The sequence below is a fragment of the Pristis pectinata genome, chromosome 2 (assembly GCF_009764475.1).
Source record: "Pristis pectinata isolate sPriPec2 chromosome 2, sPriPec2.1.pri, whole genome shotgun sequence".
Lineage (NCBI taxonomy): Eukaryota > Metazoa > Chordata > Chondrichthyes > Rhinopristiformes > Pristidae > Pristis > Pristis pectinata.
Window position 1 is genome coordinate 24,532,210 of NC_067406.1, and position 72,089 is coordinate 24,604,298.

The 72,089-nt window shown below is 41.7% G+C and overlaps 1 protein-coding gene across 1 annotated transcript; it reads right to left on the bottom strand.

The window, feature by feature from the left end:
• Window positions 1–17,837: 17,837 nt before the first annotated feature.
• skor2 (SKI family transcriptional corepressor 2) lies at window positions 17,838–23,977 on the bottom strand. The gene is given in 7 exon segments (XM_052033918.1): window positions 17,838–17,890; window positions 17,893–17,913; window positions 18,471–18,569; window positions 19,892–19,957; window positions 21,284–21,358; window positions 21,764–21,827; window positions 22,208–23,977. Coding segments are annotated over 7 exon segments (2,148 nt in total).
• Between the last annotated feature and the right edge of the window lie 48,112 nt (window positions 23,978–72,089).

The window sequence follows — 72,089 nt, forward strand, 5'->3', positions numbered from 1 at the left end:
ATCTTTGATTAAAAAGAGTTTACACCCTCTAGGAAAGGCCAAATTATTTGGCATGGGATCCTTACAACCAAACCCCTTATCCAAGTGAAAATCTCAGTGACGCAATGTGGCTGACATAGATCAGATGAATTACGGGAAGTTCTTACATAGATAATGATGCAAGGGATAGCTAGAAGGAAGTTGAAAAGTCTATAATCTTATCAAGAGCTTCAGTTGAATCAATGGTGAAACTGTAATAGTTGTGACAGTGACTGGACCTTGAGACCTTAAAGAACACACCTGATTTGATACACAAATCTTTGACCAGCAGTCCATCTGCATCCTGCAACTTGTAAATCCATTGAGAAACTCCATTTACAAATTCATAGCCATTATCTGAATGGTGCATGGGTTAGTTTTCTTTTACATTTTAGAGGACAGTTTTTATGATAGCAAATGTATCTATTTTCTCCTTGAACTCATTTCCACTGTCTGCTTGGACAGTCATTATTGCTAAATTAATTAATAAATCTAATATCCACTCCTAAACTTGTGGTATATCTTGTGTTTCTTGGAAAATACTTTTTTTGTTTCTGCATTTAAATGTCCACCTGCCATTGAACCTGTGATACATAAATTGAATAATGAAAAAGAAGGAACTGTCCATGGACCTGTAAAAAGAGTGTTAATCAGTATAAATGTTGCACTGCTTTCCACTAGCCATGGGCTGTCATAAGAGAGCAAAACTCTATTACCATGGATCATCTTGAAAAGCCATATTGAGCTAATGCCTGTGGAGATATTTGCCTTTTTCAGCCGAGTCATTTATAAAAAATACATTTTACGTCGCATATTTAATCATCATTTTTTTAATTTTTAATCATAATCTGAAACATATATGCTGTTGGGATGGATTTTCCAGTTTGGCAGGACTTTTGCCTGCAGCCCTGACCTGCTAAACTCTGCAGGTCGGGCTCATTATAATGGCAAGTTTCTAATGCTACCACTACTCACCACTGGGTGTTGGCTCATGGCCAGGATCAGAAAACAGTGCTAATACAGCATCCTCAGCAGTTTAAAAGTGGCTACTTTTTGAAAAAAAGAATCATATAAAATGCTTGCAAGCTCATCATTTATTACCCAACCATAATTGTCCTAGACAAGAAGAAGCCTTGCTAGGTTGCTGTATTTTGTAGATGTATCCATGATGGAAAGGTGAATGTTCTGTCCGGTGAATTGTGATTCAATCAGGTTGCTTTTTCATGCTGATATCTAGCTTTATAGGTGTTGTGGGAGCTGCATTCATCCAGTCAAGCAGAGAGTATTCCCTCACGGTCCCGACTTGTGCCTTAGAGAGATTGTGTAAATGTTTTGGGCGGTCAGGAGATGAATCACTGACCAAAGGGTACCCAACCTCTGATTTACGTTAAAAGCTACAATATTTATGTGGCTGGTCCAGTTAAGATTCTGGTCCATGTGTCCCCCAGGATATTGATGGCAGTGGATTTGGTGATGGCAATGTTAAATGTCAATGGTGGGTGGCCAAACTCTCTTGTTGGATGTGTCATTGCCTGGTATGTGGGTGGCGTAGATGCTATTTGTGACTTAGCAGAATGCTCTCTGGGTCTTGTTGTTACTTGGAAAAATGCAAGACTAACTGAACAAAATATCCCACTTTTGTCCCTATGATGGAGGGAAGGTCACTGTTGAAGCAGCTGAAGATGGAGATAATGATCATCTATGGTGTGAGATGATCTGTAAGTGACCTAGGACACCACCCTAAGGAAATCCAGCAGTGACATACTGCAGCTGAGATTAGTAAGGGATTAGCAAAAACAAAAGATAATTGTGGATACTTCTGAATATGTGGAGGGTGAAAGAGATTTAAGTCTATCATATTTTGGGTGGATAAATAATAGGTGTCAATGATTAAAACTGAGGAAATAGTTTTGGGAACATGATCAATATGGATTGACCAAGTACAGAAAAGGATCATTTGCAAAATTGAAGACACACTATGGTCTACCCTAAATATTGGAAAGGAAGTGGTGGGAGAAATACAAATATATAAAGCATAGAATTATAATCATGTGGGATTTGACTTTGTCCTAATGAACTGGTAGCAAATGAAAGGGAAGCAGGAAATCTTTCAGATTCATAATGTAAGAAGTCTAAGTGGCAAAGAAACACTGTATCAGGAAATAAACCAAAGCAGATCAGAGACAAGTGAGGGTAAACAATAAGGAAACAGTAATCACAACAGTGAATTTTTAGATAATGAATGAAAAAGATATAAATATTATCATGACAAAAGTAATAAACTGGATGAAAATCAATAAGGAAATGAAGTTTGAACTACAGAAGATAGAAATGAGAAAAATATGGATATAGAACGTCAATGAATAATACTTAAAGCAGAGATCAATAGAGTTCAAGGGAAGTATATTTCCATTAAAAAATAACTAGCCAAGAATGGCATGCCATCTGCAATTAACGAACATTAAAACTGTGTGCAAGGTAAAAGGCATGCACAATATTTTGAAGGGTATACACAATAAATCTGTATTTTAAAAGGAGATGTATGAAGGGAATAGGATAAACTTAAGAAATAGAAAAATACAACTAGGAAAGCAAAGTAGAGATATAGACTGAAAATATCTAATATTGTACAATGAAATAGGTACAGTATGTATTCCTTTGAAGCACAAATAGTGGTAGAAGAATTAGGATGGAGAAAGGAATAAGATAAACCAGTGAATTGATAATAAATAGATAATTTGCACTGAGGTTCACTGAAGAGTCTTCCAAAGAAGAAATGATAACCAGAGAAGAATTCAAGAGGGAAGAAAAGACATACTAAACAAACTACACAGAGTAGAACAAACCTTAAGGAAAAGTGCAGATCAATCCCATTGAGTATTAAATGCATTTGGAAACATTTTGTATTTATTCATGGAATGTGGACTTTGCTGCATTTGTTGTCCATTCCTGATAACTCCATAGTCCCTTTAACATTTAATAGCTGCCAGATGGGTTGCACAGATGGATAGTTAAAGACATCAGGCACAATTATCCAGGACTAATTTACACAAAAAAATTGACTTAATTCATTGTGGAAAATTGGATAATATCCATCTCTGGACGGGAGCCACATTTCTGAAGCTGAGCAAAGCGGAGAAGAGCGAATTGTACTCTGCATATAATTTGACCTGGAAGTATATGATGTCGACAATGAATTGATGAAGTAGGAACCTATTTCATTTAGCTACCATAAAAATATAAAAAAGAATTGGCCAGCGGTCCTTAAAGGCCAACCATTAACCTTCAGTGGAAATGGCTGGTGATTGTCTGCTGACGACTCAATGAAGTTCAACTGACTCATGGATAGTGAGCCACATGGTACAGTATGGAGGCTGGTAGAGTCCAGGAACCAGCAGGAGCTGCTGTCTTCAAAAAGGTGATCAAATTGAGAAATAATATATTCATGTCAGATAAATTCAGCATACCATACCTGCATTCTGTGGTAGCAGATAGATATGATTAAAAAGATACAAATTGAGAAATCAATACAATAATCCCAGTTTTTAAGGTTTGAGTGTAGGATTGGTGACTTTTTCCATTAATATTTACCACTTAGATGCATATTTTTTATACAGAGACACGATTACCAATGTAGTTTACTTCTACATCCCAAAACATTCCAATTTCCTTCACTGCAGTAATTGGTATATGATAGCCTTTATTTACATTCCTAATTAATTAGGGAGTTGCACAGAGAGGATTTAAATACATTTTAATAATAACAGTAATATTAAATACACCCAATATTTAAAGCCAAAATATTTCAAGTGATAGAGGATACTCTTATTTAACCATTAATAAATTAAACAGGCAAGAGCAAGAGAAGAATTGGATTTGAGGTGTTTTTTTCCTATCCAACTGTTTCAATGTTTCTGTTGCTCCCTTCCTTCTTGGGCTTAATGCAATTCAAATCCACAAAAGAAGAGTTCAGTTTACAGTATTTCTCCCAGAAGATCATACAATGGATCAACCAATGGTCTTCCTGAAGTCTGCACTCACATACATGTGCATACACACGTCCATATACATTGTACTTCATTTATCCATTAGGTTCACAGACTCTTCAAAGAGCTTACCCAACTCTTAAAGTGGGTCATTAATCTCCTAAATGTGGGCTCACCAATCTTCTTAAAAGTGATGCCAGCAGTCTTCTGTTAAACGTTCTCAGTAACCACAGTATAGTAAGACCACTAATACCCTTAAAATGGATTCACCAATCTTCTTAAAGTGGACTCACCATTCTTCTTTACATGAGAAAAATATCTAAATGTAAGCACCATCGATGTGAAACCAGTAACAGTGGTTTTTTTGTGCTACTAATAAAGTTTGAACTATTTAGGTCTCTTGATTGTGTATCTTCCATTGAGTTTGAAAATCCAGAATAAGTCTCATTTTCAATCCTTCGTCAGATTGTTCTTCTGATGCTCAGGATTTGCACTTGGAACTTTGCTCAGTGGTTATATCTTACAAATGACGAGCACTGCCATGTGCTACTGCGTAATTAAAGCAAAGGGTAAATGTAGAATAGGATAAAATTGCTTGAAAACAGCATAGGAAAGAATAGAACAAAGAGGGCCCATCAAACTGAGTGATCAGCTGCTTCCAATAGACCATATACTCTGATATCAAATTTTCCCTAGTGTATTACACAGTAGTTCTTTCATTGATGGTAGAGATTTACCTACACAACAGCAATTATTAAATTTCAGAAAGTAATTCATTGTGTGAATTGCTTTGAGATTATTCAAGGCTGAGAGATTCTGTTGAAAGTTCATAGATACAGTTCTGCAACATTTGAAAGGCTGAATTCAGCATGTTTGTGATGAGGCAATACTAAAGAGACAAACTGTGTGCACAATACTGAACAGAAGCTTTCACAAGTCTATGTTTGTCTCTGTGAATAATTCCCAAAGTCTATGGGAGTTAGTTAAGTTTCAAACCAATAAACATCCCATTTGTCTTTGGGAAGGTAATGACACTTACCTACTGTGACACAGAAGGAGGTCTTTCAGCCCACCGTATCCATTCCAGCTCCAAGCAGAGCAATCCCATTCATCCCATTCCCCCTCTCACTTCCCGGTAATCCTATAGTTTATTCTCTCTCACATGCTTATCAAGACCTTTCTGATTCTTTTGACACATATCTACACTAGGGGCAATTTACAGTAGCCAATTAACCTGCCAGCACACTTTGGGATGCCGGAGGAAACAGGAGTGCCCTGGGGGGAAATCCTTTCGGACATAGGAAATTCCACTCAGTACCAGAGGTCAGGATCGAACCCAGGTCGCACCAGTTCTAGTGCAAATCCTACTGTACCGTTGTGTCATCGGACAATATAGGATATGGAAGGAGAGAGCGGGAGGACAAAATGGTGGCTTCCAGTACGCATCTCTTTTATGTTGGCTACTAATGTTAGTTCAAGTCATGGAGAAAGGGTAGAAGCCAATTTGTTAGATGGGATTTTCTGCCTGCAGAGACCTTACAAACTTAGAAAGTCAACCAAGCTTCAAGTCAAATCTATATTGCAAATTGGATATTTATCTCTCCAATCAAACCATCAAGCTATAAAATACCATGAAATGTTCAGTAAACTCAAGGATAATATGTTAATAGTATTCAAATCTGACCTAGTTGATATATCTGGTTTATGGCAAGCTGGAGAAAAAGAGGGTGGTAATTTGGCCCTAGCCTCCTCGCATTTTGGGGGAATAATTTTAACGGGGCTCTAACACCAAGCAAATGGACAAGTATCCCATGTAATCTCCTTTACTATTACTATAACAGCAACTGGCATTTATATAGTACCTCTAAAATAGTAAATCGTTTCAAGGCACTTAGCAGGGTGCTTAATCAGGTGAAAGATAAGCAGAGGCAAATTAAGTTTCTGGATTATAGGAGTCCAAAATATAGGCCATCAACATTTTAAAGGAGTAGAAAGAGATGGAGAATGTTAATGGACAGTGTTCCAAAGTTAGCTTCCTGAAAGCATGCGGATGACAATTCAAAAAGAGGATGATGCACAAGAGGCCAGGACTGAAGAAACACAAGAGATTTTGGAGCACTGTAGGACTGGAGTATGGTCACACTATTGGATTAGCTTCCAGAGCCCCAGGTTATTCATCCGAAGGCGTGGGTTCAAGTCACACAATGGCAGCTGGGAAATTTAAATTCAAGTGGTTAAATAAATTTGTGATGAAAACTGGTATCAAAAAATGGGTGACTGTGTTGTTTCTAGATTGCTGCAGATCCATGCAGTTTAATATCCATAGTGAATAAGGAAATCTGCTGTCCTTACCCACTCTGGCTTAGGCATCCTAAAACCACATCACTGTAGTTGATTCTTTTCAGTCCTCTGTAATGGCCAGGGTTGCAATTAGGATGGGCAATAAATGCTGGCCCAGCCAGCAACACCCATATCTTGTGATGAATTAAAAAAGGTACAATGACAGGCTATAGAGAGATGACTATCCTAAGTCTAGCTATTGATGGGCTGGCAAGCCAATGAATCTCATTGAGCATTGAGATGATGGGGGATGGACCACAGTGTGAAGCCCAGGCAGAGATCTGAGTGATGTTACATTTATGAGGGGCAAGTTATAAAGGCCTGTTTAACATGTTTTGTCCTTGACCTGGTTTTGGTGGCGTTACTTGGCTTAAGTAAGTTTTTGTTTACCCATCCCCTGAGATCCACTACTGGCCAATGATCATAATGACCCTTCCCTGATTCTGGATCTTCTCTCACTGCCAACCGTAATCCATCCCCCACACCATCCTTCAATGACAATGTTTCTGCCACAGTGGCAAATTACTCTGTTCACAAAGAGACCTGGTTGCTTGCTAAAATTATAAAAATGAGCGAAAAGCAAATTTATGGCCAACTTTGGGTCCTGGTACTCTGGAAATGCTTCATCAATAGTACATCTGAAAGCATACCAGAATTAACTTTTGCCTCCTGAACAGGCTGTCAGTGTGGGCTAGGTATTCTTGACATTGGGAATTGTGTTGATTGTTTGATGACTTCTGTCAATGCCCACCCCCTTGACAGTTCAAGACGCTTAATTCTCTGTAAAACCTAATCCTCTTGTGTGTCCACAACGTGGAGTTAGTCATCTTGTACTGACCTGAAACTTCAGTCCAGTTCATTGAACCATTTAACTTTTATTCAACTGTGTGCTGAGCCTTTCTTTCCTCATCAAGCTTGCTGCATAGGGAATCTGGAGGAATGAGAAAGAGAGGCAATGAATTAGATACAAAATGAGGAACTCACCAGCAAGTTAGAGAGACGGAATTATGGATGTTGGCTAAATGGAATTTCATGAAGCAATTGGGAAGGTTGAGAACAAGAGATCACATGGGATTTGGAGGAAACTTGTAGATGAATTGATAATCATTTGGGAGTTAGGGGAGAGAGAGCACGTGTGTGTGTGAGAGAGAGAGAAAGAGAGAGGTCATGTGGAATACTATTTCACCCATGAAAATAAGAACCATTTGGTCTTGCACCAGACCTACACAACACTAATCACTATCTCATATAGCAATGCTATGACTCTATTGTGCTCTTTCTTGTCTAATTTTGTATACTGTATGTTTAGTTTATGTTTTTCTTGTGAATGTTGTGTATCTGATGCTATGTACCTGTGTTGCTGCAGCAAGTAAGTTTTTAAGTGTTTGCAGTCATTTCTGGGTTGGATCACACCCTTTAGGATGTACCTGGAATTGCTAGGCAGATAGCACTTGATTGTTTTCTTCTAGTATTCCTCATTTGGGTCATTTACTCTTGGCTGTGAGATCACTCTGGGCCTTTTCACTTCCTTATTTCTCCAAGGGGGCCAGAAGCTGAACTTCAATAAGGCCATGTCAGTCCCAGCAGGCTGGTTCTATGCCATCACCACCCCAGGTTTTATCCACATGGATTGCAGACGGGAAGGTTTACAGCCAGGCCTTGCAATGACAAGAATGTTAACTTCCTGCTCTACTTCCAAGATGAGATCCTGAAGCACCAGTAATGAACCAACTCAGCCTCCTCTCAGTAAACGTAGCAGTTCAACCTTTGAATGGAAAGCTACCTTTATTCACAGCAAGGAAAGATATTTTTATTCACCGGTGCAATGGTGAAAGAACTTATGGCGAGACACTGACAGAATAATGTGAAATCCAGCCCCTGGGATCAGATGACTGATTGTTACACTGCATTAATCAGCCAGGTGTTCATGTTTCACAGGTGAACCCTAACAGTAGGCCAAGCAACATTGTTAACAACAGACAGTAGGATTGCCAAGGCAAATGCTATGCTTACCTACTGTCCACATAAGCAACTAAAGGCATTTGTCAAATTTCTCGAATAGAATCCCTGGTTAATGAGCTTTCAAGCTTTTAATTAATTCTTGAGCATTGACTGAAAGAACAAAACCTAATTCTGGGACACTGGCACTAGGCTGACACATTAATACAGTACCAAGGAGTGCCACATTGTCATAGTTACCATAATTGAGGATAAAATGTTACACAGTGACCCACCTATTTCAGATTCTTCAGGCTTACATTAAAGTCTCAAGTTACTTTTCAAAGAAAAGCATTCTGTCCCAGCCAACTGAAGTCAACAAATGTCGATTAACCAACAATCAATTCATTGCTGTATATGGGATCTTGTGACATGCAAAACAAATGTCATGCTTCCCTCCATTAGAACCATTGCTAGACTTCAAAAATTAATTCATTGTACATGAAACTCTTCGTGCAGATCCTGAGATGTAATGAGGGGCTACCTGAAGTTAAGTTCTTGTCCTTGATAAAGCTTTAACTTTGAAAATACACTTTTAGAAATACACAATGTTGAAGAAAAATTGATGAAAATAATGTGGGACCTTCAGTGGGGGTGTGTAGGTGGGAAATTAAGCTGAAGTCTCACCGGGAACAAACAACTGCAGTGTAATGAACACTAACAGATTACGTTATATGTATATGCTCATAAGGATGCCTGTGTAAATGTATAAATGTATAACATGCATCTGTTTAATGTGTTTCTGTATAGAAGTTAAGTTTAAATTCCTGAAAATGACCCAAATGTTCAGCATATGAAGTTTACTTCCCAAGAGACCTTTTTTTCAAATATTTCACAAATGTTTTCTTTATAAATATTTACAAACTATATTTAATACATATTGTTGTGGACATAAGGTATTTCTTGGATCTCTTTGTTAATCATGTTTTCTGGGATAGAGGTGCCTATCAAATGATGAGAGATTGAGTTGGTTAGAGCCTCTCTTCTCTGAGGTTTAGAACAATGAGATGTCAACAGAATTCTTAGAGGAGACGCAAGAAGCTGCAGATGCTGGAACCTGAGCAAGAAACAAGATGTTGGAGGAACTCAGTGGGTCAGGCGGCAGCTATGGACGGAAATGGACAGTCGATGTTTTGGGTCAAGACCTTCATCTGAACTGCCTTAGAGGGCTTGACAAGGTAGATGTGAAGAGGATGTGAGAAATCAAGAAATACTGATCACAGTCCCAAAATAAGGGGGAGGCCAGTTAGGCCTGAGATGAGGAGAAAATTTCTTCACTCAGTAGCTTGGTGAATCTCTGTGAACTCTCTACCCCAGAAGACTATGGTGGCTCAGCCATTGATTGAATTCAAAATAGAGATCAATGGATTGCTGGATATTAAAGATGGCAAGGAAAGGGGGATGGGGGTTTGAACTTTATTATGAGAAGTGATTCAGATGATATGCCACATAATAGAAAACATCACTCAGACCTGCTCTGGCAATCAATGAGATCACAACTAAACTTCTCCATCAACTCCGCATATCCCAAACTATCCCATAACTTGCTTAGTGTCCAAAATCCATCCTATTCATTCTCGCATATGACTGCACATTCACAGTCTTCTAGGGGAGAGAAGATTCATATTTTTTGAGTGAAGAGATTTGTCCTCATCATTGTCTGCTTATCCTCCTACATCCTCAAACATTGATTTTTTTATATCCTCAAAACACAATTTCTGTTTCATAAAAGAAAACCAATAACTGTAGACGCTGGCTGGAGAACTGAAATAAATCAGAAAATGCTAGAAACATACAGCAGGTCAGGCAGCATCTGTGGAGAGAGAACAGAGTTAATGTTTTGAACTGTTTCCAGCATTTTCTGTTTTTATTTCTGTTTCATAAAACTCTGGCTAATGCCATTTAATCAAAGGTGAGAAGAAGCTGTTAAAGCTCTAGTTTCTAAGTTCTGCAGACGTTAGAAGCCAATAGCCTTTGTATGTATCTCCCGTGCTTTTGTCCCAGGACCTGAGCATGCTCTGGGGTTACTGGATCAGATTAAGAAAATTTCCACTTTGGTTCCCATGCTTACTCAGCAGTTTTCAAGCCTGATCATGCAGATGTGAGGCTGTTCAGACTGGGTTGATGCCTGCTGGAGAGGCAGAAACCAATGGATGCTTTGTAGAGAGTAAGAGGATACTCTTTAGACATGCTGATAGCCTATCTCAAGAAAGATAAAACCTGTGAAACACAACAGGAAACCATCTCAGCCACTCTTCCTAGTAAATGAATCTCACGTGTGAGGCAAGAATTGACACCTGTCTTAGGTAGAACACCACAGATGTTTTATAGATGGTCAGAGCAGATAAAGAGGATGCATCTGGTGACATTGTGAAGATTCTGTGGAAGTCAAAGAGCCTGCAAGCTTGAAATATGCTTGTGATTTGATATGGCCAGTAGGAACTGTAATTATAATTTGATGGTAAATGAAACGGAGCCCTGATAGAGGATTTGTAAGGCTGCTGGGAGGAGAGAAACTAAGCTAGTAATGGTTTCAAGAAAGTGTAAAGGTTTCTGCTAATGGATTGGTGGTGTTCTAAGTATTAAAGCTTTAATTGTGCTTGGCAAGACCTTATGATCTATAGAATTCAGGAACCTTGGAGCTGCCTGGTGTATAATAATGAGAGGAGGAACATTTTGCTACCTCACTACAATGCTGTGGCACCTTGGTTTTACTACACTGGTGAGGCCATTGAGTCCATCAGGTCCATGCCTGCCTCCATCAGATCAATGCCCACTCTCTTTATTCCCTGTACCCCTGAACTTATCCTCTCCCACAAGTCCATCAATTCCCTTTGATTCTTTCTGTCACATATCTCTACTAAGGGGTAATTTGCAATATCTAATTAACCTACCAGCATGTTTTTCGGATGTGGGGGGAAACTGCAAACACCTGGGGGAAACCCATGTGGGCTGTAAGTAGATTGTGCAAACTCCACACAGACAGCACCTGAGGACCGAATCGAACCTGGGTCCCATGGAGTTGTGAGATATTGATGGGGTGTTGGGAGGGGTGGGCATGGGGTCTGCCCTGCGTTGGGTAATATTTTCAGGGGGGCAATGAGGTTTGGTTAGGTGACCAGTGTCAGGTGGTGGGGGAGGTTGTGATTGGGAAGTGTTGTATGCTTGGGGATGTGTTGAAGTTGGTATTGTGCATCTGAGGGTAGTCGTGGGTGTGGGAGGTAGCTAGACAGATGTGGTTTGAAAGACAGCTGGTGAGTAAATTACTTTAAAGGGGTAATGCCTGAGTTGGTTCCCCAATGATTAAGTAATTCTGAAGGATAATCACCATTGTAATGCACAAGGCTACAGGGTCTGTGGGATATGCCATTTTAAAGTCACAAACAGAAGAATTTTAAATGAATTTTATCCAGCAGATGGTAGGTATTTCAAAGTCAAAGTCAAGTTTACTGTCATATGCACAAGTACATGTATGCACAGGTGCATTGAAAAACTTACTTGTAGCAGATCACAGGCACACAGCATCATATACACAGCATTCACAAGAAAAACATAAAATGCACATAATTTTACAAAAAGAAACACAATTAGAACAAAGAAAACAAAGTCAATTGTAGTGCAAAGTGGTCAGTGGTTATAGTGTTGCTATACTGACGTAGTGATTAGGGATATGCAGGTTGGTTCAAGAGCCATATGGTTCAAGGGTTGAAGGGATACTTACAGCTAATGCAGGACTGGTTCATTAAGTACTTCATGCACTGATCATGAATGGCAGGGACTTCACAGTGAAAATGTGTTTCTGTCATCTCTCTCAACCCCAATAACCCAACGCTACTGAAACAGCCAGTCCCAGTCCGGTTGTGCACACGGCTCTCTCACTTTCAGTCCCACCCCCACCTGCACCCTGTCAATCAAAGAGCCTGCAGGGCACAATTTGAACTCAAAGTTGAGAAAGGGTAACTTTAAACAAAATGCTGAAATATGATTGGCCACGATGGAAATCTCACCAGAAGCAAGACAGTTTAAAGGTCTGCTGTTTTTATGCAAGATTAGGAAATTCATTTGAAATGTTTATGTCATATTTTACTCAAAAACTCTTTTGAATCCCTCCTTTGATCAACTTTCTGTCACAGCTACAGAACAGAAATAGCTCTCATCAAAGTTGTGATGACATCCTGTCTGATTGTGACAAAGGTAATCTATCAGGCTCAATCCCTCTCAACCTATCTGCGGCTGACACTGTTGTTCGTACCATCCTCCTCTGGTACCTTTCCACCATGGGCCATCTGGAATGGACACCACTAGTTTGGTTCCCTTCTTACCAAGAGAATCACCTCCAATAGCTTCTCTTTTCATGCCCGCACTAATACTTCTGCCACTTCCAGCACTTAGTCTTGTTGTCTTCCTCTTTCTCATCTACATGTGTCCTTCACTGATGTCATCCAAATGCAAAGCATCACTTGGATGGAGAGGACCTTCTGCCAGGTCTATGTCACCATGACTTCCCTTGATCCCGTGGTCTCACCCCTCCCTTTATCAATGATCTTTTTTAGCCCAATAACCTTCTAAGGTATGTGCACTGGTCTGATCCTGGACTCTAGATCATCACTGCATTTACTTATTCCAACATTGACATCTGTGCCTTCAGCTGCCCAGGCTCTAAGCTCTGAAATTCCCTCCCCAACCTGCTCTGACTCCCTTTGTGAAAACAACTTCTATAATTTTGCTCATCTGCTCGTCCAGCTTCTCATGAAGCTCAGCATAAATTGTTGTTCGATTAAGGCTCTATGAAGTGCTTTGGGACATTTTGCTACGTCGGAAGTGTTATGTAAATTATTCTCCTTGTTATTTAGTGATTCTCTTTAACAGGAAATCATTGGTACTTCATTTAAGGAGGTGATTTGCAAGAAACCAAAATCTGTCAGACAGGCACATGACCAGGATCAAAAAAATGTGGTGTTTATGCTCATATTTTATATGTGGTTTGCAAACATTCAACTAAAATGTAAATCGCTCTTCTGTAATTCACTCTTTAATCAAATTTGTGAAGTAACTGTTGTTGCAATGGTTATTGCATTGGTTTTCAGGCTGGGGCCCAAGTTGCTTTCTGGGCTGCAAGGTGAAAATTGGGTTTCCCAATGTGCACTATAGTCAAGTGATCTGCACTTCACACAAAATATTCAAAGAGCAGTAATTTCTCTTGTGTCCTAATGAACATTCATATCTCAACCAGTGAGAACTTAACTGGTTTTACATTTTATTGATTTTTGCCATTTTCTTTTCTTCTCAGTCAGAGAGCTCACAAGGACAACTTGTGAGGGAAATATCTGGCTATGTTCAGATATTGGGGCTAAGCCATATTATTTGGGCAGAATTTTACTTTCCTTTACACCTGCTGCCTGCACAGAACTTGGGAAGATATCATGCTGACACCTGGTGGCCAGAAAGGGAAAATGTAAAAGAAAACACTTTTAATTCCACTACCCTAACAATTTACAATATGTACAAAACAGGAAAAAAAAATCACAAATGATTTTTTTTCAGAATGTCCCAGTATGGAGACTGACACAACACATAAAAAAGCTGTAGTGACATTATGCACAATTTCTTCATATTTTGATCCCGAGAGACACAATGCACTGGTGTGGCCTCCATGGTATATTTTCACACCTTTACAATTCCAACTGTAGCAAAACAAAAAGAAAATATAACCAAGAGGGCCATAGCTGTGATAGTGCTGTGGCCAATCTCATGAGTTGAGATAATATGAAAAAAAAGTTTTAAATGCTGATTTATTGTACTGGTTAGTAGAAAAGTTTAAATCTGATAATATCCAAACATCCATTGGAAATTCAATATGTGCAGTCAGGGGCAGAATTTGTACTAGAATAGCTGAATGTCCCAAAGTGGAAACTCTACTCAAAAATGTTGACGTCATTAATGTGAGAAAAGGTTGTGTTATTACGATTGGTGATTATAAAAAGGGCTGCATTTTCAGTTCTTTATATGGTGAATCACATCCTAATGAGATAACTATTATCTTGGGTAGATGTTAGTAGAAATACTGCCTTGAAGCCATTGCACCTCCATAATGAGGGACACAAAATAGATAGGTAAACTGCTCAGGATTAGTACTGAAATCACTATTTAGCAAGATTACAAGGTGGCAGAGAATTCCTGCTTCCAATACTGACATCAAAGGTCTTAAGGGCATGAAACACATCTTTTAAAACTAGGAATATCCTTATATTACTACATTTTTACAAGAGAGCATAGTCTAGAGTATATATATATAGGATATTATCCAATCTAAAAGGCATTATATGCAAGATAGCATTTTCCCAAAAGAGATAATGATAATAACTGATATAGTACAATCTGGAGTGTTCTCTACATGGATACAGTCCTGGAATGTGTTACATATAGGATAACACAATCTGTGGTGTGTTACATTTAGAGTAAAATACAATCTGGAATATGTTTCCAACAGGATAACACATAGTTTGAGATTAATACCAGATGGGGATGGGTACAGGTTAATATTGTCTGAAATAAATTACATATGCTAATATACAATCTGGATGTGTTAGATTCAGAAAAAAACCACACCATAGGATAAAAGAATCTCAAATTGTGTTATTTACTTAATAAAATAATCTGGATAGCATTCCACATAATCTATTGCATAATGCATAATCTATTTCAGACAAAATAAGACAGAGTACTGTGTTGCAAAGAGGTTAATACACGGCAGCACTAATGGCATATACTGGGATGATTATGGATATTGAATACTAACAGACCAGTGGAGGAAGAGAGAGAGAACTAAAAGTAAGTCCTTTTGTTCTTTTCTATTTAATGTTCATATGGATGCATTTTCTAGCGCAGGTCATTCAACAGTGATCAAGCAAAAGAACACTGGCTGATTTGCTCCCATCCTCATTTATAAGTAAATAAGGAACAGGAGCAGGAGTAAGTCAATTGGCCCCAAAAGCCTGCTCTGCCTTTCAATAAGATCATGGCTGATGCAATCTTGGCCTCAACACCACTTTCCCACTCTTTCCAAGCTCCTTTGATCCCTTGTAGTTTCAATGTCTGTTAACTTCTGCATTGAAAATATCTAATGACTCCACTTCCGCTCTTCTCTGGGATAGAGAAGTCCAAGGGGTCAGAGAAGAAATTCCTCCTCATCTTCATTTGAAATTGACGATCCCTTATTCTGAAATTATGGCCCCTAGTTCTTGATCCTCCTACTCAGTTTCCACCCTTCAGAATCTGATATGTTTCAGTAAGTTCACTTCTCTTCCTCTATACGCCATTGGACATAGACCCAATCTGTTCACCCTTCCTTCATTTATCAACTGATTCATCCCAGAACTAACCTAGTGAGCTTTCTCTGCACTGCCTTCAATGTGCACACATTCTTCCTTAAATATGGAGATCAAACTGCACAAAGTACTCCAGGTGTAGTCTCACCTGCATCCTATAAAGTTGCATCAAAACTTTCCAACTTTTATACTCCATAAAGGTCAGCATTTCACAAGACTTCCTAACTAATTGCTGTATCTGCATACCAACATTGAGATGTCACTGAGTTATTTTATTTAAGGCCAGGGATTGAATCCATGACTATCTGGTTGAGTATGCATCAGTTTAACTGGAGATGATAGAATTACAATGTAAAAGAACAATTAGTGGAATACATTGTGCACAATAAAGACAAAGAAACTTCCACATTCAGTATCGTCAGAGTGAGTTTCCAATGAAATTTGTACTAATTCAAGTCTGCTTCTAGCATCACATTGGAATGAGTATCATTTTGCTCACAATGTTACACTGTTTCCAGCCTCAGTCAACACACTATATTACATTGTACCCACTATCAGTCCACAGACTCTTATCACAGTCTGATCCCTATGCCATTGTGCCCAGTATCAGTCCACTTGCCATAGCACGTAGTACTCAGTCACATTCTGATCACAGTATTACTGTATTTCATTATGCTTTGTCACAGGCTGGTCACTACATCACACCGTGGCCAATTTCAGTATGTTTCCTAGATTATGCTAAGTCTCAGTCTGTTCACTATATTATACTGTGTTCAGTCTCAGTCTGTTCACTACATTATGTTGTGTCAATCTCAGTCTGTTCACCATATCACACGGTGCCTAGCCTTGGTCTGTTCAATATATTGTATTGTACCCAGTCTCACTTTGTTCACTATATTACATTGTTCTTCTTCTCAGTCTGCTTACTATATTACATTGTGCCTGCTCTCAGTCTGTTCACTGTATTGTATTGTGCCCAGTTCCAGTCAATTCATTATGTTAAAATGTGCCCATCCTCAGTCTGTTCACCATATTACATTCTCCCATCTATGGTCTGTTCACCGCATTATCTTATACCCAGTTCACGATATTACATTGTGTTTAGATTGTGCCCAATTTCAGACTGTTCACTATATTATTCATTCTCAGTCTGCTCGTTATGTCTAACATCCTTCTGCCCATTTAACATCAGTTCACTACCTAATGTTGTGCCCAATCTCAGCCAGCTGACTATTTCATTGTGGCTGTCTCAGTTTGCTGACTATTTTCTATGGAATCTGTCTCATTCTACTCACCATTTTAAGTTTGGATTTTTTCACTTTACCCCCTGAAGTACATGGTGCCCAGTGACAGTCTGTTGATTATCCAACATTTTCCCCACCCTTACTGATCAATATATTGTGCACAATCACAGCCCATTCATTTTATTTTATCTTGCCTAATCTCACTCTGCACACTGTATTCAATTGTGTCCATTCTCAGTAGCTCAATATATTGTGCAGTGCCGCACATTGTGGTTAGTATGAGCTGACTCTGAATATTCTGCTGATTGCATAACATTGTGTTAAAAAAAACAGAAAAGGCTGAAGGTATGGAAGACATGAGAACTGATGAAAGCTCATTGGTCTGAATTGTTAATTCCATTTCTCTGACTACAGATGCTGCCTTAGTCTACTCACTTAATTACACTATGCCCATGTCCATCTGTCTGTTCACAATATTACATCGGGCCTAGTCACATTCTGCTCACGACATTGCACTGTGCCTCACTTTTACTCACTATACCACCTTTGCTCACTATTACATTGTCTCCCGCCTCAGTTTGTTCACCATATCAAATTGTGTCCAATCAGTCAGGGCACGTTGTTGATTTGTTGTCTCAGTCTGCTCATTGTAATACATTGCACTCAGGGCCAGATGAAAGACAGTCTCACCACGTCAGCGCGGTTATCCCACTCCTTCCTATTCACACTTTCAAGACTTCTCAGTTTAGTAAGAACCGGATTTTCACCTTGCCTAAAGTACTGAATTATACCTCCAAAAAAAGTTTTATATTTGCTCGTTTGGTAATAGGCGAATACAAAAAAATAGCGTAAACAAGTTAGGTTCACGAACAGATGAAGAAAGGTCACAAGCACAGGACACAGAGTGAAACAGGTATCAAGCTTCAACTCACCATCTGTAGTTGTTGGACCATCTCCTCCCGATACGCCAACTCCGCTTCATTTGGTCCTGGAAGTTATCTGATGAACAGGTAGACAAAAAGTGCAAAATCTTGGTTCAGATACACCCTGGACTTGTACATGCGATATTACCAATAATCTAACCTCTCCATGCATGTTACAAAGAGTCTTGGTTCTAATCACGTAAAGCTAAATTGTCCATAATTTCTTCAATTCAACATTTGCAAATAAATCCTTGCACACAAAAGATTAAAACCAATAATTATATTTCTACTCCTTTCCAATACTATTGACACGCGTGTGATATCTATCGTTACACGGAACCAGTAGAAATTGGTGGATAATTGACCACGCTTGTCGCGTGCGGGTGGACACATCAGATAATAGTATTGTAGGAAACAGCTGAGAAAGACACTTTCAGAAGCAGGTTATATTTTATTTTAAAGCGTTATACATTTTTATTACGTATGTGTTGCTGTTGTAAAGTGAACTGCGCTGCTGCATTCTGCCTACGTCAGGACCCCTATGAAACATCCCGTACTGGGGATACACTAAACACGATGTACGTTTAATACAGTAAACACGATGCAAGAAAAGGGAGAAGAATAATTTCTTACTGACAACAGTGAAAGAAGCGTTACCCTTTAACGCCTGAAACTCTTGCTCTAATCTCCGCCTCAAATCGATCTGTTCCAACAACACTTTCTGAAGTTCTTCTAGAGAAAAATACAGAAATTTGATTTAACGAAGAGTAAAACGTCTGTCGTTGATATCAATTTTTATACAATCATCCTCACCATGGCGAGGTTTCATAATATCCTGCCAATTCAGAAGCAGCCATCATAATTCCTAATTGTACACTTAGAAACTAATAGCTAGGAGGTAAATTCTTTTCCTCCACAGATTTATTTTTCAAGGTTTGTACTTTCTATTTCATTTGACTGCTCGATTCACTCCGCCCTTTGGAAATGTGTTATGTTCGCTCATTCGCTCACCAGACGTGCGAAGCTCTGAGTCAGTTAACTCACAGTTCGCGTCCATCATCACTTCACATGCATTTCGCCGCTTTGTGCTTTCCTACCTACACCTTCAGGTTCACGTACCCCTAACCTTTGAAGCTAGGAATTTTTTTCTCTTCATCCCTTGTTTATTATCATCATCACCTGTTTCTTTGTCTATGTGCGTGCCTGATATCTTTAATTTTATTTACATATCTGATGCCAGTCCAGGTCGAAGTGTAGGTTTAATTGGTTTCATTAACAAGTCTGTACAGTTAGCTCTCGCCCACAACAGCAAAAAATAATATAGCCCAATAATTAACCGGTTTATATTAAGTATTGTGATTAAGTATTGTAGATTTCTGTGAATCTGTTATATGCCGTGGGAGAGTGCGTGTTAGTGTAAGCATATGGGACACACTGTTCTCAACGCTGGAATATTTTTTGGATCAGGATGATAAAAGAATAAACCTCTATTGAACTTCCCAGCAAATATCCCCTAATAATGCAATCCCCGGCAAGCAGTAATCACTATTAAAGTTGGTATTGATGCTCGGTGTATTTACTTGAGGTTAGGAGGGGATGGCAAGTATAGTTACCCAACTGTGGTGTGGTAAGTGCAGAGGCAGTGGCATTAAAAAAGAGTGTGTGGGTAGATTGGTGAACACCCTTAAGAAAGTAATAATTACCGATTCTGATGGAATGGGCAACATAAACATTATGCACGGCAAATGGTATAGAGTGTAGTGAACGTTTAAATAGTACATAAATGCCACATATATAAAGCAACGGTAAATATGTAGATTTCGCCACTGGTACACGAAAGAATAATCCAGCCATACTTTAATTTGGTCATTGTGAAAAGCATCGGGGCATTTTATTACGTTAGAGCCATACAAATGCAAATTGTTATTATGTAAATTGTGTGTGTGTGTGTGTGTGTGTGTGTGTGTGTGTGTGTGTGTGTGTGTGTGTGTGTGTGTGTGTGTGGTGTGTGCGTGTGCGCCTGGGATGGCCGCACCATTGCTGGACATGTTTACCTTTCTCCATGTTTGCCACATCAGTTTTGATAGAAAGTCGGGACGTTGATTCTTGTTCGTGGTCAACTATAAAATAAATAGATAAAACATTCTTCGAATCTTTCTGGGAACTTGAGTTTCTAAACCAACAAAAAAACAGAAAATGCTGGAAACACTCAGCAGGTCAGACAGCATCTGTGGAAAGGGAACAGTTAATGCTTCAGGTCGAAGACCCTTCCTCCGTTTTGGCGTAGTGTCCTGAAGCTTAACTTTGTTTCTCTTTCCACAGATGCTGGATGACTGCTGAATATTTCCATTATTTTTTTAAATGTCAGATTTCCAGCATTTGCAGTTTTTGTCTTATTTCGTTTCCAAACCGAGGTCTTACTTTTTGGAATTCTCAGCTTGAAGCGGGAGTTGCGAGATTTTTTCGTGTGGTAGAACTGTCCTATTAAAGCTTTAATTGTGTTTATCTATTCTTAATGCCATTTGCCGCTGTAAAATAAAATAGATATTCTACAACATTATCAATTTGTCCAGGAAAACTGGTATTTTAAATAAAATGGTTTGTGATGCCGATATGTGAGGGACTCCTCCCCCTAATAAGAGCAAAAAGCTTGTGTATTTTTTTGATCATTCTGAACCCTCGATTCTCTCATCTGACAGGCAAATTTGCAGACATTGCCCCAGGATAACAACCTCGTTTGACAGTCAATTAACCGTGAATCGACAAAGCCAAACGAGTTTGCATTACATAAATGGCAAATTAGATTCCTTTTTTCTCTTTCTCCCCTACAACAGATACCTCCCCAGTTCAGTGCAATTGAGAGCGGCATCAGAACTTCTAATCACGTCCTTTGCTGTCTTAGGTAAAGCCCTTGGCGACATTTAGCAATAAGAAAAGGTGGATTCATTTAATTTGTTTAAGATAATAAAGGGAATGTTCTAATGTATTGTATGCGAGGCTCATTATGAGCCAGATGATATCAATGTTGATGACTGTCATAAAATACCTTTATTATCTCTGTTGACAAATATTAAAAGCAACAAGCTTCGTATAACAATTCTTTTGAAGGAGAAGATTATGGCATTATTTTACTTATTGTAAAATATTACTTTCTTAAGGGTGTTCATTTCATTTTCTTCTTTTCAATCTATTCTAATGTACTGTTCGTATTTGCAGCGTTATAATTACACCTGATAATCCAACTATTTTGTCTGTTCTTATTGTAAACTCAGATCAATTTAGTTAATTTCCTTGATTTAGTTGTAATCTCTTCCGTTCAGCATTATTATTATTATTAGCATTCCTTTTAAATTTAACATTTGCAGAACAATTTCGAGAATTTATTACTCCTTCGTCATTTTAAAATTTAATATATTTATTCATTCTGTCTAGCTGGTCTCACTTACCCCCAGGTTCCCGCCAGAATCCTACCCCTGAGCTGTCGGATTCTTCCGCAAAACAATCCTGTTGTTTTGTCTCATCTGTAACATGGAACAAAAATTAACGTACGGCAGATATAAATACTGGATTACAAATCAGAACATGGTTATGGACAAACAAGGCCACGGACTGAAAAATAAACAAAGGGTTAAAGAAATAAAGAGGTCAAAGATTAACCCAGGACCGCATAAATGGGGCCAGAGGGGGGAAAAAAAGCAGGGTGTCAGGCGCGGAGTTCAAACACAGAGTGGGAGAATATACAACGGATAAGTAAAATAAAAACAGGGTCACGGGTAAACCGAGAGCCAAAAATAACAGAGCCACAAATGAATAGAAGTAATTTTGATTAAACTTTCGTTCCGTGCTTCCGCTTTGAAATGGATCAAGTATTTCGCAGTTCCATTATTTTTAAAGATTTATTTAAACATGAACTATTTTGCACTTACTAGGAAAATTATCTTCATTCTTTTTAGAAAAGAGTGAATGCTTTTTGGTTCCATTTTTAAGACCCTGTTGCAAAATAACAAATTGAAAGAAATATTAGCTGGTCTGACAGTGACAGAATGCCACTGTTAATTAGATAGGAAATCGTGGTGTAAACCTGGCACCGTGCTATGCAGTTGGAGCGAAGGCAACGCTAACGAACCATTATTAAAATTCCCAGGAAAGAGATCACATATACATGTTTGCGAAAGGCAAATTAAACCTACACATTCTGTGCAATTACATATATTACAGTGAATCGAGTTGTGAAATAGAATTTGGAGATGGTATTGCATTATTAATTTCTTAAGGGAGACGATAGTCGTTAACCGCGCCTCTCGTGTATATCTTAGCCCAAAGCTGTGTTCAAGTAATAATTAGCTAAATAGCCGAAATCTGATATTTACATCTTTGTAACTGGGCTGCTCCAATGGTGTTGGGTCGCAGGGAGTGGAGCCCCTTTTATTGGTTGGGTCTTCCGTTGGTTCGTTCGTGTCCACGGCTGGTTCTATCTTGGAGGTGGAGAAAGTGGTCTTTTCTTTACTGTCTTTAGGCAGGTTGTCCTGCTGGAGGTTGCTCTGGGTGTAGCGGCCGGGAGAGATGGCATCCTCCTGCCCGTCCCCCGAGAGTTTGTTGGTTTCTACATCCACCTCTTGTTCTTCCTCACTCTCCACACTGTCGCTATGGTAACTGCAGCTGGTACCCGGGGAGGGATGTCGATCGGATCCGAAATCCTCCAAGTTGCCGTGCAGCTTGGCGATGCTCTCGATGTCTTTGACCACGGGCCTGAAGGCAGACAGGTAGCTCTGCTTCCTGGCTGCAAACGTGGACACATCTAAGAGTTTAACTCTTCCATCCGTCGTCAGTCTGTGGTCGGGGTTGGTCGGGTGGCTTAAACTATCGTTGTCAAACAAGTTGTCCCTGGGACTTGCCAGGCCGCCAGCTTCGTTTTGGTCGGAGAGATCAAGGAAGGCTTGCCTTAAATTTGGGGATTCCCCCGCCGACGTGATGGCACTGGGTTGGGGCTGGAGGTAGGTTGGCACGGGGATGCCGCTTGCAGCCCTCGGCGGCCAGAACATGCAGAGTGGTGGGTAAAAGGCATCCTTTCTGCCTGGCCAAAGGAGTCCCGATAGCCCATTTTGCTTTTGCCCACCAGAAAGAGTATCGCCGTCCTCCTTTTTCTGACAGAGTCCAAACGCAGGGAATGTATAAGGATTAGGGAACAAAGAGGCCGCTGGGAATTTTTGTAGCATCCCAAACCCTTTGCTAGGGACCGGGATCACTGGATAACTCCGCAGGTTTTTCCGCGAGGAGACGCTGCTTCCATCTTCATCGTCCTCAGCGAACCTGGTCCTCTTCTGAGAGAGGTCTGGGGCCATCATGTGAGTGATAACGCTGCTTACTGCCTTCTCTGAACTGAGCGAGCCGCAGTGTCCAGGCAAAGCACGTTTCCGACTGCCCCCGTTAAACATGGCTTTCACATCTTCCCACGCATATGTCAGGTCTTGTGGGGGGCTCTTGTCGGTTAACTTTAGGTGTCTCCTCCACGAATTGAAGTTGGCAGCATCGGGCTGAGTGTACTTAGCCTCTGGGGTGCGGTGAGAATGGAAGATGAACTTGTTGGGTGAGAAGTACATACTGCAATAGGAACACTTGATGCATTTTGCCCTCGAGCTGTTATAACGGGCAGGGACGAAACTGCCCCTGCTCCCCCAAGCACATTCATGGCTAACATCAAAAGCAAAGTTATCGGGGAGCTTTGGAGGCCTGTTCTCACCTAGAAAGGACTTGCAAAGTCTCTCGGCTTCCCTCTTGGTTATCATCCCACATCTCCTCGATGATATTGGCATGGCCCCAGCCCTGCGCAAGATCTCCAGTTGGACAGGCGTACATTGGACGCAGGTGATCCCCAAAGCTACCCTCCTGTTGTGGATCTCGTTGTAGCTGTAGTTCTTAAGCAGGGTGTTGGAGATCTGAGCCAGGCACAGCCTCTCTTGGTTATCAATGATGAGTGACACTATGGGCACCCCGTACAGTATTACTTGGCCAACTTGATTGGGTTTCATAGGGATGTGGGGAGACCTCTGTTGACTTAGGGAATCTTGCTCAAAGGAACTTGTCGGTGCCGTGAGTGCAACATCAGTGGGCCCTGGGAGAGGAGTGGAGATGTTTTCCATAATGCCTGACGTTTATTTATCAGAGCCTCTCCTTGTACCTGCGATATACAGAATATCATTAAAACAGAAACGCGACCGTTCTCGGCTTGCAGTTAGATCAATATTACAATACACCTTGTAATAGGTAGCATCGATCATAGCATGGCGGCTGGTGGAGGTACTTAGCACAATAAGAGTGATTCAATGCGGACACCTTGCTAATATAACTGTAAAATGTTTTTATGTACAGTAATAGATTAATCAATATTTTGTATTAGCTTGTAAAGAACTGATTGCCACACGTAAATATTCTTATGATCGTTTTTGTTTCATAAACTACCAAACATACGCGAGAAGCAGACCTTTGAAAAGTGATGTTAACACAAAACGTCGGGTTACTCGCGAGATCCCTTCAGTCGGGCCAGGGTTTCTTCCGCCGATTAATTAATTAAAAGAGGTAGGAACTTGTTCAGATTAAGCACAGCGCGTCCCGTCTCCAAATGATGATTGGTGCGTTTTTTTTTAACAATCCCTTTACAGAGAGAAATAGGCAAATACTCGCCGCAAAGGTGAGGCGGCGGTAGCATTCAGATAACCCAATGAATCGCGCTGCAAAAGTAACCGGTGAAATGAAACGGGCGACGTCTCCACATGGATCCAATAAAGAGAGTCTGAAAGTGGGCAGCGAAAGCTCTAAGCGAAAGGTACCGCAGTAGGGAAGGTATCGAGAGAGCAGATCGGATAAAGAGGAAGAGAGAGAGGGGGGGGGGGGGGGGGGGGGGGGGGGGGGGGGGGGGGGGGGGGGCGGGGGGGGGGGGGGGGAGGGGGGGGGGGGGGGGGGAGTGGGGGGGGGGGGGGGGGGGGGGGGGGGGGGGGGGGGGGGGGGGGGGGGGGGGGGGGGGGGGGGGGGGAGGGGGGGGGGGGGGGGGGGGGGGGGGGGGGGGGGGGGGGGGGGGGGGGGGGGGGGGGGGGGGGGGGGGGGGGGGGGGGGGGGGGGGGGGGGGGGGGGGGGGGGGGGGGGGGGGGGGGGAGGGGGGGGGGGGGGGGGGGGGGGGGGGGGGGGGGGGGGGGGGGGGGGGGGGGGGGGGGGGGGGGGGGGGGGGGGGGGGGGGGGGGGGGGGGGGGGAGGGGGGGGGGGGGGGGGGGGGAGGGGGGGGTGGGGGGGGAGGGGGGGGGGGGGGGGGGGGGGGGGGGGGAGGGGGGGGGGGGGGGGGGGGGGGGGGGGGGGGGGGGGGGGGGGGGGGGGGGGGGGGGGGAGAGAGAGAGAGAGAGTGCCCGCAATAGAACAAGAAAATGTACATATCTAGACTTAACAAGGAAATTAAGTGGGGGCGGAGAAAAAGGAACGGCGATAACATGATGGTTACATTGGCCTGATGGGTTTATAATCATATATAACAGAAAGAAACTAGTGAACCTATTTTATTCATCTAATTCATCAGCCATTCACTATTTTCAATGAGTATGCATATTATTTCTTTAAATAAACATGTTACCTTCTGTTAAAAAATGCGGATGGCCCGTCAGGCGAGCATTGTGGCCTCGGCCGTTGTTCCTCCCGAACCTTTCCTTAACCCCACTCGTGCGTTTGCAGATCCTGGCGTATTTGGCCGCTGTTTCAAGGCACATCCCAGAAGCTGCGGCAGTCAGAGGCTGCTCTGGACTGTGATGGAGCAGAGAGTTTAAGCGTTGCAGGGAGCCCCTAGGCTGAGTGTTCCAGCTCTGAACTCTCAGCCCTGCCATCCAACAGCAATTATCACAGCTGCTAACGTCACTCCCTGACTGACACTGGATAAATGGTCTTTTCAAGTATCTAATAAATTCACAGACTCCCAAACGTCAGGCTTCAGGCTACCGAGCCTACCTTTAGAGCTTTACATACTGTAGAGAAATACTCAATTGAATTCAGTTTCCTTAACACCTTCTCAATATCATTATAAGCCGAACTCAGATTATTAAAATATAACGGATATGAAATTTACATCCATTAGCGGAGAATTATTTAAATATTTCGATAAATAATGCGGGTGATGTATTACACCGGTATAATTTACGTTCATCATGAACATTAATTTCTGTGCATTTTTTCTTAAATGTTAGGGTTGCCTTCATCTCTGCATGGTTAATTACAAGAAATTTGCGCTTTCACTCTTAAGAAATTAAACTGAAAGATTAAAAACACTACAGGCGAAAATATTTGACCGCAATCATCTGATGCCGAGTCCAAGACACCGTTACGTTTGGAGAGACAGGGTAGAGATACTCAGCGTTTACGGGTTGTTTCTTATTACATTTTCACTGAAATCCTGCAGTTGGTTTGAGTTTATACATAGACACATAATATTTAACAACCTTCATAAATATATATTGCGTCAAAAGACTCGGAACTACTCTTTCCCGAAGCACGTTAATGCTTACATTAATCTTAGTTGTTTAGCAGATATTTAGTGCCCAATTGCTGTATAAGGTGTATTACAGTAAGGAGCGATATGATATATTGTACATTTATATTTACTGTACTATACCAGTGTCTGATGCGCACAGACGCACGTATATACAAACCGTTCTGCGATAGCACATATCGCCTTTGGGTGCATTGAGGGTTTATATGCATGTGCGTTTTGAATTAATTCCCCAAAAGGTAAAAACGATGTTATGGATTTTGATAGCTCTCTTTACCCGCGAACGGGGTAGAATAAAACCTGCGCTCAATTAGAGTCAGGGCAAAAAAAAAATCAAACAAGTCATTAAATAGAAATACAAATGTAGAAGGAGAAATATAGGAATGCTATGAAAGCTTCAATACTCTGAAAAGTTATAGCACTATTAAAGTGTAGGTGCAGTGGAGGCTGATCTGACTGCTAACACTGGAATAGCGAGGGAAAGAACACAAACTGAATTCGTGTATGAAGAAAGGGACCGGTCACGGCGCACTTTTAGTGGGGTTCCTAGGGAACCACAGGAATAATCAAAGATTTCTGTTATCCAAATCGACCTCGAAAAAACCTCCCTGTAACTTTATCCAAATCAGCAAAGTTGGATCCAAACATCATACAATGGATATTCACCAAATCTCGACAAGCCGGTTTCGAAAACAGCTGTAAATTCGCGTGGCTGGTTATAAGACAGGCTTGTCTATTTTAACGATTGGGAAGGTATTTGCTTGCCAAATATCCAGATCGCCAACCACCGGCTTTGGCTCTCTTTATTTACAGTTTATTAGTTTGTTTTTTTTAGAGGGAAGCCGACCAGAACCCGGACCAATAAAGGCACATTTTGTTTCTCCAACACCTGTGAAATCTTCAAGTGCCTAATGACTTCAGACAGTGTCTCGCCGTCCAAGCCACATACAGTATTTGGTCTCCATGCTAATACCGAATTGATACTAAGTTCTGTCCAGCAGGAGAACCATGTTATATGTTTGGAAGCGAGAACAAATCAACCCTTTAACTTTTTAACTTCTTTGCGGAAAAGAGGTTCTGTCCGCTGAAACTACAAACTGTTATCATTTAGCTTTGTGCAGACTACCTTAAGCACTGAAAGTGATAATTGAAAAAAATGTAGGGGCATATTTTAAATCTAAATTATGCCGATGGTAGTGCGAATATTAATCATCTCCCCAGCGGTGTCAGATAATTTAAAACTGTAATTAATCTGAAGTAGTTAAGGAATATAATCTAGTCAAACTTTCGTTGTTGACACAAACTATTCAAGTGGGGTTAGAAACTGATCTTGCAAACCTTTGATTTGCAAGATTATTGCTGTCCTGCCGATCGGAAATATAAAAGTGAGCGGGTTTAAAAGCACACCCTTTTTCATCTATGTGTACTCCAGAGAGGCATTACATTTTAGAGGGGAAAACGGATTATTGAAAGAAAGAGCCCCAAGGGCAAATAGGGAGAAAGAAAGGGGAGAGCAGATCACTATGAATAGCAAAGAATAAGATGATTAAAAAATTCAGGAACTCGGTCTAGTTAAAATTCCTTTGGTCTTTTCGCTGGTTTGGTGGGAATTTAACTGCCGTTTACGTTGTGATTCGGCTGACATAACAATCAGATATTTAGTAATACTCGTCATTAAGTATAACTAGCAATGCAGGAATCTAAAACCGCAATATTAGTTTTTTCCAATACGGTAATAGTTATGCGATTACTATCAATCGTAATTTATGAGGCAATATACTCAACGGCTGCACCAAACTCAACTTCATATCCAATTCATCAGTTTCATTGTTTCTTTTTCCAAGGTACATTCCAAGTTCAGATTTTAATTTCAACAAATAGTGATGTCAAGACGATGATATTTGAACAACCGTTTAACGTGCCGTTAAATAGAACACTACTGCGGAATATTATTTTCTCTCCGTTAAGTAATTACTCATTCTGATTTCCTATCAGGTCCGGAGCGTGCCCCCCCCCCCCCCTTTTCTCTCTCTCTCTCTCTCTCTCGCCCTCTTTCCACTGAGGCTTTACTTGGTCTCTCAGATATTCCCGGCCAGACCCTAAAGGCTTTAAATGCATTTTATGTTTGTTTATTCCACCTGTTCGCCACCGTCTAATAAAATCGAAGCCAATCGAGACAGAGTTGTAAATCGAAGTTAGTTTGGTAGAATAGGAATAATTAATGGATGAAGGTCTAATTATTGCCACCTCTTTAATTATTCAAACACCTTTGCTTTTGCATTGTGATAGACTAACTCGTCACATTTAGCTAAAGCGAAATGCAAAACGGCGCTCGTCAATCTCCCGGAATTCCTCTGCCCGCGCGTTATCGCCTTACACTTGTTAACCCTTTAAATCCGCGAACTTTCTTTTAATGGAATAGTTGTTGGCGAAAATGAAACGGAGATGGGGAAGTTTCTGAATCACCCGTCAATAATTTAAAATATTCAGCTCCCGCATTATTTCTTGGATTTAAGTTGGACCTCCTTTATTTCTGAAATGTCTTGTCTCAATGTGAACCTTCGCAGCCCAACAAAAAACTTTTGATAGAAACCAGAAAGTGTTTTGCATTACGAAATTATGAAACCAAAGGCTGCAGCAGGCCATTCGGCCCACAGCACCAGTGCTTCCGGCAACCCAGAACAAGTCCCAACGTTTCCCTCCGCTCTTCTGTTGCTGTATGCCTTCCTCTGCTCCACATAATTTTTAATGTCCCCCGTTAGTAGGCGAAATGGTCTGCCTCAACCACTGCGCGGCAAAGAACTCCTGGATTCAAAAAGCTCTGGCTTTAAGAAATGAACCCGAAGCGCCGTTTTCATTCTCCCTCACGAAGTCTTTGTGAAAGGGTTCCGGGCTGAAGCAACACCAGAGTGGAAGTTGCTGTGGACTTTCCCTTTCACTTTCAGTGACAATCCTAAACTTATTGATTCTCCAAACGCGGGTAATTGTCAATCAACTTATCTATCTCAAATTGCTCCTAATACCTACCGTTTCTCATTCCTGACATTGAGATAAAGAAACAACGTGGTACCGCCGCTGTGGATTTGGAACGAGGGAAAATTAATGCCAAGGACACTCGGTAGCTCAGCCCTAACTGTAGAGAGAGGAGAGAGCACGTTGACCATAGTCCTACTGAAGGGTTATGTCTGAACCTTTATCACGTTTTATCAACGTGCTTAACTTACTGGTTTTCCTGGTGCACACGTGCGGATTTAAACTAGAGAAAGAAATACGACTGCCCTGAGAAGATACATGAGAAATATTATGATTAACTTTATCGGAGACCATCTTAACTTGGGATTCTGCATTTTAAACAATCTTTCTTTAAAGATGGAGCGTCGTCAGATTGATTTCATGAATGAGATGTCCATCAGAGAGAACTCCGTTCGCAGAGTCTAACAGCCAGACCCTTTAAAGACGCCAAAAAAATAGACTTTCATATCTCAGTAACCACCAGGCAATTTCTTTGCACCGGTTTTGTGAATTCTTTTTAAAGGGCGAGAACCAATACCGCCACTAGGAGAGTGACTGAGCCTCGTGGCATACGAGAGAACCATACACAGAATTTCCGCTGATGATGAGCTGTTATACCTCAATACTCCTAAACCAGTTTAGCTGTCACTATTTAAACAACGTTCAAGAATATTACATTCAGTTTAGAACAAGAAGTACAATTCAGCCGGACCTCGTGCAACATACTATATGTTGGGCACGATCCAGCGAACTGAATCCACCTCGGAAAGGTTCTACATTGATAGAATATCCAACCAACCGTGCGATCTCCAGTGCTCGTTGCTCGCCATCTCTTTTCACCAGATCGAATACCACCTCAACCTAACTTAACCAGGTGTCTTTCACAGAAATTACATTCCCAAATTTCAATTCAATTTGCTGGGAATATGTTCCACATAAATGAATACGGGTACATCTCTCTCTCTCTCTCTCTCTCTCTCTCTCTCTGTGTTTGTGTATGCTCGAATACTTTATCTTTTGGGATCTTTTCACTGCTTTTATTCAAATAACCCATTTATGGCTGAGTGATTATTCCACAATTTAGCACTCTCCCTTTTATGCCGTGAAAGCACAAGCTTTGGATAAGATTGATTTTCCCTTAGGTAGATCATCACTCACTCATCATAAGTGTTGGGACCACAGGTAATCGGGTCTGGGACCACAGGTAATCGGATTTGGGACCAAAAGTAATCGTGCCTGGGACCACAGGTAATCGGATCTGGGACCACAGGTAATCGGATTTAGGACCACAAGTAATCGTGTCTGGGACCACAGGTAATCGGATTTGGGACCACAAATTATCGGATCTGGGACCACAGGTAATCGTGCCTGGGACCACAGGTAATCGGATTTGGGACTACAGGTAATCATATCTGGGACCACAGGTACTCGTATCTGGGACCACAGATAATCGGATTTGGGACCACAGGTAATCATATCTGGGACCACAGGTACTCGTATCTGGGACCACAGATAATCAGATTTGGGACCACAGTTAATCGGATCTCCTGACTTCCAAAGATCGGTTCCTCACTGCTTTTGATCTTCATTTATCATAAAAGGACGAACAGAACAGCGCGGGTGGAGCACATTCGGTCCACGGTGCCTGCGCTGCCTCTATCTCAGAGTTATCCAATTACCCAACCTCTTGCTAATGCCCTGTACTTAGTTTTTGTTTCAATTGATTATCGGCATTTCTTCTACATGTTACTGCCGAATCTGCTTCGACCACCCCTTTTGTCGGCGAATCCCAGACCATAGCAATTCACTGTGTAACGTGTTGCTACTAATTCTTTTATCTTAAATTTACGTCCATTTGGTTTTTGACCGTTCTGTCACTGATTTTTTTTCCATTTCGTTTACTCGAACAAAACCATTCATATATTGAACGCCTCCATCAAATCTCCTCATTGTTCCCAGGTCTAAAGAACCTATCGCCCCCGCCCCCCCCCCCCCACAAAGCTTTGTAGTCTGTCTACAGAAATTGAAGCCACTCATCTTTGATACAATTTTCGTATATCTCTTCTTCGCTCTATGCAAGACATTGAGAATCTTCCTAAAGCGCGATGCCAATAATTGAACATAATGCCAGTGTTTTATAAAGGTTTGACATTATTCTATTGATTTCATGCATCTTGACAATCTTCTAAACTCCAGTGCGACCTTCAAAGTGTTTGTATCCTTATATCCACGTCTGTACGTCAGTCTTTTACTGTCCTCCGCTGTTATTACTATTCGGAGTTTTCTTTCACCTTTGAAACTGTGGCGTGCATACCTAAATCCATGTCATTAATGAATATCAGAAAGAGAGCTGGTCCTAATAACCAACCCTTGATAACAGCCCCGCACAATTCCTCTCTGAGAAAGAAATCATCGCTACCAACGTTTCCTTCAGCCTGTGTATCCACACGGTCACGGTCCTGTCAATCACTCTGGGCCTTAAATTTACCAATTAGTCTTCAGTAATATTGTTTCTGCTGTAACAGATCTCTAACTTCCACAGAAGCAGAACCCATGTTGTAGAATTATTCTAAATGAACAACTAAAGAACATTAAATTGAAATTCAATTTTTTTTATAATTTTTAAATAAACTGTGATCTGACAATTGGACTTCAATAACTCTTGCCCACGGTATATAGCCAAAACTTATTCTCTTTTCCTGAGGTGGTCCTTCGGAATCGAAGGTGACTTGTTTCTACTCCAGTCCCATTAGTTCCGAAGTGACCAATGAGGTCAATATGGAGCAGACTCTGCCACAGGTGGGGCAGGAGGTACCTGACGGGGAGGGTGGTTAGTTTGTTTATTCAAGGCTTCCTTGCTGTTCCGCAGAAGACCCTGAGGTTCCCGGGACCGTCGCGACCGATCTTCTCCATTATGAACGCTCATGTTTCCATTTGCAAGACTGTCACGGCCAAGCTTTCCCATTTTCCAAAAAAATTCTAATAATGCCCACATGGAGATCATGCGGCGCGGGGTGGGCCGGATTGATGGAACTCTGCTCTCTCTGTGCCCACGGGGCAGATACATCGCCCACCTCCCACAGCGGCGAATGGGAATGATGGAAACTCAAACCATCAAAGTGGAGCGACAGGACATTTCAGCAGGCAGGGAAATTACAGCGACACCAATTTAAATCTGAATCTGAAACTTGATATCTGTGGGACTGGGTTAAAAATTAAGCATCGATAAATTTACTGATTAGTAGTAAACCGAGCAGCTTTTCTCGGGTAATGTATTTCATTAACAAATCGAATACAGTGAGCAGAACAGTGAAGTTCACAGTGTGCAATGTCCCTGTTTTCTCATGTATGTGCGCACGCATTTCAGCATTTCTCTGACACCTCTGTGGGACCATGCATGCATTCCCAATACATGCTCCGTGTGTGTGCTAAGCACGGCTAAGGATGATGGGGGAAGGGTTGGGTAGAGGGGTGGCGTTGGGATGGAGAGGGTGTTGAATGTGGTATGACCTCTGTGCATTTCCCTGACTATTGGCAACCGCCTTGTTTCGCTGGCGGTAAATTACTGCGGGAGGCAGGGGTAATTTAAGCGCTACGCCCTTGCATTTCTAAAGGTTGTTTTGCTATCGAGATGCGGACTGTTCCGCATTTAATGAGCATCTTTAGTTGAAGGATCTGATAGTCAACACCACCTGTTGCAGAAGAGCGCGAGTTTGGAGTGCTCAGGGGAAGTTAAACCTTTTTATTATAGCGGAACGTCAAGCTTGCTCGGAAGTGGTGTCGAGGGACACGTAGAAACTTTTCAAACTTTATTCGAAGGTTGACTTTGAGAAGAAGTATTCTCTTCACACCCACAGAAATCTGCGGCCAAAAAAAAGACTTCAAACTAGAGAGATGTTTGGTGTTGCACGGATTAATGTAAGATGCAATTAGTTCGATCACGGTATAAGCGACGTACTTCTGAGTGCATGTAATATGTTAACGCTCCGCCCGGGAAAGGCATAAATCATTCCTTCACCTTCACTCATCTCATTTTCTCTGTTTACCACACAGGTACGTACGAAATAGGAGCGGTAGCGGGCCATTCGGCCCCTCGAGCCTGCTCTACCATTCAACAAGACTTCTACCTCAAACACCATTTTCCTGTCCTATTCTCAAAGCTTTCGATTTTCTCAATATCCAGAAAATCTTGCGCCATCAATGCACGAGTCGCTGCACACTTCTGGCGTAGAAAGTTCCAAAGGTTCTCCTCCCCCTCCGTCGCTAATGCCTTAGTTCTTATCCCGAGACTGCGACCCCTAGTTCTCGGCTCCTCAGACTGAGAAAACATTGTCCTGGCATCCACCCCGTCGAGCCCTTTAAGAATGGCGTGCGTCTCCATGAGGTCAGCCCTCACCTTTCTCCTATTTTTAACCGCTGTCACTAGTGACAAATGTTTGGATTTGGGGACGTTACTTATCCCAGTCTCCGTCTGTGCAAGTATCGGACAACTTTAAGCAGCGGAGCAGTTGTCCGCGTTGCCAGAATAGACAGGGCGCTAATCCGTAGTGTTCAAAAGGTTAAAGCATATATTCTGCTCCATAACGTTAAAACTTATATACGTGTATTAAAAAACGCATTTTCATTGCGGGTTTAACTACAGAGGTAGTTCATTGCTTGCGAACACTAAAATGAAAATTGTATAAAGAGCGGACACCAATCGTACAAACTGTAAACAAAAATAAATCCCCATTCAATCAAAAAAGATTTGCACTATTGCGACCTGAGGGAATGCTGGTGTCTTTACTTGCTGGTCAGAAAGTCAGACAATAGAGGGGCGGACGGAGCTGAGCACTGGCCTCTCCTTTAGTCCATACCTACGCTTCTGCAAGGCATCATTCACTGAAAAAAGCACTCGTTACATATCCGGGGAAACATGAACATGCGGACAAGCGTCTACAGATTCGGGAATTTGGAGGAGGTCCTTGTGTCTACTGGTGATATCCTCTTTGACCTCACTCCGAACACGTTCCATTACAAAATCATCGTGTTGTCTAATTTCCGCAATCTAATAGCCGGCAAGATGAAGCTAACCTGTTCATGAAAGAAATTCCCCGCCATTTCCTGGTGTCACCCGATTCTCAGGCCAATCCCAAAATATTATTAAACTTACTTCCAATTCGGTTGTCAACTACAGTCCACTCCTACAAAAATTCTTCTGCTTCCATCCCTAACGCGCACCAATGACGGCGGACACCCATTCATTCTATGGTCACCGTCAACTGTAATTTCATTAATGGGGTTCTCCTGGAGGAGTCTGTTATGGAGTTCGGAGCTCTGTTCTACATGTATTCAGCAATTAAGCTTCGCTCGTCTCTCACTCCCATCTCGGCTCGTCTCTCACTCCCACCTTCTCAGACCTGCACTGCTTAGTCGTCTCTCAAATTCCCCCCATGCCATGCACCACTCCACGTGTGCGATCTGCCTCGACAACGGACTCGCGGTTCACATCCTGCCACGTCCCAATCCCACCGCGGGCAAACGCGTTAGCTCTCCCATCCCGTAATCCATAACGCCCCCCCCCCCCACTCCACCCCACCCCACCTCCCAAACTCTTTATCTCTCTCTAAATTCAAAAGCCACTTCTTCAAACTCTTCTGCCAATTCCTGATCCGTGCTTAATTTCCCAATCTCTACTAAATCACTTCTGGACATTTTGCAAAGGTGTCTCTGAAAACCTGCATTAAACATGTGGTGTACATACAAAATGTCCACGGCGGTGTAGCTGTGTAGCAGATGCCTATTACTGTGTGAATAATGTATGCGCTCTTCAAATCTCAACGGGCTCCTAAATGTCACCAAACCAACCACACTACCTTCAAGTTTATGCCATGAATACTTTGTCAAAAAAAGAGAAAAAATCTTACCAATGATTTTCCGTTTCAATTAAATAAATTCATTTACAGCACCCAGATCAAGGAATTGCTTCACGCCATTCATAGTTGAGCTCAGAGAAGAGTTGCTTGTTTAACCCGAGCGGACACCTGCGCATTGTCGCTCTCTTTGGGAATAAATTTTAGCGGGAAAAATTCAGGGGGTTCAGGGCTCGATCTGTGGGCTGTCTCCCAACGTTAAATAGAAATATCACCATCATTTGGCAAACGGCTAAGATATGGCTGATATACGTGGTGAATAAACTTACACACAAATCCGTAGATGTATTTAAGAATTTCAATACCACATAGAAGGCAGGGTTAAAGACGAGAATTAATTAGAAACAATCCCATGTGAAATCATAGATTTTCTATATTAATTTACCGAGCTTCAAATGGCGTTCAGTGTCTTCAAAAGGTAACGGGCGATATAAATAAATTTGAATAAAATACACCACAATAGGGACAAACGGCTCCAATCACAATGTGACCGGCATCGTCCTAAACCTTCCCCCCCCCCCTTTCCCCCCTCAGACGAAAATCAGATTGACAATAGGTGCTGTGGTAGAATATTGTGCCTTTTTCTCACTATGTAATAATGGGGAGTCTGACCGAGGTTGCTGGGAGAGCTGACTATTGATGGAGGCGCAGGTCCCATCTGCCGTCCCCTGCAGTTCATTTGGATCAGTTCACAACTGCTTTTGTCTCTGGGTCTTTGGCAACCAATATCCTCGCTAGCAACGAACCCCCATTTATTTGGAGAAGTTTTCATTAATTCCACTGCCTGAGATGCGCCCATCAGCAGACTGCCGGCTCGCTCCCAAGTCAGTAGATGGAAGTGGGGAAAATAAAGCCCCAAACAGATCGGGGCTGTCTTTATCTTGATTGGGGAGTTCTTAAATTAAAATCAAACATGAACAGAGAATCTAAAATCCAAGGATTCTCTGCCTGTGTTAAACGACATTCGGATTCTGTCAGGATCTTTTCGGGTTAGTCTGTGCTTTAATGATACAGTGCATTTGTGTTAAAATATCTGAGTTAAATTTTCACTTGGCCGATAATCATTTCCTTTGAAGTTCCATACTCGCAGACATTTAATGACAGCACTGATCTGAAGGAAAGTGAAAAATTGTTACATTCTATAGGAAAACCAGAAATCAATGTAGTGTGAATTCAGCAGCTCCAGTGATCAAGAATGAGCGAATTGCAAGTCCCTGCCACACTTCAGGTGCCAGGGAGTCGGGCTGTAACCAGGAGAAGCCACTGTACATCCTCTGCACATTCATGTCTGTCCACAGTCACTGCTCCGGGAAGGGCCGACTGAGAGGCAGGGAGATGGTACGCAGGGAGAGGCGGAACGGGAGAGAACTGGTGTCAGAAGGAAACCGCGAAAGAAACAGCGAAAACATAACGAGTTGGAAAGTCAGAACGAGGACACCGGCGATGAACGGAGACGTGGAGAATGGGAGTGTGGAACAAGGCAGACTTATAGAGATATAGAGTGGGAGATACAGGGGGTTAAGTTCCGCCACTAGTGAAACATAGGCTGGAAACAAGTGAAAGAAAATGCGAATGCGCATGTGAACGATCCCCGGGCACTCCAGGGTTAATTCTGGTCAATTCCAGTCAATCTCATTTGCACCAGAGATAGCAACACAGAGCGAGAGAATTCTCACAGCTCGCGTCGAGTGTCATAGTGCAGATCCCAGTCAAAAGCGACTCCATAACAATGTTGTATTTTTTATCGAATTAGAGTAAAATCGATCTAGAATAGATAGGTTTAATTCGGATAAACTTTTTTATTCTCTCGGTTAGATACGACCCGGGACGATTCCATATTCTCACTGATCTCTTCAAATACCCTTCATCCACCAGGACTTGTGATAATCAAAATCATACATGCTGCGAAGAAGCTGAGGCAAACTTAAAGAGTTGTTACGTGATTTAAAAAAAACATTATTCCAACCGCTTGTAAAAGTGCTTTTCTGTCTTTTTGGACTCCAGGTTCTCGTTCTAATTAGACGGGTTGACGGGCCATAATCTTTGGGCAACTCACTTCCATCTTCCCACAGGGATGTCCACAAACTTCCCCTTCCCCTTCTCTCCCCACTGTCCCCGTTGCCCCATCTCCTCACGTAGCGGGAAAAACTCATTCTAACATTATATTTTTACTTTATCTCTTCCGTTAATTGAGGCCGCCCTGGGGATACTTTCTCTGAATGGACCTGTGTAGGGTTCTGGCCTGGACTCGACCGGTTGGGTCTAACAGGACAACAGGGGAGCAGATGGGGATTCATACAGGTGTGGACGAAGGTCTCTGAGGAGAGACTGAACGCTGCGATTGCTTTCTTTGGGAACAGAAGGGGAAGATTTAATGGAAGTGCATAAAATGTTGAGAGGCCTAAACAGGGTGAACAAGAAGGACCATTTTCAGAGTACCAGTAAGGAGCCATGTTAAATGGTATAAGGATTGGAGGAAGGAGGTGTGAGGAAACTGTTTATTGTCCCTCCCAAATACAGAGAGGATTACAGTCAGAGAAGGTAGTGGAACAGAAACTCTCATAACATTTAAAAAGTGTCTAGATGAGCACTTGAGCAGGAGGTCACAGAGTTATGGATTAGTAGTCAGAAAGTGGGATTGTCCGAGATAGCTTCTTTTTGTTTAGCATGGATGGGCTGAATGACCTCCCTTCTCTGCCATCAGTTTTTAAGATTTGATTTGCTTCCTTGACCCATTCTATAGGCTGCTCCTTTAACATAATTTGTACAGATGCCACAAAAATAAACTAGAGTACATTAAAGAAATGCAGTTCTTAATATGCATTGTTAATTTAAACAGTTTTCTATGAACAAATATACTTTGAGGTTTCTTTAAATGAGAATGTTATAAAATATTCATGGAGAGCTGTTTTACTGAAGAACCTCTACTTCACTGAGTGAATCTTCACCACCAATACTCTGGATTTCACCACTGAGTAGAAACTTAAATATTGTGACTACAAGAGCAAGGCCACCAGGCTCAGCATTCTGCAGCAAGAGTCAACCCCTCATTGATAAAGAGTTCCACCATATACAAGGCACAAGTCAGGATAATGATGGAATGTTCTCCACTTGCTTTGGTGAATGTGGCCCCAATGACACTCAAGAAGTTTATTACAATCTAGAACCAAGTTGCCCTAACTGTTCAGTCTCAAGTTGAGTACACACTCAACTTGATGCAGTGAAGGAGCTCCTTCAGACTTCTTTGGTAGTGCTTCCCAACCCTGGAAAAAAAATTTTTAAAAAACTGCAGTTGCTGGAAATCCAAAATATAAACGGAAAATGCTGGGAACATTCAGCATGTCAGGCAGCATCCATGAAAAGAGAAAGAGTTAACTCTAAGTTTGTTTCTTTATCCACAGATGTTGCCTGACCTGCTGAGTTTTTCCAGCATTTTCTGCTTTTATTACCTACCAAACCTGGGATTCATTCCATTTGGAAGGACAACCAGCAGGCGCAAGAGGACACCACTGCTTTCAAATTGCGCACCATTCTGACCTGGAAAAATATCACTGTTCCTTCATTCTAAGTCCAAGAACTCCCTAATTAACAACAGCACGGGAGTACCTTCATCATAAACTGTGTGGGCCAGTTCACGTAACCCCAGCTCCCCACCACCTTCCCACAGCCTTTAATGGTGGGCATTAAGTCCCGGTCTTGCCAGCAATTCCTGCATCTAATGTCTAAACACAGTTACGTTATCCGAGTGACAGATATACAAAAATGCCTTATTTATTCTGATTATAGCTTTGATGAAAAATGGTTATTGACCTGAAATGTTAATCTGGTTTCTCTCCGATTTTTATTCACTCATTTTTGGAGCGTGGGTGCTGCTGGCAAGGTCATCATTTATTGCCCATTTTTAATTGCTCTTGAGAAGGTGGTGGTAAGTTGCCTTTTCACACCAATACAGTCCTTCTAGTACAGGTGGTCCCATGGTTCAGTCGGGGAGGCTGTTCCAGAATTCGGACCCAGCAAAAATGAAGGACCGACAATATACTTTCACTTCACGATGTTGTGCGACTCAGAGGGGAACCCAGGGGTAGTTGAAGCCCTGGTAGAAAGGAGTATGTATTTGGGAAGTCTGTCACTGTTGCCTAGGTAAGTAACAACAGGGCACTTGTAGATGGCACAAACTGCAGGCACAGTCCAGCATTGGAGGGGGAATGAATGTTCAGGGTGGTGGATAGGGTGCTGATCAAGCAGGACATTTTGTCCTGGATGGCACTGAGTATCTGGAGTGAAGTTAGCACTGCCCTCAGGCGGGTGGAAAAGATTTCATCGCATTATTGTCTTGTGCATTGCAGAAGGTGGAAAGGTTATGTGATGTTCAAAAGTTGGTCACCCACCTATAGTATACTCATTCTCTAACCAGCTCTTGTGGCCACAGTATTTATATGGCTGGTCCATTTGACATTCTGATCAATACTGACCTTCCCTGGATGTCAAAGGTAGGGCATGATAATGCCTTTGAACATCAAGGGTAAGTGATGCGAACCTCTCTTGTCAGACATAATCAATGCCTGGCATCTTTCTGGCTTGAATGCTGTTTGCAATTTCTCAGCCCACGCCTGAATGTTGTCCAGATTAAGCTACATGCCGGCATGGGCTGCTTCATTTGCTGAGTATTTGCAAATAGAATTGAACATTGTACAATCAGTGAACATCTCCACCACTAACCTTATGATGGAAGGAAAATCATTGATGAAGCAGCTGATTATATTTGGGCCTAGGATATTGCCCAGAAGAACTTTTTCAATATTGTCTTGGACTTCTGGCAACAATCTTCTTTTCTGTGAGGCATGATGCCATTGACTTCATTTTTACCAGGGAGCCTTGATGCAACACTCAGTCAAATGCTGCCTCGATGTCAAAAGCATTCACTCTCAGCCCATCACTAGAACTCAGCTCTTTGGTCCACATTTGGTCCAAGATAGTGATAATATTTGGGGATGAGTGGTCCTTGTAATACCCAAGCAAGCATCAGTGATTATGTTATTGGTGAGTAAGTGCTGCTTGACAGCACTATGGACAACAGCTTCTACTGATGAAAGCAATGGATGTATGAATTTAATATGTTTCCAACATGTTGCTTTTCTCCCTGTTGACCTTAAGGATTGTTGTACTGGTGGAAGCTGTCAGAGTAACTCTGGTGAATTGCTCTAGTACAGAGGCACTTGCAAGGATTTCGATTTGACCACTTTTGATGGGCACATTAAACAGGTACATATTACACACATATGGGCATATCTTTAATGTGCTTACAAACATACAAATTAGGAGCAGAAGGAAATCAGACTCTCAAGGCTCCTCCACTTTGCAATAAAATTACTGCTGATCTGATTGTAATCTCAATTTTACATTTTTGCCTACACCTAGCAATATTTAACTTCCCTCTCCTTACTTATCAACAATCTATCTACCCCTGTGTTAAAAACATTCAAAGACTCTGCTTGCACAGCCTTTTGAGGAAGAGAGTTCCAAAGACTCACAATTCTCAGCATTGAAGACCCCTTATCTTTAGATGGTAACCCCTAGTTTTAGAAGAGGAAACATAATCTCCATATTTACCCTTTCAAGACCCATTCATTTGGTGACCTGTGGACTATGGGCAATGCTCCTTCCCTTCCTCAGCGCTGCGCAGGGGCCTTCTACAGTGCACCCTGCAGCCAGAATGCATTGTTGGTGAACAGCTGGATATTGAATTCTGTGTCTTGAGCATGAGGAAAAATGTAGCAGGGGATAAAACAAAACATCGAAGAGCTACTTAAATGTTGTTGGAGCTGCTCCTATTCACATGAGTAGAGCATGCAGGGGCAGCATCAAACAAAAAGCAGGTGGCTTCTGGTGAAGTTACAACATTGGAATGAATGCATGTTAACCTGCAAAAGTAGCATGCAATGGGCACAGCTAAACAAACCCATTGCCAACAGATCAGATTAAAACTCCAGCCAATTCCTGTTGTGAATGTAGGTGGACAGTAAAACAATTGTGGACAACTGAATCCTCAGTGATGGGGGAACCCAGAATGCATATACCAGGGACAAAGTTGAAGCACCTTCAACTATGTTCAATCAGAAATGACAAGTGGATGATCCATCTCGCCTTCCTCCTGAGACCTTCACATCACAAAAACCCATTTTCAGCTAATTTGATTCGCACCATGTGATATGTGAAATGCCAAGACACAGCGAAGGTTATGAAGCCAGAGAACATCCTGGCTATTACTGAAGACTAGTACTCCAGAACAAACTGCACCTCCAGCAAAGCTATTACAGTCAAAACACTATGTAGGATTCGGCACCCCCCTCTGCAACAGGATCCTTGACTTCCTGACCAACAGACCGCATCAGTAAGGACCTCCTCCATAATTATCCTCAGCACCAGTGCCCCACAAGGCTGCATTCTTAACCCCTACATTACCTCCTCTATAATCACAATTCTGTGGCCAAATTCTGCTCTAAATCCATCTACAAGTTTGCAGATGACACCACCATAATGGGCTGGATCTCAAACAACAACGAGACGGAGTAGTGGAAGGAGCTAGAGACCCTAGTGGCATAGCGTCAAGACAACAACCTCTCCCTCAATGCCAGCAAAATGCAGGAGCTGGTCATCAACTTCAGGAAGGGACAGAGTACACACCCCTGTCTGTATCAATGGTGCTGAGATGGAGATGGTTGAGAGTTTCAAGTTCTAAGGTGTAAACATCACCAACTATTTGTCCTGGTCTAGCCACATTGATGCTATGACCAACAAAGCACACCAACGCCTCTACTTGCTCAGAAGGATAAGAAAATTCGGCAGGTCCCTAACGACTTTCACCAATTGTTATAGACACACCATAGAAAGCATCTTATCCAGATGCCTCACAGTTTGGTATGGCAACTGCTCTGCCTAAGACTGCATGAAATTGCAGAGTTGTGAATGCAGCCCAGTCCATCATGAAAACCAGCCTCCACTCCATTGATTTTATCTACACACCCCACTGCCTTGGGAAAGTAGCCAACATAATCAAGGAGACACACACAAAAAGCTGGAGGAACTCAGTGGGTCAGGCAGCATCTATGGAGGGAAATGGACAGTCAATGTTTTGGGTCGAGACCCTTCATCAGGACTAGAAAGAAAGAGAGGAGATAGCCAGTATAAAGATGTGGGGGAATGGGGTGGAGCAGGAGCTGGCGGGTGGTAGGTGGATCCAGGTGAGGGGTGTTATAGGCAGGAGGGGGAGGAGGCGGAAAGTGGGAATGATGTAAGAAGCTGGGCAGTGATAGGTGGAATTGACAAAGGGCTAAAGAAGATGGAATCTGATAGGACAGTGGACCACGGATTAAAGGGAAGGGGGTGAGGAGAGGAAGTGAAGGGAGGAATGTGTGGGTGATGGGCAGATCATGAGGGTGGGAGAGGAGAAGGAGATGGGATGATGGGGTCCAGTGGGATGAGGGAAAAAGAGGGGGACAGAGGGGAGTGGTTACCAGAAGTTAGAGAAATGAATGTTCATGTCGTCAGGTTGGAGATTACCAAGGCGAAATATAAGGTTCTGTTCCTCTAATCTGCATCTAACCTCGACTTGGCAGCAGGGGAGGTTGCGGACAGACACGTCAGGGTGGGAATGGGAAGTGGAATTAATATTAGCATGATCAAGGACCTCGAGGGCCTGCCTCGGTCATTCTCTCTTCTCCCCTCTTCTGTTGCGCAGAAGATACAAAAGCTTGAGAGCACAGACCATCAGACTCGAGGACAGCTTCTATCCCACTGTTATCAGACTCTTGAAAGGACCTCTCATATGCTAAAGATGGATTCTTAATTTCCCAATCTACCTCGTCGCAGCCCTTGCACTTTGTTTAGATGTAGCACTATATTCTGCATTCTGTTTTCTTTTTACTGCATCAATGTATGGCATGATCTGCCTGGATGGCATGTAAACAAAGTTTTTCACTGTATCTCAGTACACTTGACAATGATAAACCAACAGCAATGAAAAACCAATATCAATACTTGACAAAGTGGAAAATTGCCCACATTTGTCCAGTCCCATGAAAAGGACAAACCCAATCTGCCTAATTAGTTTGTCATCAGTCTAGTATTCTATCATTAGTAAAGTGATGGAAAATGTTGATAACAGTGCTATCAAACAGCAAGTTGTCATCAATAACCTGTTCACCAATGCATAGTTTAGGTTTAGTCAGGTATACCTGCTCCAGACTTAACCCAAACATGAACACCATTATGTGAATTCCAGAGGCAGAATTTGCCCTTCTGCAGCATCGATACCCTGGTAAACAGAAGTCCATAGGAATCAAGAGGAAAAATCACTGGAGTTACTGACTGGAATCATACTTTGCACAAAGCAGGATAGTTGTAGTTGTTGGAGCTCCCTCAGCTCAGTCCCAAGATAGTGATGCAGGAGATCCTTAAGGCAGTGCCCAGGGTCAGACTATCTTCAGCTACTCTTCAACAACCTTGCTTCAGTTATAAGGTTGGAAATGGAGATGTTCACTGATAATTGCACAATGTTCAACTCCTTTTGCAATTCCACAGGAAATAAAGCAGTATATGCCTGGCAATTTTCACATATCCACTAATAGTTGACAAGTAACATTCAAAGCACGAGTGTCAGGTAACAACCATCTCCAACAATTGAGAATTTAATCACCTATCCTTGACATTCAATAGTGTCATCATTGTTGAATATTCCATCACTGAAATTCTGAAGTTGACCAGAAGCTGGAACAGTATGTAAATCCTGAGGCTAACCAAACAGAGCAGTGGCAAGGTATCCTGCAGAGACTGGCTCACTTGTTGACTCCCCAAAGCTTCCCCAACATTTACAAGACATAAGTCTGGAGCCTGATGGAATACTTTCCACTTGCTTGAATGAATGCAGCCCCAGCAATACTCAAAGGGCTTGATATCATCCAGGACAAAGCAGTCTGGTTGATTAGCAGCCTATCCATCTACCTAAACATTCATCACCTCCACTCTAACTATAGTGTGTAACCCTTTCAAAATCCACTGCCAGGTTACTTAAGCTTGGAAATATATCCCGAGTCCTCCATCACTGGACTGAAATTCTGGAACTCCTAATGCAACAATACAATGAGCACCTTCAATGGAAGGAATGTAGCTGCTTGAGGCAGCAGCTCACCACAACCTATCCATAGGCAGGTTGAAGATGGCCAATAAATGCTGGCTTTGCCAGCAATTCCCATATCCTGAAAAATAAATTTAAAAACATAGCAGTTTCATCATATTCAAATATTTCACTTTGTTACCTTTTCTGACTCATCAAATCTTCACTATTCAATTTCCCATGTTTCAGTTCCCCACCTCGTTTACTGAACAAAGTTCCCCTCACTAAATCTTTGAGTCCACATTCTTACCAAATAAAGTGTATTGAAATTTACCCAAAATCATATCGAATTCACCCACTCTCCTGATTTTGATCAGCCTCAGCCCCAATTTGGTATTCTTATGAAGGCCTCATATTGATCAGAGTAACTCTCCAATACTTAAATTTCAGGCTTGGCTCAATGGTAGCACATTTTCCTTTAAGTCAGTTTTAGTTTTGGTTTAAGGTTCACTAACTGGACTCAAGAACTTAATCAAGGATGGCACATCAGCAAGTTGCTGAGATAGTGATGTGTTGTCAGTAGAGCAATTTTCCAAAGGAGATGTGGGCAAAGGTCTGACAGATGGAATACAACATTGGTAAATGCGAGGTCATCCACTTTGGAAGGAACAATAAGAGATCAGATTATTATTTTAATGGTAAAAGATTGCAGCATGCTGTTGTGCAGAGGGACTTGGGAGTGCTTGTGCATGAATCGCAAAAGGTTGGTTTGCAAGTGCAATAAGTTATCAAGAAGGCAATTAGAATGTTGGCCTTTGAATTTAAGAGCAGGGAGGTTATGCTGCAACGGTGTAGGGTACTGGTGAGGCCAAACCTGGAGTACTGCGTGCAGTTCTGGTCTCCTTACTTGAGGAAAGATATACTGGCTTTGGAGGTGGTGCAGAGAAGGTTCACCAGGTTGATTCCGGAGGTGAGGGGGTTAGTCTATGGGGAGAGATTGAGTCACCTGGGACTATACTCACTGGAATTCAGAAGAATGAGTGGGGATCATATAGAAACATATAAGATTATGAAAGGAATAGATAAGATTGAGGCAGGAAGGTTGTTTCCACTGGTAGGTGAGACTAGAACTAGGGGACATAGCCTCAAGATTCGGGGGAATAGATTTACAATGGAAATAAGAAGGAACTGCTTTTCCCAGAGAGTAGTGAATCTGTGGAATTCTCTGCCCAGGGAAGCAGTAAAGGTTACCTCATTAAATATATTTCAGACACAATTAGATAGATTTTTGCATAGTAGGGGAATTAGGGTTATGGGGAAAAGGCGGACTTAGTCCATTGCCAGATCAGCATGATCTTATTGAATGGCGGAGCGGGCTCGACGGGCCAGATGGCCTACTCCTGCTCCTAGTTCTTATGTTCTTATGTTCTTATATATGAGGAGAATCCTATACATCATGTGAAGTAAATGCCAGTTGAAGATGAGTTAATTAATCCAGCCATTCATACATAGGATTAAGATGAAATAATAATTGTTGATATTTTGCTTGTTGGGGCTTTCTGTGCACCAACTGTACTTTTAAAGTGATTTTCTGGCATGAGACATTGTGGAATGCCTCAAGGATGTGAAAGATATTATGTAAATGCAAGCATTATTCTCTGTTAAAATTGCATTTGGAGCTTGAATGTTATATGGACCTGCTTATGTGTTTGCACACTGATGTCCCACTATGTTATTTCAAATCCTTTGCTGTGCTGAGTGTGTCTTGTGAAGCAACACAGGATTAAAACATTCTATTCAGTTATTTTGCAACAGGAAATGTCAACAGAAAATCACTTAAATTCTTCCATTCACTGATATTTCTTTTCAAAGATTCCAGCACTACCACTCAGACGGCAAATCTGCCTCAGCAGCGATTCAGGAAATGTCAGTAAGCAGCTTGTTCCCTACCATGGATCCTCAGATTTATCATGATTTATTACTAAAGCTGTTAAGACAAAAGGAGTTGAGGAACTATACTGGAGACAGAAGACCCTGCAGCTGCTTGAATCTGGAGTGAAAAACAAGTTGCTGGAGGAACTCAGTGGGTCAGGCAGCATCTGAGGAGGGAAAGCGATAGTCAATGTTTTGGGTTAAGACCGTGCAAAAGGGCTGAGAGTGTAAAGAGGAGATAGCCAGTATAAAGAGGTGAGGGGAAAAGGTGAGGCTGGAGCTGGCGAGTGATAGGTGGATCTAACTGAGGAGGGGGTGATGGGCAGATGGAGTCAGGTGGTGGTGGGAAGGGTGGAGATGGTGACAGAGGCTGGGAGGTGATAAATAGAGACAACAAGGAGCGGCAGATTATGGAATCTGATAAGAAAGGAAGGTAGAACCAGATAAGAGAGGGATGGTAGGCAGATGGGAACAGCAGGGGAGGGGCTAGGGGACCCAGTGAGTAGAGTGTGTGGGTAATAGGCAGCTGGGGGAGGGGTAAGAAACTGGGTAACATGGGGAGGGGGGGAAGGGTTTGGAAAAAGGGGTGTGTGTGAGAGGACCTGGGTGGATCAGAAGGAGAGAGAAAGGGACACTTATCACCCTTCCTCCTTATCAGGTTCTATAACTTGCAGCCCTTTGTTACCCCCACCTCTCACCCCCCAGCCTCTGTCACTATCTCCACTCCCCCTCCCCCACCTGGCACCATCTGCCAATCGACCCCTCCTCACCTACATCCACCTATTGCTTGCCAGCTCCTGCCTCACTACCCCCCCCCCCCCCACCTCCCCTCTTTATACTGGCTATCTCCCCTTTACACTCTCAGTCCTGACGCAGCGTCTCAACCGAAAACATCGACCATCCCTTTGCCTCCACAGATGCTGCCTGACCTGCTGAGCCCCTCCAGCAACTTGTTTCTCGCTGAGGAAATATGCTGCTTTTCAGAAGGATATTACGATTCAGCAAAAAAAACATTGGACTGAAAATTCTCATAGTGTGGCGAAAAGAAGTCTGATTTGTGGCAAAGGAGGAAGATTTTGTAAAGTGGGTGTAAAAATGAAAATATTATGCTCAGAATCTCGGGGCTATTCTTCTGTGCAGAAGGGTACTTTCAGGCCTGGAGCTGGCTGTTCTAACTAAATTGCAGTTGTACTCCACAGCTAACTTGCTGATTGACCCAGATTCCTTCTAAGCAGAACAGAAAATTCTAGTTTATTGAGATTCTGCAATGTACTCTGAGCTTTCCACCTGACTGCTCTGCTCCACCATGCCCATCTTCTGTCTTCTACTCAGAAACACTTGACTATTCTTTGATCTGCTCTCCTGGGGACAAGCTGTCCAACAAATGTTCAGACATGGGACCTAGCAGGTTCTGGGATAAAGGAATTACTTCAGTTCATGAAGCACCAGAGGCAAGTCCCTTCCTTAAGGATTTCAACACTGAATTTGAATTAGGTATCAGTGACAACTTTAAAAGGCTGACAAATTTCTGGTGTGCAATGCTGATATACTGCGCTGTATTTTTTTTAAAAGCTTGTTTCTTATACTCAGAGAAATCAGTCCCAGCTAAAAATTCCATGAAAAATGCAAGTCCAAAGGACCATATCCAGATTTTGAAAGAGAAGATGCTGGCTGTCTTGAGGCTTGAGGTGAATTAAGGTGGATAAATCCCCAGGGCCAGACAAGGTGTCCCCCTCGGACCTTGTGGGAGGCTAGTGAAGAGATTGCAGGGGCCCTGGCAGAGGTATTTAAAAATGTCCTTAGCCATGGGTGAGGTGCCGGAGGACTGGAAGATATCTAATGTTGTTCCGTTGTTCAAGAAAGGCTCTAAGAATAAGCCAGGAAATTATAGGCTGGTGAGCCTGACATCAGTTGTGGGTAAATTATTGGATGGTATTCTGAGGGATGGGATATAGAAGTATTTGGATGGACAGGGCCTGTTTAGGGATAGTCAACATGGCTTTGTGTGTGGTAGGTCATGTCTAACCAATCTTATAGAGTTCTTTGAAGATGTTACCAAGAAGGTCGATGACGGAAAGGCAGTGGACATTGTCAAAGGCCTTGCTAAAGTCCATGTAGACAAAGTCCCGCATGGGAGGCTGCTCCAGAAGATTAAGTCACTTGGCACTCAGGATGAAGTAGCCAATTGGATTCAACATTGGCTGAGCGGGAGAAGCCAGAGAGTGGTAGTAGATGGTTGTCTCTCTGAATGGAGGCCTGTGACCAGTGGTATGCCTTAGGGATCGGTGCTGGATCAGCAAATTTGCGGATGACACCAAGATTGGGGGCGTAGTGGACAGCGAGGAAGGCTATCATAGCTTGCAGCATTATCTTGACCAGCTAGGAAAATGGGCTGAAAAATGGCAGATGGAATTTAATGCAGTCAAGTGTGAGGTGTTGTACTTTGGGAGGACAAACCAGGGTAAGACTTACACAGTGAATGGTAGGGCTCTGAGTTGTGTGGTAGAACAAAGGGACCTGGGAATACAGACCTATAGTTCCTTGAAAGTGGCATCACAGGTAGATAGGGTTGTAAAGAGAGCTTTTGGCACATTGGCCTTCATATATCGTGGCATCGAGTACAGGAGTTGGGATGTCATGTTGAAGTTGTACAAGGCGTTGGTGACGCCGAATTCGGAGTATTGTATGCAGTTCTGGTCACCTACCTACAGGAAAGATATCAATAAGCTTGAAAGAGTGCAGAGAAATTTTACAAGGATGTTGCAAGGACTTGAGGACCTGAGTTATAGGGAAAGGTTGAAAAGGTTAGGACTTTAATCCGCGGAGTGCGGGAGATCTTATGGAATTATACAAAATTATGAGGGGTATAGATAGAGTGAATGCATACAGGCTTTTTCCCCTAGGGTTGGGTGAGACTAGAACTAGGGGACATGGGTTTAGGGTGAAAGGCGAAATATTTAAGGCAAATCTGAGGGGAAACTTCTTCATTCAGAGGGTGGTGTGAACATGGAGTGAGCTTCCAGCGGAAGTGGTAGATGAGGGTTCAATTGTAACATTTAAGAGAGGTTTGGATAGGTACGTGGATGGGAGGGGTTTGGAGGGATATTGTCTGGGTGCAGGTAGATGGGACTAGGCACAAGATCAGGTCAGCATGGACTAGTTGGGCTGAAGGTCCTGTTTCTGTGTTGTAGTTCTCTATGACTCTATAACTAGGAGATACTCTCTCACTCTTCTTTATTTAACCCCATCAACAAATCCTTGCTAGTTCTGGTCTTTGGTGAGGTGCCTTATCTTTACAGACAGCTATCGGACAAATTTAATTTGCTGAATGGCTTTGGGATTCTATCTGTGGCTCTTGTGGTTGATGTAGTGGTTTGGGGTGTACCTCCTAACTCTCTGGTGGTCAGTCAGGAAGAAAGCAAAGAGTGCCTCAGTGGACACTCCTACCATGCCCTAGATAAATTGAAGAGGCATTTGGTCAGTCATGAATACTGATTAAAATCAAGAGTTTAAGTTGCAAATTACAGATACCAAAAAAAAGGAAAATTCTGAGAATCCTCTTTGATGCAAGTTTATATAGAAATTATAACATGAGGACAGGATATTCAACACACCCATTTTGTGTTGGTGTTTCTCCTCCATGAATAATAGTTTTAATCTCAATCCCATCCTCGCCCAATGCCACTGTGTTTTTCACTTCCTCAACTCGCTGTGTAACCTAATCTTAAATTTTGGAATGATTTCTGCTCCAAACACCCTACTATTAATGATAAAGGCTCTGCTCCAATCACTAACCATCACACTCCAGTGTCTCAAGACCCTCTGTATAGAAAGGTCTGCAGTCTGTCTTAAATCTTTTACATTTACTTACATCTCTGCACCTTTGTTCTGCACTCTTCAGTCATTTGAAATTGACAAGGCAGCAGAAAATGATCTCATCTCGTTATGATTTTCAACTCCTTGAGAAAATCTACCAAAGCTCTTTGATGTTATTTAAAACAGCATGAATTTTTCAAGCCTTTACTTGTAATTTTATTTTCTTATATTAGGTCAGCATCCTGGTCAATTTATGCTGTGTCATTTCTGGTGCTCGAACTATATCACCCCCCAATTATGAACAGTATCCCAACTGTGTTCCAAGGCTCTATGTAAAATTACCACAATCATTAAGATCTAGTAAGTAATAATGACTCTGGTCAAGATACACTGTTCTATTTTTGGAGCACTGGGTTCAATAAGCTAGCTAAAGCAAACTATTTCTCTAAAAGATAAAACCAGAACAAGCTGAAGATACCCAGCAGAACAGGCAGCATCTGAGACAAAAGAAAAAGAGTTAACGTTTGAGATTGAAGACCATTTCTTCCGCAGATGCAGCTTGATCTGCTGAGAGGTTCCGGCATTTTCTGCTTTTATTTCAGGTTTTGATTATCTTCAATTTTTATATTTAATAGTTTAAGGGTCCCAGTTGATTCCCCTGGCAACATCATTGTGTTGGTGTGTGTGCTGATTTTGTTCTCTTACATCTTGCAGTTTCTATGCGTTTATAAGGTGGAGTTTTGGAGGTCACATGATAACATTAGTTTGCATACACCTCAATTTGCTGATATTAACAAATCTTGTTCTAATTCAGGATTTACTCACTAATTTGCCAGCTTCCCAGGAACAGCCTCAAGCAGCTAGCTTCATAGTATTTAAGTAGAACAAATTACCAATTAAAAATGCAAGTCCTGAACAGACAGCTCCTTGGGGTTTGGGGCTGGATTGGCAGAAGCTGGGTTGATGTGACCCATGGATCATAGTTTGCTTGCCCTACTTTAAGCTGCCCCAGAAATAAAAGGCAGACAGTTACTCCTTTCCCAACTCTTCACCACTGATGTAGAACCAACAAATAGATGAAAAAGTTTAGTTGACCAATTCCTCTTCCTACCAGACTGTGGGAATTGTTTAGCTTCTATTCGAATCATCCATGCAAGCAAAAGCAGAACTGTCATTTCACATGTTATGAGTGTTACAGATGTTACTTTTTCATGGCGCATTATATTATGAAACTACAGGAAGTAGTTTCCATGTGGCTAATTCAGTATATTATTGACCTTGCAATTTTTCATGCAACATGTACAACTATCCCGCATCTATAACCTATCCTTTAAATATACCATTAAATTTACATACAAGTTAATGGTTTCCTCAGGTATAAATATTTAATTTCCTCTTTGATAGCTATATATTGACATTAATCATGTGCTGCTCGAATTTAAATGAAGGAAATCCTATACATTACCGTGGAACATGCTGGACATTTATACTATCACTTGCAGTAGCCTGACCTTGCACAACAGTTGTTCTCAGGAGGGTTATTCAAACATTGTTACTGATATTAAATACAGGACACTGCAGAAAATTGGAACAAAAATAACTGCAGATACCGGTAATCTGAAAAAAAAGGATGCTATTTCTCCAGCATATTTTAGTGTATGTCATATATTACACTAATTAAATATTTACTATTCAGTGTAACAGGTCAAGCATCATCCATGGGGAAAGAAACAAGGTCGATGTTTCAGGTTGAGTACCCTTCATCAAGACTCAGACAATAAGTGTGTTCAAGTTGCTGAGGGGGAACGTGGAGAGAACAGAGGGAATATCTGTGATAGGGTGCAGACCAAAGTTGTCAAGGTAATGATTACTCTAAAAGCCAGTGCATCAAAACAGAAGAGAAAAAAGAAACAAAATGAGACGGGAAGGTGCAGTCACATCTGTGGAGGGAATCTCAGTGAGCACCAAATGCTACATTGCCAGAGTAACCCAAAAAAGTTGAAGAGGAAAGTGCGACAAACGTTGATCATTGTGGCCTCATAGATCCATAGGACGCCTAAGTGCAGCTGCCACAGTCTTTCAGCGCACATGGCTTGTTCCTCTACTTCTTCACCTTCTCCATCAACTGCCTGAAGGGCAGGGACAGTGAGTATTGATGACAATCTATTCAGCTACATTGGGTAATCCTACCTGGATCAGAGCACTAACCCAACGAGTCCGCGCTGCCCATTTTAAACCCAAATTAACCTACCCGTACGTCTTTGCAATGTGAGAGGAAACCGGAGCACCTGGAGGAAACCCACACAGGCACGGGAGAACGTACAAACTCCTTACAGACAGCGACGGGAATCGAACCCCAATCGCTGGCGCTGTAATAACGTAGTGCTAACCGCCACACTACCGAGATGTAACCCAAATTATAATAAACACTTTAAAGCATATGTATTGCCCTTTGTCATACTGTCAGACATCTGCTACTTTGCTCATATCCTCATTGTATTCCCACCATGGTGACAAGAACCTAGCTGGTAGCAGTCAGAGTGCAACAGTCTGGAGCTGCCCTTTCACATATTCTGACTACCTTTGCGCTCAAAGAAAAAAGAGAGAAACTACTGTCCATGGTTTTTCTCTCAGTAACAGATTAATGTTGAATTCCTGGGGATGGCAGGATAAGCAGTAATCCATGGATCCTTGCCTTTGTTGTTGAAACTCAGATTCCAGCAGACACCAGAACTCTTCCTGCCACTCTGGCAAAATGGTGATTATGAAAGCAGGCCTGACCAAACAGGTAGACCCTAGACTGAACTACTCTAACAGAGGTAAGGGTGGCTGCGCAGGAACGTAAGAAGATGCAGAGAGCAGTGGACTCAGCCCACTACATTATGGGCACATCCCTCCCCACCATCAAAATTATCTACATGAGGTGCTGCCTCAAGAAAGCAACATGTATCATCTAAGATCTCCACCACCTGGACTATGCCATCTTCTTGCAGCTACTATCTGGCAGGAGGTACAGAAGCCTGAAGTCCCACACCACCAGGTTCAAGAACAGTTACTTCCCTTCAACTATTCAGTTCTTGAACCATACAGAACAATTCTGATCACTACCTCAGTATAGCAACACTATGACCACTTTGCACTACAACAGTCTTTTGTTCTAATTGTGTTCTCTCTTGTATAATTTTGTATAATTTATGTATAATTTATGTTTTTCTTGTGAAAGCTGCGTCTCTGATGCTATGTGCCTATGATGCTGCTGCAAGTAAGGTTCTCATTGCGCCTGTACATACCTGTACTTGTGCGTATGACAATCAACTCAACTTGGTTAAATGCTGCCCTCATCCCTCACATTCCTCCTTTAGCCTCCAAACAAAAACTGATATTCCAGTGTTCTAATTTTGAGTATATTAATCATTATATTGGCACCTGTCTACACCACAGAACCAGGCCAATTGGCTTACAAGATTTGTGCTAGCATTTATGTTAGTCTCCACCCTGCATTCTTCATTTAACACTATCAGAACATACTTCTATTCTTTTCTCTTCATGTAGTTATCCAAATTTCCCTTAAATACATCCATATTATCTGCCTTTACTAGCTGGGATTAGCATTCTATGTTCATAGCACTCCTTGTGTAAAGTAATTTCTGGTGCTTTTGTTGGTGAGTATCTTATATTTATTCTTATACAGCTTGGCTCCCTCATGTGAAAACATCTGCTCACTTTTCAGTCTTGTATAATCAGGCACTCCCACAGCTTCTGTTTTTCTAGGGAAAAAGAAGTCTTGTCTAGTCTTGTTTATTCGTTTCCCACAATTACAATCTCAATTCTGGCATCATCATTTTGAATCTTCTTTGCACCTTCTTCAATGTCTCTAAGTCTTTTTAATAATAGAAGCCAAAATTGTTTATAGTACTCCAGCTGTGAACTAATTGAGACTTTGAGCAAGCAGGTTTAGCATGACTTCCCTCCCTTTGAATTCTTCCTTCTAGATCAGGTCCTCAGTGCTAAGTATGTGCTTTAAAAATGATCTTATTAACCCTGACAGCTCCTTTTTATGATTTGTGTACCTGTAGCCCCACTTTGGATCTACTTTCCAAGCAGTTGATAGCCTTCTTATCCTTACTACAGGATACACATCACACATATTTAAATTTCTTTTCTAATTCTGTCACTCACTTTGTATGCTGTATCACCATGAATGATCCTGAATGTTTAACTCACTTGGTAAGCCATTACTCACTCCCACTTGCAGAAAATAGTTGGGAAGAAGTGGTACAATTTATAAGAGAGACTAAAAGAAAATACAGTACTATTTAATTATGTTCTGAATGTGCAGTCCAGAGCCTTACAAAGAGCTACATTTTGGATGGAATTATTGCAAATGTCCTCCTGCATTAACCTTCCAGATCCTAGATTCTCCTCATAATCATATGACTTAGAAAAATCAGAAAAAGCTTGCCAGTGCCTGCCACTCTCGAAGAGAATACTCCAGGGGAAAGTAATGACTCTTGTGGAATCCCATGAATTTAAAACATGGATAATTGGAATTCTTCCAAATGACAAGAGGGATCCAGGATAATTACCCATGCTTTGCAATTACAGGATTTAATGGCTTTCCCCCCCCCTCAACATGTTCTAACATCTTACATACCTAAAAGTTGTTAGATTCCAAAGGGTTAATGCACAGCTAAAAAAAATGCAGGTCTGTAATCAAATTGATCAGGAGATGAGGCATTGTGAGGAAGTGGCTTGACTTGGAAGAACAATGCAAATAAGCTATTAAACAAGACTGAAGGGAAAGAGATTATTACAGGAGAGAATGAAGTTTAAGCCTCTGGCTATGACAAGCATATATAACAATTATATAGAATTATATTAATCAGTTAACACTGATAAGATGTCAGAAGTACAGAATGCCAGTGAGACTGTCAGTGATTTAAGCTGAGATGGACTAATTCTATTTTTGTTTTTTCTCCTCTCTGCTTCTCCACGTGATGACAGCCTTCATTCTGTTACCACCCCCACGTTTCCTACACTGAATGTAAGCATAACACATCGAGTCAAGGGGCAATACAAGCACACACTTTATTTTCCTCATTATTCACACATGCAAGCACCTTCCAGCAGAGGCCACTGGATAGCATGTTGTGAACCCTCTAACCATTCTTGGGATTAGTGACACTCTAATTAATACAAATTAATTCAGCACAGGTGTGATCATGATTTTATTGATAGATGTAGCTCACTACTTACTGGTTGGTTTGTATCCCCCCTTAGCTATTTCTGGGCCATTGAGAATTATAGCGCAGGGACAGTTAGATCTCCCCTCCTTGATTCAGTAAGTAGAAGCAATGTCCAGTCTCACACTGATTGGAAAGGTCTCACATTCAACCTCCAACTGAGTCAGCTGATCTCAGGCAAAATGACAGCAAATTAACTTCTACAATTGGGGAAAAAAGTGATAGTCCTACTATCAGTTATTATTCTTTGCATTACCTGTGTATGGGATCTATGTGGAGGTCCCATTTAACTGCCCATATGCTTGAATTACCCTGCCTTAACTGACACTAAAATGTGGTGCATATGTAATAGTGATGTCTCTGGATTGCAGCTCAATGACGGAGGTCGGAGTGATTATAGTTTTGGAGAGGAGGCGACAAAGATTGACCGATTTTCCATTGTCCTGTACATTAGCTCCACTATAGCAAGGAGTTTCTTGGAGGCAAGGTACTGTATTGTGGCAAGAAAGATTGAGAAAAGTTTTGGGACTATGATTCAGCCTTGCTTGACACTTGTCTCCATGTTAATGAAGTCTGTTCTACACAGTTCCTATGATTGGAAGGCAGCAAATGTAACCCCACACTTTAAGAAAAGAGGGAGAGAGAAAGCAGGTGACATCAGACCAGTTTCCTGACATCAGTAGCAGGAAAAAATGCAGGAATCTATTACGGAAGTGGTAAAAGGGGAAATAATAAAAGGAATGGACACATTCAACATGGATTTATGAGAGGGAAATCATGTTTGACAAATCTGTTAGAGTTCTTTTGGAGGTGGTAATTAACAGAATAGATAAAGGAAAACAGTAGGCATTGTATATTTAAACATTTAGAAAACCTATGATTATTAAACAAAATTAGAGCATATTGGATCAGGGTCATACATTGACATGGATTGAGGATTGGTTAATGGACAGTAAACAGACTAGCAATAAACAGACCACTTTTAGGTTGGGAATCTGTGTCTAGTGGGTGCTGCAGTGCTTGGTACTGAGACTTCTGTGCTTCACCACTTATATCCATTTATAAGACAAGATGATATCTTTATTAGTCACATGTACATTGAAACACACAGTGAAATGCATCTTTTGCATAGAATGTTCTGGGGGCAGCCCACAAGTGTTGCCACGCTTCGGGTGCCAACATAGCATACCCACAACTTCCTAACCCGTGCTTCTTTGGAATGTGGGAGGAAACCGGAGCACCTGGAGGAAACCCACGCAGACACGGGGAGAAAGTATGAACTCCTTACAGACAGCGGCCGGAATTGAACCCGGGTTACTGGCACTGTAGTAACATTATGCTAACCGCTACACTACCGTGCCTGCCCAATATCAATGACTTGGTATAGAAAACACTGAAAGAAATGTAGAAATTGGCATTTTCACTGGACAGCTGCAGGAGGTGGTGGGTTGCATTCTAATGAGTTTCAATGTTCAAGGAGCAGAGGAAATTTTTAAAAATCAGTGAGGGAGAATCAGTGCATCCACTATGCTGCTGTCTCTACCAAATTGTATTTATATAGTGCCTTTAACATAGTAAAATATTGCAAGGCAGTCAAGTGCTACAAACCAGACAAAGAAGGGTCTCAACATTGAGAACATATATCCTGAGGCAATTTTATCATAGAACAAATAGACTTAGAATACAAAAGATACAGTTGCTTTGAGATTAGCAACTGCTCAAAGTAACTCAGAGCCGGCAGAGAGTGAGACATAATTCCAGCTCCAGAACAGGTAGGAAAAAATGTCAGTCCATAGATGGTGTGTGATAGTTGGATCTGTGCCAAGACTGAAAAAGGGTAAAAATTACATTTAAACAGTTTTCATCTGATCCAATATATCAACAGGGACTTTTGACCTTGCTTTGCTTCAGTTGTATTTATGCAGCATTCCTTCTGAATTTGAAACCATTTATAGGAGATGGTCTCTCAGCAATCTGCCTGAATTAGAAATGGACAGTCACACAATGGAATTGTACTACAGGCTGTCCCCGGGTAATGAACGAATCCTGTTTTTACAGACGTCCATAAGTCGATTTTGTCCATAGGTCAGAAAATACACAACAATTACTCGATACGGTAACAATCCCTTGACAGTGTTGTAATGAATGGTATCAAAAGCACATAGGACTTCTAAGAAAGCACAATTACTAAAAGTGGAGAAAGAGAAAAAAACTATTTGTGCTGAATATATGTATGTACGTCGAACTTCTGAATTTAATAGTATTATGGGAGCTCATTTGTATTTAGGGGTGTCCAGAAATTGGGCGTTCATAACATGGGGATGGCCTGTACACGTTTTGCATCAATTAAACTGCTTTGCTTTAATGTAAAAAATATAATCCACCAGTCTACAATTCTAACAACCAAATTCTTAGACAATTCTTTTGTTCTCTTCCACTATTGATGCTAGTCACAGAGAAACACCTGAAGAATCAAATCAGCCAGGAGATCCAGGTTACATTGGTGTGTAAGTCTTACTATTGTTCTAACATGGCTGTGTGCCCAGCGGCTATTGATCTTTGGCTACCGGGGCATTAAAATAGTGACAACAATGCTGGATCTAGAGTCGAAGCAAGTTCCTGGAGTCCTGTGCATCTTTGTGCTTTGGTTCTGCCTGGTTGAGTGATACTACAGCAGCTTCTACTTCTCTGGGTTCCATTAAAATAGAAGCTGGAAACTGTACCTCACCCCTCAGTGAATGAAAGTTACAGCTTCTCTAGTTACAGCTATCCAGCTCAGATTCACAACAAAATATGTTCTGGCTCTCATCTTGCTGCCAACTTTGACTGTTAAAGACTGTACTTGGTAAAGCAACAATATCTGAGATGCACAAAGGTTTAAAAGGAAGTGCACAATATTGGGTCAGAACAATTGAAATGACAGATTTATTTGATGATGATATGGCAGGCCAGGTGCAGAGCAACAACTGCAAAAGTGATACAAAGGAAATATGAGAAGCACTGTAGAGACATAGAAATAAATAGAAATAAAGTCCTTCAGTGCAGAGAAACATTTTGCATGAATTATTCCCAATACAACTCTGTATAATTATTGACCAGTAGTTTTAATTTTCTGGTCTTCATCCTCAAATCCCTGTGTTAAATTTAACCCCGCTTCCTCTATTCCTACAATCCACCAAAGTTGCTGTGATCTTTCACTTTAGGGCATTCTGCTTGTTTCTTATTTTAATCGCTTCCCCATTGATGACTTCTACCCCTTCAGTTTTTCCTTTATAAAGATATCATCCATAAAATCTATTTCTGTCCTAAGATCTCCTGATGTGACTCCAATTGATAACACTACTGCTAACTACTTCGGTGGTTTCACTATGTTAAAAGGTGCTGCACAAATTGAAATTGTAAGAAAGGAAAGTAATATTAGAGAGGGAGCAGGGAGAGAAAGTGACACAAAGGGGTTGAAAAATGTGTTCATGGGATAAAGGCAGCATTGGAAAGGCCAGCATTTATTGCCCATCCCTCATTACCATGAACTGAACGACTGGCTGAACCTATTCAGGGGGCAGACAACTACATTGCTGTGGGTCTGAATTTGCCAGATATTCAAATCAAGATTTCCTTCCCTGAAGGTAATCAGTGAATCATGCTTTTCATAACAATCTGATAGTTTTGTGGTCACCATTACTAGCTCATTATTCCAGATTTATTTAATTAATTGTATTTACATTGATTTGAACTTGTGTTGCTGGATCATGTGTACTAGACATGTAACATAACCATTATATGTTTGTTGTTCAAGATACACTGGATATTAGCAAATGAATATGTTGTTGCATTGTGTGAAAGCTCTTTTTCTGCCATTGTTACAAAAGCCTTAATAGTACAAAGTTTTATATGAGCTTATTAAAATATTTTATCGTAATACTGCACAATGTAATTTTGCTCCAACAATGAGGAATGGTGGGTTGACGGAAACAGAAAACAAGAATAAAACAGAGAGGGGGAGACTAAAAGAGATACTGTGAGGAAGGGGAAGTGAGTGGATGTACTGCAGCTAATTCTGGGCACTAAACTTTCAATTGTCTATTGAGTCTGCTTGCAAGATTTACCACTGTTGCATGGACAGAGTAAAGTAACTGGGTTGGGGTAATGTTCTAGTTACCGACAAATAACACACAGAACTTTGGTTATGCAAATGAGTTTCTGTGATCAAGAATACACTATCTGAAAAAGTGGTGGAAATCTATTCAATAGTAACTTTCAGAAAAGAATTGGATCAATTCTTGAAATGAAGAAGTTGCTGTGTTATGAGGAAAGAGTGGATCACATTGGATAATGCTGTCAGAAAGCAGGCCCAGCTAGGATGGCCCAAAGAACTTCCTCCTGCAGTGTATCATTTAATGATAACATGTGCAGCAGTTCACAAACATCTTCTGAAAAACACTGACCCAGATAACTAATTAATTCATGAATGGATCATTTCACACAAGAACAGGTAATTATGCACTACTGGCATGTTATATGTGATCTTATCTTTATTTTGAGCTAATAAAAAAACTAAGAGGTTTAGTGCATGCCAAGAGAGTTGAAGCTGTTTTGTATGGTAATATTGTTAGCAATAGGATTTTTATTTTCACTGCTAATCTTCCCAGTGTGATGGATGAATGTTCAATTATGCCAGGAGATAAGTAGATGGATAGTTCATTGTGAGGCAGTATATCATGCAGCTAATAGGCAATTTATGACACTTGTTCTGCTTTGTGCATGATCCCAAACATGCTGATCACATAAGTCTAGAGAATTATGTCTGAGCAAACATCTGTATTACTTCTCCTATAATGACTTAAATTTGCATTATTATTATTGTGATATTATCACCAGATCCACTCTGTTATCACTGGATAACAATAAAGGAAATACAAGTATCAGCAGGCCAGGAAAAACTTCTCCTATTTTATTGTCCAATTAGTTTAATTGAGTTGGTAGAGGCCTAATCATGATGCTGTCGGCTGATGGTGGGTGGCAAAGTTGGAAGCAAATGGTAAGAGTCAATTTATTTATTCTCACATTATTCCTATTGAGAACAGCTAAAATGGTCAAAACTGACAGAATCTCATAGCATTGTAAAGTTGAACTATTCCAGACTTCGCAGCTTTAGTTTGTAATTAATTTCCACCAATAAATTCCCAGAAGTGGATATATTTAGTAACCCTGTGTACTGAAATCATCTATTGTTTCCAAATGCTCCCATCTTCAGTAGTGCTTGCTATTGTTTGCTTTTGACATACCACAAATATTTTAAACATGAAAATACATTTAAGTAGTATTTAAAAATACAGAAAATTATGAAATGTAACAGTTCTTTTTTTTAAATCTGGAAAAGACAACACACTTCTTGTACTTTTGATGGAGATGCTACACAAAATAAGAATGCAACAGTCCAATAACTTCTGGTTGCTATGAAACAATGAATGAAGCCAACACCAACTGCAAAATGTTACAATTTATATAGCACCTTTCATGTACCTGGAGTATTTAATTACAGCTAATTAAGTACTTCTGGAGTGGAGTAACCTTCTTAAAACAAAATGGCATTTCCTCTGTAAAAAGCCTGTTGTAAATACAAAAGTCACTTTGTCACTTCATATTTGCAATTACTTCACATCTTTGGAATAGAGGAAAGGGTGCTTTATTTTTCAGCTTGTGATTGACCTCTCCTTCCTCCCCCTTCACAACCCAAAAAGAAAACCACAAACTATTCAGAGAATTAAAATTGAAATCTTTCTGTCCTGAACCTAACTTGGTGAATTTTGAGTTTTGTTTGCAATTTTCCAGCAAGAACCAGTGCAGTACCTGAAGTATTTTAAATGGTGATGCCAGTGTACACTATGCACACTCATCATCATGAAGCAGCCAGGGTTCCATTTTACCCACTCTACTGCTGAGGACAGCATCCTATATGCTCCCACACTGCAGCACAACATGATCTTCCGTGACAAGTAAACATCTTGCAGGCTGTTTTGTATTTGAGTTCGCAAAAACAAAATGGAACATGAATGTAAATAGAATTTTAAATAATTAGCACTTTAGTTATATTACATTTGCATCGATGAGAATTGTTTTGTGTTTAAAGTGACTTCACCATGAAGTTCAAATTTGAAGTGAAGTCACTTTAAACCACATTGGGGAAAAGGATGGGTCATGGAGAGGGTCTCACTGAAGGGAAATCTGGAATGCTAGAGAGGAATAACAAGGAAAGTGAGCAGGAAAATGACTGGAATAAAGTTAACCAGATCAAGTCAGGAAGGAACAGAATATAGAAACAAAAATGTGTACTACCAAACAGGGTCTGGGCAAGAAAAAAATGAAGGCCTATTGTTCTATAGTACAAAATAAGAATTTTAAAATGTCTAAAGAAAATAAAAAGATAACTCTCAAGGCACTGTATCTACATGTGTGAAGCATTTGTAACAAAAATGGATCAATTAACCTGTGCAAATGGGTGTAGAGGTATGTGATGTGAATGCAGTCACAGAGACACGGCTGCATGGTGGCCAGGCCTGGAAACTAAATGTTCAAGGACATTTGATATTGAGGAAGGACAGGAGAAATGGAGATTGTTAGTAAAGGATGAAGTAGGTGCAACGTGAGGAAGGGTATTCGTTCAGAAAATGAAGATTTAGAATCAGTCTGGTTGGAGGGAAGAAGCTCTGAGGGGTGGAAGACATTGATGGAAGGGATTTATAGGCCAACCAACAGTACTGGTAACACAAGGGATAGCATCAAGCTGGAAGTCAAAGATGCATGTTGCAAGGGTACTACAGTGATCATGGGTGACTTAAATCTATATGTAGGTAGGCCAAAGCAAATTGGCAGTAATACTGTAGAGAAAAACATTCCTGCAGTGATTTTTTGGATCACTACATTGAACAGCCAACTAGGGAACAAACTATCCTAAACAGGGTATTGTGCAATGCAAGGGGCTAGTTAATAATCTTATCATGTGGGGTCCATTGGGGAAAAGAGATAGAATACTTCATTAAGGAAGAAAATAAAGTTGTTCAGTCTGAAACCAGGGTCCCAAATTTAAACAAAGGAAGCTATTAAAGATTGAGGAGTGAATTGGCTATCATAGATTGGAGAATAGGGAAAGGTGAAGGGGAAATGATGAATATTTGAGGAACAAATGCAGGAACTGCAACTGTTGTACATTAGAACATAAAACATTGAACAGTACAGCACAGGAACAGGCCCTTCAGCCCACAATGTCTGTGCTGACCATGATGTCAATTTAAACTGCACATTTGCTTGCACATGGTTTATATCCCTCCATTCCCTCTGTGTTCATGTCAAAAATCTGCTTAAACACTGCTATCATATCTGCTTTCACCAGCTCCCTGGGCAGCACGTTCCAGGCACCTACCACCCTCTGTGTAAAAAAAACTTGCAAATCTCCTTTAAGCTTTCCCCCTCTCACTTGAAAACTATGCCTGGTTGTATTTGACATTTCCATGGAGGGAAAAAGGCTCTGACTATCTACCCTGCCTATACCTCTCATAATTTTATATGCTTCTCTCAGATCACCCCTCAGCCTCCGATGCTCTGGAGGAAACAATCCAAGTTTGCCCAACGTCTCCTTACAGCTAATACACTCTGATCCAGGCAACATCTTGGTGAACCTCTTCTGCAACCTCCTTAAAGCCTTCAGATCCTTCCCATAATGCGATGACCAGAATGGTGGGCCGAAGGGCCTGTACTGTGCTATATTGTTCTATGGTTCTATGGTTTCCACAAATGTGTAAGCAGAGAAAGATTAATGAAGTCAAGTATAGGTCCCATAGAAATGGGGGAGTTAATGATGGAGATCAAGGAATTGGCAGTAAAATTACAGAAGCAAATACAAATAACTTTCCATAAATGTTAGGAAACTAAGAATTTAAGGAAGATGAAGAACTAAAGGAAGTAAGCCTTAGAAATAAATTAATGTTGGAAAAATTAATGGTATAGAAATCCAATAAATCCCCAGGGTCTGACAATTAGGATCCCAGAGTACTAAAGGAGGTAGCTGTGGGAGTAGTGGATGAAATGGTTATCATTGTCCAGAATTCTATAGATTATGAAATAGATCCTGCAGGTTGGAGAGTTGAAAATATAACCCCAATAGGGAAACTGGGGAATATAGACCAGTTAGACTAATGTGAGTGCTGGGAGAATGTTAAAGGCTAGAATAAAGTATGAGGTAACAGGCCATTTGGAAAATATCAACCATATTAGAAAAAGCCAATATGGATCTTTGGAAGAGAAATAATGTTTAACAAGCCTACTGGTGATTTTTGAGAATGTAACTGGGTAGAATGGAGAAGGAAAAATCAGAGAATGTGGTGTAATTCAATATTCAGAAAACTTTGATAAAGTTCCACATAAATGGTTAATATGTAAAATTAAAGCTCATGGTATTGGAGATAGTGTATTGGCAAGGCTTGGAAATTAATTGACAGACACCAATCAGAGTGGGAATTTTCTGGAGTGGCAGGCAGTAGTTAGTGGGGTCCCACAGGGATCAGTGCTTGGGCCTCAGCTACTCAACATATACCAACGGGAACAGCATGTAACATTTCAAAGTTTGCCAACAACGGACTGTTAATTGTGAAGAGGATGCAAAGGCACCTCATACAGATTAAGTGACTGGGTAAAAACTTGGCAGAGACAGTATAATGTGGATAAATTGAAGTTATCCACTTGTAGAAAAATAAGCAGGAAGATGATGTTGGATTGGGAAGTGCTGATGTACAAAGAGACATGGGTGTTGTGGTACACTAGTCACCGAAAGCAAACAAGTGAAAATTTAAAAAAAAATCTGCAGATGCTGGAAATTAGAGTTAACTTCCTGGGAACAGAGTTAATGTCTCAGGTCAAAGACCCTTCATCAAAATTGGGAAGGAGACAAAAGAACCTTGTTAAACTGCTGGGAGAGCGGTGGAGGGGAATGTCCCTGATGGGGTAAAACCAGACTCACCATGGGGATAAGCAGTAAACAAAGTTATCTGGTGAATGAACGAATGGATTGTCTCATTGCCACCCACCTTCACGCTGTACCAACACCTGTCATTTAATCTGTCCCATTTTCCACCCCCAGTCTCTTCCACACTGCTCTCTCGTCCCATTTCTCTGCATCCTGAAACTTGTCTACAACTTTCTCTTAGTTCTGATGCAAGGGCATCGATCCAAAACGTTACCTCTATTTCTCCACAGAGAGACCTGCTTAAACATTTTCGGAAAGTTACGTTTTGTTCTTGTGGCAGCGTATGTTCGTGCAAAAACCTTCCCGATAACTTCCAGAGAATCTGCCGTCCCTTTCAGCTCGGAAGCATTTTAAGCAACAGATTTCTCGGCGTTGATCAGTGAAGGAAGAGGATTGACTCAGAATGCAACTGCACTGAGTGATGCTTCACTGCCACTTGCTCATCCCAAATCAAAATAAAAAGAAGTTTAAAAAAATTACAGCAAAACAACAAGGTCTAACCTTTGAAGACATAAGAGACTGCAGAAACTGGAATGTGGACCAACAAATAATCTGCCAGAGGAACTCAAAGGGTGTAACAGCATCTGAGGGGGGTGTGGAGGGGGGGGGGAAGGTTGGACTTTTCCCTTACCCTTTTAGTTAAACCTTTGTCTGAACATTTAAATAAAAACACTAAAAACTAAAAATAAAACCTTCCGGAACAGCCCAGAGTGCCTGTGCATGGATCACACCGACAGCCAGACCTCGGGTGATCCGCAAACTGCAGACAAGCAAAAGAACATGCCGGGTGCTTTGAGTGTGAGAAGAGGAATCATAAACCGCCCGTCTGAACGAGAGCGAGAGCTAGTGTGCACATGGACTGCGCTTCTACAAAACACACTGCAGCTCACCTGTCACCGTCTGAATCCGTGTGCCTGCCGTGTGCTGGGGCTGGCGGCCGGGACAGAAAGTAGACTCGTTTGGCAATTGAACGGCCTCCCAATGCACTTTGATACACCATCGGCCGAGCCCGACCCCCTTTCTTGCATCTTCCTCATTTCACTCTCCCCTTCTCGGCTGTTGCAAGATGCTCGGAGTGTTTTTGCTGTGAGGTTGCTCGCTTGAACCCTCCGCAGGAGTTGCACGCCAACTCCCGGGACGGTGAAGGACAGAGCCGCCCTGCTGCCGGCAGCCGAGGGCGCTGCCTCCCCCGAGAAGCTGGCAACATCACCCCCTCAGGGGAGCAGGAGGAGGGCATGCACGGTGTCCGATCCGTGACTCCTGGTCTACCGGTTCATCCACCTCACAACTCCGCCGACACCAATCGTCCTGATTTTGTTGGGACCCGAGTCCCGGTGCAAACACACTGCACCCTTCAGCCGCTGCCGCCCATTCCACTGGCAGGAACTCTGCTCCCAAGCTCCATCGGCAGAGCGAGGGGATTGACCTTACAGCGAGAGCAGGAGCGTGGATGTGTCCAGACTCGGGATGAATGGGATTGGGAATACCTGGTCCAGAGGCTCGGGGGTTCCCTGGCTGCTTATATCAAACCGTGCTTGCACGGGACGTCCCGTCAACGCTTATGGGATTAAACAGCACGGTGCAATTCTGGAATATTGTTGGTTATGTTATTGGTTGATTGATCCCTCTAATCAGTCTTCAAAATATATCCGGTTTGTTTAAGCGCTAATTTATGTTTTTTTTTACTAAAAGGGCAACGGACGACTTGGCAACAGTTTAACCCATAGTTTCTCCCATCACGAACGCAATTAATTACCAGAAGCCACCGAATGCCTGCACTTTAACTGAAAACGCTGCCCATTCGCGGCTCACACCAACACACCACAGTGGTACCTGGAAGGATGAAACGCTATGTAAACGTGTAGGACAAACGAAGTACTTCTGAAAGTCCCTCGGGATCGAGGATGGCTTCCTTCCACTAGGGCTCTCTCCGTTCTCTAGGCTGCCCCAATGAGCCCAATGTGGGAACCACATACCCTTCCACAGATGGGCAGGAGGAGACAGGCAGTGGGTAGGTTGTGAGGTGATGCGCTCCCTCTGCCACCTACCCCTCTACCCCTGTGTCTGCACTCTAGGACTTCAGGGCCATCCTGAATGACCAGATTGCTCTGAGTAGTCATGGGCCAGGATTGCCAGCAGTCGGAGGAGATGGGGCATATTTTCCAGAAGGTTTTGAGATCATCCTTGAATCTTTTCCTCTGACTACCTGTTAATCTATTGCTGTAACAGAGCTCAGAATGGAGAGTGATGGGATTCTGATGTCAGGCAGGCAAATGCCTCTCCAAATGAGCTGATTGATTGTAATAAGGGTCTTAAGGTTTGCACATTGCCTTGGGAGAAAGATGTTGGTATAATCATAGAGTCATACAGCACAGAAACATAGACACATAGAAAATAGGAACAGGAGTATGTCACCTGCTCCACCATTTAATATTATCATTGCTGATCATCCAACAGGCCTTTCAGCCCACCATGTCCATACTTGCCATCAAGTGCACATCTATATTAATCCCATTTATCATCACTTGGTCCATAGCTTTCTATGCCAAGTGTTGGCTGGATACTTCTTAAATGCTGGGAGACTACCTGCCTCCACTACCCCCTCAGGCAGTGCATTCCAGATTCCAACCACCCTTTGGGCAAAAAATATTCTCCTCAGATCCTCTCCAAATCTCTTACACCTTACCCAACCTACACCCTCTAAGTTTAGATTTGGAGGATTTTGCAGAGACATTATTGGTGACGTTTTTCCAGTGCCTTGAGGTACTTGCTGCAGGTAGTCAAAGTCTCAGAAGGATATAGAGGGTCAGGAATCACTGTTGCCCAGTAGACCATGAGTTTGTTCCAGGACTGAGGTCCTGATCTTCAAGCACCATTTTCCTCAAATTATAACAGAAAGTGTCTGAAATACTCAGTGAATCAGGCTGCATCCTGTGAGCGAGAAACAGAGGGAACATTTCAGGTCAATGACTCTTCATTGGAACCCTTCAGAATCCTTCAGTCCTGATGAAGGGTCATTGATTTGAGATGTTAACTCTTTCTTTCTCTGCAAAATCCTGTCCTACCTCTTGAGTCTTTCCAGCACTTTGTTTTTATTTCAGAATTCCACATCTGCAGTTTTTTTGATTTTATGTTTACCCTTTTCCTCAGTCAGCCAAACACTGTGCTGGCATACTGACGGTGATGATGGATTTCATTACGGATGTCTTCCTTCGCTGAGAGGTGTCTTCCGACTTTGTGAATGGTTTATATTTTCCAGGATCTGTTTATGAACATCTGATGGTTGAGGGTAGTATTGAACCAGTGGGGCAGGTTGGTAGAGGATCTTTCGTCCTGCAGATATTGAGTATAAGGCCTATCTTCTCGTATGCTGCAATGAATGTGGCAAGGGTTACTTGGAGCTCAGCATCTGAACATGCGCAAACACAAGTCAAGCTTGTGCAGTTTGACTACTGAGGTTGGGTGAACTTGGTTCTACAATGTAGGTTGAACAGTTTCCCTTTGGTCCCATGGACTATAGCTTCACTCCAACCAGAAGCTTGTTGGAGGTGAGGTCTAGCAATGTGGCAAGAAAGATTGAATTAAGTTTCTAGGCAATTCTTTATTGACTTTGATTTTAGAATTCTATCTTCCTGTTTTATTTAAAAAAGCAGAAGTATCTTGTCTTTGTGGACCACAAGTCGAAATTCCCTTCCATTGTAATACTTACATCCTAAATGTTAACCTGCCATAGCATATTTTATGTGATGTATTTATGTTTTTCTGTTCCCATCCTTTGTTAAAATTACTTGGTAAATTGGTTTATTATTGTCACATGTATCGAGGTACAGTGAAAAATGTTGTTTTGCAAGCCATTAATACAGATAATTTCATCACATCATCAGACTGAGGTAATACAAGGGAAAAGCAATAACAGAATGCAGAATAAAGTGTTACAGATACCAGGAAAGTGTAGTGCCGGCAGACAATAAGGTGCATGGCCATAACGTGATAGATTGTGAGGTCAAGATTCTATCATCCTGTACAAGGGGACTGTTCAATAGTCTTATAACGGCGCTGATAGAAGCTGTCCTTGAGCCTGGCGGTGGGTGCTTTCAGGCTTTTGTATCTTTTGCCCGATGGGAGGGGGGAGAAGAAGCACACTGATTTGCACTACTGAAAATAAAGGGAAAGTTTTAAACATTCTGTTTTAAGTTTGACATAAGTCACTATATGTATTAAAGGTACCTGACAGCATCATTCTCCCTCTGCAATAAATTCTCACATTTACACATTGCTTCACAGGCATTCCATTCAAGACCAAACCTTGCACCACATTTTGTATCCTCTGCTGCATTATATTGACAGAAAACTTTAATACAATGTACTTAATCCCCCTATCTTTGCCATGGATACTGATTGCAAATAACTGAGAATCAAGCTGAGGTCCTTGTAATTACACCCTGCAATTCTGAAAGTGACACATTTACTTCCACTCTCTGTGTGCTGTTCATTAACCAACCCTTGGTATACAAGAAGCAAAAAAAACTGCAGCTGCTGGAAATTGGAAATAAAACCAGAAAATGGTGGGATTACCTAATAGGTTAGGCAGCATCTTTGGAGAAAGAGATCTGTCCTTAAAACTGTCATAAGAGATCTGTCATAAAATCCTTATTATGTGTCGTAGAAACCTTCACTGGTCCTATCCTTTTATTAGGATGGATGAATAACTCTTTGTCGCAATCCTACCAACCCCTGTTCTGATGTCTTCCCTTTCTTCATTGATGACTATGCTGGGTTGCTTTCTGCTCTTGATCTGATATTGGGAAGTAACTATGCCTGCACATCTTTCCTTTATGTGGTTTCTGACTTGCATCTTTCCTGTTCGGATTGATGTACCCTAATCTCGATAATGGGCTTCACGCATCCATTAGGTTCACTGACTGCAGAACTAAATGGATTACATTTCTTCCCATCCATTTACTGTAAATACTTCACTTCTGTCTTTGAGTTTCTGTCACATTTATTCTGATGACTTCATTTTTCATATCAGACCCTGTAATTTTTTTCCCATGGGGAGTTTCTCTCTTCATAGTTTCCAATAGAAGCCACAATGGCATCTATTCCAGTTTCTGGAATCTGCCTTCTTCCTTTGTGCTACATCAGCCTCTGCATTTTCTGGATGATTGGCTTTTTCCAGCATCTTGAACATAATGTCTCCATTAAGCACGTATTCCCAACTCCATGCTTTAGACTTTTGGAAAAGCAGCTCTTCAGGGAGACCTTTATCACTTTTTTTTCTCTATCCTACTTTGTTCTGTCCATCTCCTTCCTGCACAACCAATAGAGATACAGCATCTGTCAGCTTGCATCATCCCATGCCATCATCCAAGTTGCCAAGTATCTCTTCTCTGGGTAATGGGTTATCCTGAATTATTTCTTCCTGTCAATTTCTCAACATCAGTCTGTGGTGATGTTAAGAAATTCCAAGAGGTTGAATCACTCTTGATGATGGAATATCAGTAAATAACTGTGTCCAGAGTGTGACTAGTGAGAAACTTGGAAGTGACATTGTTGTGGAGTTTGTATATTTGATGAGACACTGACATTCTACTGATCCTGCAGCACTTGTGGTGGAGTTAGAAGATATCTAGTTAGAAGACAGCATGGTAGCATAGTGGTTAGCACAATATTTTACAGCGCCAGTGACCCAGGTTCAAATCTGGCTACTGTCTGTAAGGAGTTTGTACGTTCTCCCTGTGTCCGCGTGGGTTTCCTCCGGGTGCTCCGGTTTCCTCCTACATTCCAAAGACGTACGGGTTAGGAAGTTATGGGCATGCTATGTTGGCTCCGGAAGTGTGGTGACACTTGTGGGCTGCCCCCCAAAACCACTATGCAAAAGATGTATTTCACTGTGTGTTTCGATGTACATGTGACTAATAAAGATCTTATCTTACCTTACTAGGGAAACTGATGAAATAAGCCTCCGCTAAATTCTGGTGAATTTAATAATTTTTGTTGGAGCTTCATCCATCCTATAGGAATTCCATCACATCTCTGACTTGAATCTTTTAATGTTGGCTTCAAGAAGAGGATGCGAGCTCATCTCCAACCTAGCCAACATTAAAACTACAAAATGTTATTGATATGGGTTAGTTGCGTTCTAGTCACTGATGGCCTCCAAGGTATTTATGGTGAGACACTCATAAGTAATGGTTCTGTTGCACATACAGGGAAGGTGGTGGGGTTGTTCATTTCAGAAGTGGCACGTATCTGGTGAAAATGTTATCTGCCACATGTTAGCCCTTGACTTGAAGCTGGCAGGGATATGCTGTAATACTGGGGAAGCTGTGAATGTAGCTAAACACTGTATAATCATCGATGAATAACACCGTTCTTTACCTTATGATGTAGCAAAAACATTGATGATGTAGCTAAAACCAGTCAGGCCAAATATTGTTCCCTGAGAAAATCTTGCAGTGAAGTCTCAGCATTCCAAGTGATAGCTTCAAATAGCCACAACATCTAGTGTTATTTGTCATCCTAATCTGCAATGGGCTTTTTTTTTGGAAAGAGCAACAAAGTTAATGTTTCGGGTCAAGAACTTAAACCTGAAACATTAATTCTGTTTCCCTTTCCACAGATGCTGCCTGACCTGCTGAGCAGCATCATAGAGTATTTCCAACATATTCTGTTTTATTTCAGATTTCTAAACTCTGCAGTTTTTGTTTGTATTTTCATGGTCTTTGTCCTCCTTTTCTCTTCATCTCTTTGTGGCCACTCTCTTGCCCTGATGTTCTGGGCAATCAACCTCACTCCTTTGTCCACATTTAGACAAAGGCAGTGACAATGCCCCAGAGTATTAGCATCTTGTACTTACTGAGAGAGCATCATACAAGTGCTGCAAAAGAGAGCAACCTGGGTATTATTCTTATCCTCTTTCCCATATGATGTGTCTGCTTTAATCTGTTGCCTTTCATAAAACTTAGAGCTAAAGAGAATGGATGGGGGATTGGTGTGGGGTGGGCAGGAGGTGGTTAAAATAGGGACCCATATTGTACTACTTCACGGGTTTGCATCATTCTTGCATGGGTGTGGGTGCTACTGAGAAGGCCAGCATTTAATTCCTGTTTCTAATACATCAAAAAGATCATATCTAACCCAATAGCTCTTTGATTAGATAATAGCTTGGTACAACTTTAGATCACTTACAGCCCATTCTAAGGAAGGACAGCATTTATTTTTTGGGAGGGGGGTTGCAACAAACTGACCATTTCATGGTTATTATTACTCTTACTGGCTTTTTATTACAGATTAATTACAACTTTGAACTTTAGTAATTGATGTGACAGTAAGACATAAGATCATAAGATATAAGAGCAGAATGAGGCCATTCGGCCCATTGAGTCTACTCCACTATGTAATCATGGGCTGATTTTTTTTTCAGCCCCATTCTCCCCGTAACCCTTTACCCCGAACCAATCAAGAACTTATCAATCTCTGCCTGAAATACATCCAATGACTTGGCCTCCACATCCGTCTGTGGCAACGAATTCCACAAATTCACCACCCTTTGGCTGAAGAAATCCCTTCTCAGCTCAGTTTTAAAGGGATGTCCCTTTATTCTGAGGCTGTGTCTTCAGGTCCTAGACTGTCCAACTAATGGAAATATCCTTTCCACTCTATCCTATGTGGGGGTGTCCCTG